We start from the raw sequence: 72089 nt of genomic DNA, 5'->3' as shown, positions 1-72089 counted from the left end.
GTGACCCTATGTAGGGGGAATAGTCCCTATTCTGCTCTGTGTCAGTGTGTATCAGGGTCTCTGAGGACAGGTGCCAATCCATATGTCAAGGTGTCAATATGTCATATGTCAGGTGTCAATCCATATCCATTGTGATTTAGGAATGTTAGGTGATTTCTGCCCTTTATGGATTAAAACCAGACTCTGCATCAACTGTGTAATTTTCCATGGGAGTTTTGCCATGGATCCCCCTCCGGCATGACACAGTCCAGGTGTTAGTCCCCTTGAAACAACTTTCCCATCACTTTTCTGGCCATAAAGAGTCCCTGTGGGTTTTAAAATTCGCCTGCCCATTGAAGTCAATGGCGGTTCGCCCGGTTCGCCGATTCGCGAACATTTGCGGAAGTTCCCGTTCGCCATTCGCGAACCGAAAATTTTGTGTTCGCGACATCACTATTCACGTATAAGGTTAAAATAGCTGAATAGGAAAAGGCAACTATGCTTTCAGTATGGCTACTCTGGCCTTAAATTAGAAATTCACTGGATTCTCACTTTAGTGAATTACCCTGCACATATTGAGAATCGACCAGTAGAGGCAAAAAAGGAGAAGCAGTAAAATAAGCTAAATATACTTATATATCATATACAGTTAGATCCAGAAATATTTGGACACTGGCACATTTATAATTTTGGCTCTGCACGTCACCACAATCAACTTGAAATGAAACAAAAAATATGAAATTGAAGTGCAGACTTTCAGCTTCAATTCAAGTGGTTGAACAAATATATTGTATGAAATGTTTTGGAATTGTAACCATTTTCATACACAGCCCCCTTATTTCAGGGGCTCATGTGCAATTGGATAAATTAACACAATCATAAATAAAATGTTAATTTTTTATACTTTGAGAATCCGTTGCAGGCAATGACCTCTTGAAGTCTGAAACGCATGGACATCACCAAAACGCTGGGTTTCCTCCTTTGTAATGCTTTGCCAGGCCTTTACTGCAGCTGTCTTCAGTTGTTTGTTCATGGGTCTTTCTGCTTAGGTTTTTCTTCAGCATGTGAAATGCAAGCTGGATCGGGTTTAAATCAGGTTATTTACTCTGCCATTGCAGAATATTCAACTTCTTTGCCTTAACAAACCCCTGGGTTGCTTTTGCGATATGTTTTGGGTTTCAACTTCACTGAATTTGGCTGAATCTGAGCAGACAATATATCTATAAACACATCAGAATTAATCCGGCTGCTTCTGTCTTCTGTCATATCATCAACAAAACACTCGTGACCCAGTGAAATTGGAAGTCATGCATGCCCATGCCATCACACTGCCTACACTATGTTTTAAAGATTATGTGGTATGTTTCGGATCATGAGCTGTTCCAAGCCTTGTCCATACTTTTTTATTCCCATCATTCTGGCACAGGTCTATCTTAAGTTCCACCTCTCCAAAGCTGTTCCAGAACTGGACTGGCTTTTTAAAGATTCTTTTTGGCAAAGTCTAACTTGGCCTTTTTATTCTAGAGACGTATGTATGGTTTGCACCTTGTGGTGAACCCTCTTTGCTCTCCTGAAGTCGTCTCTGTATGTTAGACTTCGATAATGATATGCCTACCTCATAGAGAGTGTTCTTCAATTGGCTGGATGTTGTGCAAGAGATTTTCTTCACCATGCAAAGGATCCTATGATGATCCACCACTGTTTTCGTGGACATTCATCTTTTTGTGTTGCAGAGCTCACCAGTGTGTTCCTTTTCTCTCAGAATGTACCAAACTGTTGATTTGACCACTCCTAATGTTCCTCCTATATGTCTGATGGCCTGTTTCACTTGCATTAAGAGCTCATTTGACCGCATGTTAGGGGTTGACAGCGGCAGCTTCAAATGCGAATGCCACACCTGGAATCAAATCCAGACCTTTTACCTGCTTAATTGATGACAAAATAACAGACGATTAACCATGGTGCCAGCAGAGCATCTTGCAATATAGACCTACAGCAGCATGAAAAGAATAAAACTAAAACGTTTTATTGGGATTACCATATTTTTGGGAATATATGAGGCACTGGATTTTAAGATACATCCATAGGTTACCAGTTAGTAACCAGACATTTATAAGAAACAAAAAAAATAAAATAAAACAACCAGTACCATAATCACAGTAATCTTCAGATTATGTATATAGGGGAATGTATTGTGGATGTGGGGAGTTTCTGTATAGAGTCTGCGCATGCACAATTTCTCTCAACCAGCCCTTAGACATACACACAAAATTACACTTAGCCAACTTCATACATATATATCACACTTTTCCCATCACAATCACACTCAGCCAAGTCCCACACACAGGACCGGCCTTAGGCATTTTGACGCCCTGTGCGAAAAATCTTCACAGCGCCCTCCACCTCCCCCCCGTCATCCATGTATGCTGTAATGTTTGTGTTGTCTGTGTATGTGATAGTAGGTGTGATGACTGTGTGTGATATGTATGCTATGTGTGATATTTGTAATGGGTGTATTAACAGTGTGTGATATGCGTGTATTGGTTGTATGTGACACACACACACACACACAGAGTCAGACGGCCATACACACACACAGGAAGACATCCACACACACACACAGGCAGACAGTCATACACACACACACACAGACACACAAAGGCAGACAGTCTCACACACACACACACAGACACACACAGGCAGACAGTCAGTCATACACACAGACACAGACAGTAATACACACAGACACACACAGAGGCAGACAGTAATACACACAGACAAACACGCAGACAGTCATACACACAGACACACACAGGCAGACAGCCATACACACAGACACACAGAGGCAGACAGCCATACACACAGAGGCAGACAGCCATACACACAGAGGCAGACAGCCATACACACAGAGGCAGACAGCCATACACACAGAGGCAGACAGCCATACACACAGAGGCAGACAGCCATACACACAGAGGCAGTCATACACACAATCACACACACAGAGGTAGACAGTCATACACACAGAGGCAGACAGTCATACACACAGACACACACACACAGAGGCAGACAGTAATACACACAGACACACACACACAGAGGCAGACAGTAATACACACAGACACACAGTGGCAGACAGTCAGATACACACACACACACACACACACAGGCAGACAGTCTCACACACACAGACACAGACAGTAATACACACAGACACACACAGAGGCAGACAGTAATACACACAGACACACACAGAGGCAGACAGTCATACACACAGACACACACAGAGGCAGACAGTCATACACACACACACAGACACACACAGGCAGACAGTCATACACAGACACACACACACAGGCAGACAGTCATACACAGACACACACACACAGGCAGACAGTCATACACAGACACACACACACAGGCAGACAGTCATACACAGACACACACACAGGCAGACAGTCATACACACACAGACAGTAATAAACACAGGCAAAGAGTTACCTGTGGAGTTCATTGTGGAGGCAGTGCAGCTCCTGGTGACTGTTTGGTGGGGAAGCAGGGACTCCTTCCTGCTTCCCCTGCAGCAGTTTTCCGGCGCTTTTAGCTCCGCCCCCGCCGCACGGTAAGCTCCGCCCCCGCTGCAAATTTAAAAAAAAAAAAATATTTAATTTTTTTTTTTTTTTTTTAAATCCACGGCGCCCCCTGCTCCATGGCGCCCTGTGCGGCCGCACAGCTCGCACACCCCTAAGGCCGGCCCTGCCCACACACAGTCGCACTCAACCAATCCATGCAGATCCACACATTCAGACAAATTACACACATTCGACTCAGCTGTACTGCTTAGAGAGTAGCAAGGAGGGGGCTAAGAGAGAGACTTATTTTTTGATGTTTTCACTTGATGGTCCCTAGTTTTGCCCCTGTTTTAATAAATGAGGGAAAGTGACTGGGAGAAGATTAATAACCTGATATGAAAATGGATATCCAATATAGGGCTATCTGAGACGTCATTTTAACCTTGTGCTTGTTGCAATAGGGTCACCATGGCATAAATCATAGTAGCTGCATACCAACTGGACACTGAAAGGGAGCAAGTGGGAATTAGAAGCCAGTGCGTGGACTTTATAAAGAACGATTCCCTGTCCACCGTATAACCATGTAATTTCCAGCCATCCAGATGAAGGATTGGTTTGATAAGTATTCATTCTCCGAATAGAGAAACAGAAACTGTATTCAGTGTATGGACTGTATCTTAAATTAATTCTTGTCATGCATATCAAACCAAAGGCTGCAACATACAATTATATACTTAATTCTAATTTCATTATCACACATCAACACATAGCAGTTTGTTTACATGTGCACGTTTAATATTAGCATAACTAACATATGTCATTTTCTGGATCCAGCAAGTACTCGTCTTGCTTGACTCCTCAAATAATGTGGTTGACTAATTGTTGAGTTAATTTATGCGTTTTATTGCATGTGTTCCAAAGGCGAGGATTCTGATTGGTTATATTGGATTACTTTAAGACTACACTTTGCAGCCTTTTCTATTTCAAACATGACAAATATAATCATTTTCTACCCGGAAAATGAATGCTGATCTGTTATTTCCTGGGGTCTTGTTTACAGTTTTGTGTCTGTAAGCCTTGATCTATGTTTGCTCTGCACAGTTCAGCTAAAGGTTCTGCCATGTCAAATAAACAGATAACACATATTAAACAAAGGGCTTCTTGGTCATCGAGTTTTAACTGGATATATTGTTCTTCTATTTGTTTTACTGAAAGACACGCTTGGCTTTTTGAATGAACTACAAAGAAAATCTTATACAGATAGAAAAGAGTCTGATATATAAATAATTTCTAGTCTCTTGACCATTACTCAGTCATCTCTTTTTTAAGGTATCCATTTTTATAACCTTATTATTAATGGAGATGATATTGCCTATATGAGTTAATTCCCATGCAGCTGAATTCAGAGTGCAGAAGAATTATCTAGTCACCAGGCAGAAATCTGTGCTGGGAGCAGTGGTGGAATTCAGCCGGTTCACGCGAACCTGTTACTAACATTTAACAAGTTCGCCGAACCGTCTGCAAAACCAGCCGCCACTAGGAGGGCAAAAATTTGTTGTCAGTCTGCCAACTGACTTCTGCTCTCCCCTCGACATGCAGGCAGCATGCAGCTCCATAAGGAAACCGCCCGCACACTAAGACAGCTGGGGAGCGCCTACCCCTTGCGCTCAGCATAGGAGCGCAGGGAGTCACATGACTACTCGGCGCTCAGTGAAGGAGCCAGAGTGCCTTGGACAGCAAGAAGCCCCCACCCCTGCCTAGACAGGTAAGCAGTGAGGGGGCCATATACTGTTGGGTGAGGGAATAGGCTCCCTACCAGTTAGGGAAGAAGAGACAGACAAATCAGTGTCATGGGGTGGGGGGACATGGATAGAATGGAGGAGGAGAAGGACATGGAGAGGAGGGGAACATGGAGAGGAGAGGGGGAACATGGAGAGGAGAGGGGGACATAGATGAATTGGTAAGGGGACATGGCGAGGAGGGGGACATGGATAAAATTGGTAAGGGGACAAGGAAAGCACATGAAGAACATGAAGGTGGATATGGATGGAATTGGTAAAGGGCATAGAGGGGAAGGGGGAGACATGACTTGTAGGGATACATGGAGGGGAAGGGAAAGGGGACATGAAGGGGTAAGACATGGAAGGAAGAGGTAGCAGGATATATAGGGGCAGGAGACATGGATGAAAGGGATAAGGTGACATGGAGGGGAGGAAGAGAGAGAGACATGGATGGAAGGGGGAATGTCACCTTCCACCACACATTGTCACACTGTCACCCTCACTGGAGGCAGAGAGGCAGAGGTGGCACAGAGACGCTAAGGGCAGACAGATGGCACAGATAGGATAGTGCAAGATAGAGGCTGGTGGCAGAGAGAGGGAACACACAGGCTAAGGGCAGAATGGCATTGGAAGGCTGTTCGAGGGCACATGTGGCTTATTGACATTATATAAAGATTTTATGAATGTATTGCTCTTTGGCATGAGATACCTAGTTTATGTATTTATTGCTTCATTCGCACGATATACCAAGTGTATGCATTTACTTTCCATTATCGTGATATATCAAGTTTATGTATTTATTGATCATTACATGGTATACCCATTTTTCTATATTCTGCTCATTGGCAAGATATACAAAGTTTATGCATTTAATCCATTAATAGCATTCCCTTTGCCCCCAAGGATATATATTTCTGACTGAGTTGATGTGCTTGTGTGTGTGTGTGTGCATGCATGAGGGGGTGGTGTCTTGGGCCAGTCCTGTGGAGTTGGAAACATATGAAAAGTCGGTACTGTTTACTAAAATTTGTAATCCCACTACTGGCTGAGAGGGCATTTGTGCTGTGCGTCTGTAAACCTTTACTTTATCTTAAAGGGATACTGTATTGCTAGGAATACAATGTTGTATTTCTAGCACTATAGTTTCCTCTTCCCTCCCCCTCACTTCCCCACAATGTGAGGGATAAAAAACAAAAACCCTTACTGTATCCCTCATTGCTTGAATGACGCCCTGCCTCCTCTGACGTCACCTGATGGGCCCATTAAGTCTTCCCCATAGAAAAGCATTGCTGCAATGCTTTTCTATTGGTATTTTACTTATGCTGGGTGTCCTCATGCAGAGCGTGAGGACGTCCAGCGTCAGGTGACCAAAAGTCGCCTAGTAAGCAGGAAGTGCCTCTAGTAGCTGTCTGATTGACAGCTACTAGAGGCAGTCTTTACCCTGCAATGTAATTATTGCTGTTTCTCATAAGCTGCAATAATTAACCTTGCAGAGTTAAGAGGACAGAGAAATGGAACCCAGACCCCTTTAATTAGTTGAAGTGGTTTTGGTGTCTACAGTGTCCCTTTTAATATTTTATTTTTTTTTAAACTACAGATTTTTAATATGAAAATAGCAAATTGACATACCATGTTTTAGGGGAAATTGATGTCATATTGAGGTTGTGGAGACATCCATAAACTACTGGACTTGTGGATGTTGTTATTATTACTTTTGAGCAATATTGGAATCCTCTGTTTCACTACACAATCACATACACAAATACAAACAAACAAACACATGTCCAGGTATGAATAGTACACATACATGGCCATGGATATAATATTTCTATGATACAATTTTCAATATTGGCAAAGCTTATGAACATGATAACACTGATTAGGGTTACACAGTTTTCCATAATAGACAAGGTGACAGGGATGTTAAAGGTGAGTTTTGGTGGTCTAGTGTAAGGGAACAGTAAAATCTGTTCTGGCTGGATTGCCATATTGCTGGCAAGGTACTCCATGACATTTATTACTTTTGCTAAGCTTAGTGTGTTTTACCCATTCAAATAATGTATTAAGGCCTGAATAAATGATTTATTTTGTGTAATTATTAATTATTTTTATAAAAATAAATGTTAATGATAATAATTAATGCTGTCTTGTAATGCTTTGTGCCCTTGCTACTATCCTATATATCACAATTATATTACTTCTTCTACACTGGACCACTAGAAGGATGGGTTCTCACTGAAGTGGTACTGTTGTTGACCCCTAAAATTTGATAGTTACTTAGACATTTAGGTTGAAAAAAGACTGGAGTCCATCAAGTTGAACCTTTATGTTGTTGTCTCCAATTGTAGCCAATTATGCCACAAAAAGGGGAAAAAAACGAATCTTTGATTCCATAACAGAGTCAAGATTTCTACTTGATTCAGAAACCTATCCACATACATATTAATTGTATCTTTAAATATTAGTTTTTTGCAACAAAAAAACAACAAAAAAAACCCCAAAAAAACACCCAAAAAAAGCATCCAGGTCTTTTTTTAAACATATTTATAGAATCTGAAAAGACAACCTCTAAAGGTAAAGAATCCCACATCTTTATCGTATTAACTGTGAAGAACGCTGTAATCTGCTGTAAGTGAAAACACCTTTCTTCCAGTCTCAATGGGGACCTCTTTTCTGTTGATACTTGAATGTTTGCTTTTCTTTATTTTGACGGCATTCTGTAACCTCATCTCATGACCCCAATCTTCACTGAGAATAGATGAAAGGTTGTAAAATTTAGACCAAGCTAGCCACGCTGGAGAATCTTTATATATTTTTCTAATCATGGTTTAGAGAATAACTCAGACTGATTGTATCCGTTTCAGTCATGGCACTAAGTCCTCATTAATGGACAATTTATTGCTGCCCCAGACATTTGACGCAACCTTTCTTGAGGTAGCTTTTACACAGATTTACTAGTTAGGGGTACAATTTATGAAAATTTACAGATAAAAGGTTTTAAAAATTGGAAATTCCATTTCCTCACAGTCTATATTTCAAATAATTTTATTGAAAAAACACATTTTGCCCATTAAATATGCATCAATGAGAAATTTGTTATCTATAGATGTATCTATTTTATATGTATGTATATATTTAACCTGGTTCTGTACAAGACTGACTGATGACTGACATGAATCTAAGGAAACACGCTCCAGTAATTATGTGTTGTGTAAGTATAATCATCACTTATGCATGACTACAATAATGCTATGCATTAAATCCACAGGGATCTTTACTATTTATACACAAGAATTGTTCCATAGCAACATGGCAAATTAACAAGGAAACTCTTCATTATAGCACGATGTACAAGCATAGTATGATGTGTGAAGAAAATGTTTAAATCAAAATGAGGCATTTTATAGATCTAAAACTATTATGTTATTTATATTGTTAAATGGTAATATGAATACAAAATTTGATAATAGTACATACAATTTTTTATTGTTAATATGTTCTGTAATTTTCTTATTACAATGTATAATACTTTGTAAGTTAAAAAAAACCAAAATATAAAAACAAACAAACAAAAAGGTATTTTAAAAAAAAACAAAATTATCACTATCCAAAACTTATATTGTTAGATTTTATATTAAGGGTAGTGATGTACCGAACGGTTCGCTGGCGCATAGTTCCTGGCGAACATAGTGTGTTCGCGTTCGCCACGGCGGGAGAACACATGCGCGGTTCGATCCGCGCCATATTCATCATCATTGAGTAAACTTTGACCCTGTACCTCACAGTCAGCAGACACATTCCAGCCAATCTGCAGCACACCCTCCCTAGTAGACCCTCCCACCTCCTGGACAGCATCCATTTTCGATTAATTTGGAAGCTGCATAAATTATTATTATTATTTTTTTTTAATTCTTAATTTTTGTTGTGCATGGAGGTATAACAAATGAGCATGTGGTACCCCAACGGCATTCCTCATGCTTTTCAAGTAACAATTGTAACAATAGGGTATATGTTAATACCCTAGTCTGCGCGGAGCCCTCCATGGGTGAAGATGGATTCATTTTTTTTTGCGCTCGGGTTTTTAATTTTATTTTTAAGTTCGACAGGTATGATGGCTTTTCATTTGGCCTTTTTGGGGGCTGAAAAATGAAGATTTTAGAAAAAAGAAGACATTGAATAGTAAGTTGAATTTTACTTTACAGGGTAGTCATTTTATTCCCCCCTCACTATTTTTTAGGGTGAGGGGGTAGGTAGGGGCTTTTTTATTTGGGTGTGTGACTAGGGGCTTGGGGACCCCTAGTCACCTTTGATGGGGGAGGGGGAGATTTTCATTTAGGGCCCCCACCCGCCGCTCATGGGTGGGGGCCGGGGGGGACAGTAGGTCCCCTCCACCTTATTGTTGTTTTGGGCCCCCACCCGCAGCTCAGGGGGGGACCGGGGGGAGGACAGTAGGTCCCCTCCTCTTATTGTAACTTAGGACCCCCACCCGCCGCTCAGGGGTGGGGGCGGCGGGGAGGAAAGTAGGTTCCCCCCATTATTCTTTTATAGGGCCCCCACCCGCAGCTCAGGAGCCATGCTACTCTGTATATAGAGGGAGCCATGTTTACACTGTATATAGAGGGAGCCATGTTACTCTGCATATAGAGGGGAGCCATGTTATTCTGTATATAGAGAGGAGCCATGTTTACACTGTATATAGAGGGAGCCATGTTACTCTATATATAGAGAGGAGCCATGTTTACACTGTATATAGAGGGGAGCAATGTTACTCTGTATATAGAGGGAGCCATGTTATTCTGTATATAGAGGGAGCCATGTTTACACGGTATATAGAGGGAAGCCATGTTACTCTGTATATAGAGAGGAGCCATGTTTACACTGTATATAGAGGGAGCCATGTTACACTGCGTATAGAGGGGAGCCATGTTACACTGTATATAGAGGGAGCCATGTTATTCTGTATATAGAGGGAGCCATGTTTACACGGTATACAGAGGGAAGCCATGTTACTCTGTATATAGAGGTAGCCATGTTACTCTGTATATAGAGGCAGTGGCGTACTAAGGGGGGCGGCGGGGGTGGTCCGCCCCGGGTACCACTCACTAGGGGGGTGCCCAGGGTGAACTTTCGCCGGGGCGGCGAAATGCCGCCCTGTGTCTTGTGTAAAGGGCCCGGCCGCTAATAAGACTATCTACCCGAGTTTCCCATCCAGCAGCAGCAGGGTCCTCTGTTCTCGCGATCCGCGAGAGCGTTGCCGTGGGTTGCCATAGCAACGCTCTCGCGGATCGCGAGAACAGAGGACCATGCTGCTGCTGGATGGGAAACTTTTTGGTTGCTGTCTGTGAAATTTCGGGTTGACCTGGATACCCTATTGGCTATCACTTGAGGAGGGAATTTTAAAGGAACATACCCCCCATTTCCATCAAGGGGAGGCACCCATAATACGCTTTATTTTCCTGGAATATGTGAGTGCATTCTGATCATTGGCAGTTTCATTATAGTTTATTAGCAATATTTGCACTATGTTTTGTCCTCTATTATAGGTACACTAGCAATATCCCAAAACATCCCATCAATTATACGATACAACATCATACCTGATGTTTTAAAGCACGTTATTCCAAACAATTTAGGAATGCTAGGTGATTTATGCTCTTTATGGATTAAAACCAGACTCTACATCAACTATGTAATTTTCCATGGGAGTTTTGCCATGGATCCCCCTCCGGCATGCCACAGTCTAGGTGTTAGTCCCCTTGAAACAACGTTTCCATCACTATTGTGGCCAGAAAGAGTCCCTGTGGGTTTTAAAAATCACCTGCCCATTGAAGTCTATGGCTGTTCGCCCTGTTCGCCCGTTCGTGAACATTTGCGGAAGTTCGCGAACCGAAAATTTTATGTTCGTGACATCACTAATTAAGGGTTTACTGCAGGCAGTTTCAGAGAAAGTGCGATGTCTGATGTCTTCCAGACAGCCACTAGAGGCACTTGCTACATTTTCAACTACATGAAATGATGTCCAGTGTCTTCAAAATCCACATAGGAAAGCATTAATTCAAAGATTTCCTCTAGGGAAGGTCTATTGTGCGCACTGCACTCATGGCGCATGTGCATTATGTCTCCCCACCAATGTGACATCACAAAAGTGCTAAGGGACCTCAGCTCTGGTAAGAAGCAAAAAAATAATATTTTTTTATGCTTTAATCACAGAGGCAGAAGGATACTATAGAATTAGGAATACAGTTTTGTATTCCTAACGCTATAGTATTTCTTTAAGCATACATTGTTTTTCCTCTTAAAATGTACCTGTCATTGCACACACACATTTATCTAATTTTACAAATTAATCAATTCCATCTATACATTGTGTTAGCAGAAATGCTAGCAAATGTGTAGATTTTCATTTAAAGGTCTTTAAAATGTCGGGCCCTCCCCATCTGTCATTTAAATATTCAGTATTAAACTTCTGTGCCAGAGGATCACAGGGTCTACTGCTGATTAGTGAGAGACAGATAGCAAGACAATCCTTGCCCAGATGGTATCTTGCCTGTCACGGTGTAACTTCCCCAGCAGACACTGCTAGGCAGTACTAGGGGAGCATAGGATGCACTGACACTGATGTCCTAGTGATAATGCCAGCATGTCAGCATCAGGAGTCTTGTGGAAGTCTTTCCAAGCAGGGCCAATCACAAAAATGTTTTAAAGAGACACTGTAGTCACCAATACAACTTTAGCTTAACCCCTTAAGACCGGAGGGCGTACTATTACGTCCTTTTAAAAGCGGCTCTAAACGCCGCAGGGCGTAATAGTACGCCCTCCGGTTTTTAGTAACTTACCCGGTCGCCGGCGGTCCCACGCCGGCGATCGCGGTTGGGGGGACTCCCAGGGAGCCCCCCCGCGGCACATCTTCCTCCTCCGGTCCCTCCCGGTCATGTGAGAGTGAGGTCCTTGCGAGGACCTCACAATCACATGGCCGGTATAGCTGGCTTCTGTATTGCCAGCAGGGGGACCAACTGTAATGACAGTTGGTCCCCCTGCTGGCTGAAAATCAAATAAAAATAATGTTAAAAGTGTAAAAAAAAAAATTTATACTTAGATCATATATATATATATTATATATATATATATATGATCTAAGTATATATATACACATATACATACACACACATACACCGTCTAGGTGCATTTTAATATTAATATATATATAATAATATATATATATTAATATCAAATTACACGTAGACTGATACTGATTATATATATATATAATTATTGTTATATATATATTTATAAATAATATTAAAAAAAATATGTAAATACGTAAAAAAAATACAAAAAAATTATTAAAAATAAAATATTAAAAAATATATAGATGTGTTTTATTTCGTTCTAACTGTATTGTGATATTAATATATATATATATATTTATATCAAAATACACATAGAATGAAATAATATATATATCTATATACATAAATATATACGGATATATCACTATATATATACCTATATATAAATAAAAATATTAAAAATATATATATATATATATATATATATACGTATATATACACATATGTATATATATATACATATATTAATTCTACACATATATTTATGTAATAATTTTACATAATTATGTATCCTAATTAATTACAATTAGCGGGACCTGCCTGACCACCCATGCCGAAAGTATAGGGAATTTAATTTGCTAGCACTATATTTAACCCTATAACTTTCCAAGACACCATAAAACCTGTACATGGGGGGTACTGTTTTACTCGGGAGACTTCGCTGAACACAAATATTAGTGTTTCAAAACAGTAAAATGTATTACAACCATGATATCGCCAGTAAAAGTGATGTTTTTTGCACTTTTCACGCACAAACAGCACTTACAGGGACGATATTATTGCTGCAATACTTTTTACTGTTTTGAAACACAAATATTTGTGTTCAGCGAAGTCTCCTGAGTACAACAGTACCCCTCATGTACAGGTTTTATGGTGTTTTCAAAAATTACAGCGTCAAATATAAGGCTTGTGTTTAATTTTTTTCACATTAAAATTCGCCAGATTGCTTACGTTGCCTTTATGACCCTATGGTAGCCCAAGAATGAAAATTACCCCTATGATGGCATACCATTTGCAATAGTAGACAACCAAAGGTTTTGCAAATGGGGTATGTCCAGTCTTTTTTAGTAGCCACTTAGTCACAAACACTGGCCAAAATTGGCTTTTTTTGCATTTTTCACACACAAACAAATACGAACGCTAACTTTGGCCAGTGTTTGTGACCAAATGGCTACTAAAAAAGACTGGACATCGCTTATTTGCAATACCTTGGGTTGTTTACTATTGCAAATGGCATGCCATTATGGGTGTAAATTTATTTCCTGGGCTACTATACAGTCTCAAAGGCAACGTAACCAATCTGGCGAATTTCAATTTCAAATGTAACACGCTATATTTGACCCTGTAACTTCCCAAAACACCATAAAACCTGTACATAGGGGGTACTGTTTTACACGTGAGACTTTGCTGAATACAAATATGTGTATTTTATTGCAGTAAAAGCAAACAGTATTATGACATTGACAGTTAAAATGTCATGTAGAACGAAAAAAATCAAAAAAAATCTTATTTTCTCCCATTTTTTTCATATTAAATTATGTTTCATAGCTAAATATTTGATATTAAATGAAAGCCCTGTTTCCCCTGAATAAAATTATATATAATAAGGGGGGGTGCATTTAATATGAAAGAGGTGAATTACGGTTGGACCGACATATAGCGCAAATGCCAGGTTTTGTTTACGTTTTGTTTCGTTCACAACTTGTACATTTGGCTGCGGTGTTAAGGGGTTAATGAAGCAGTTTTGCTGTATTGATCATTACTCAATCCACTGTCATTTAGGAGTTAAATCACTTTGTTTATGCAGCCCTAGTCACACCTCCCTGCATGTGTCTTGCACAGCCACCCTAAACACTTTATGTAGAGTGTCATCTAATGTTTACACTTCCTTTATTTCAAATTATGTTTAATTTAAAATGTCTTTATTTAAAATGTCTGCACTGTTAATACAGGGTGCAGCAGAACCGATTAAGCAGTTTTGAGGGGTCAATGTTCGAGCTGTGGTGGGGGAGGCAGAAAATGTGCAGCTGGTGAAAGCAGCAATTAAGCAGTAGCCACGAAAGTTCTGCTTGAAAGCATGCTGCTGTTTTGGGAATGTCAGCTGCAGAAATCTGTGTGAGCAAATGCTTGCAGAGATCCCTCCCGTAGCATCTTTCTTCAGTATCGACGAGGTACATTTTCACAGTGGAACTGTGTATAAGCTAAATTTCCGCTACTGGGCTCAAAATAACCCCCGAATGATTCATGAAAGACTGCTACATTCCCCTAAACTAACTGTGTGGTGTGCCATATCACAATTCGGAGTGATAGGCCAAGACTTTTTGAGGAGGAAGGCGTGACCGTGAATTCTGAATGCTATGTCTCAATGTTGGAAAACATTTTGCAGCCCAGAATGGAAGAGATTGTTGAAGAAGAGGAATTGGGGGACGTCTGGTTCCAACAGGATGGGGCTACAGCCCACACAGCCCGGAATTTACTCAATGTTTTGAAAGAAATTATTCCTGGACGTCTGGTCTCTCTGACGGGTGATGTGGGGTGGCCGGCACAGTCACCAGATTTAAGCATTTGCTAATTTTTTCTTTGAGGATATCTAAAGGAAAAGTGTTCAAACATCTCCCTCACACCCTACCAGAGCAAAGGGAGCAGATTATTGAAGAAGTTAACGCCATACCCTGTGATGTGTGAATGAGCTATACAAAACTTCAGAGATTGTCTCCAACAGTGTGTTGCTGCTAATGTCCTCCTTCTCAAGGACACTATTTTGTGTCTCAATGAAACTCAATGAATATAAAATGGTATTTACTGCTGAATTTGAATATACACAGTTTTTCCTCTATATAGCTCAGTTAATGTTTTATAACCCCGCAGGATAAGCAGCTGGGTCCAGCGTTGGGACGGACGCCTGCCACTGCACGATGGCTCTAATTAATATTGCCGCCCACAATGACATCACTAGTGATGTGAACATGCGTGCTGTGTCACGTTTTCGCCATGCACACACGTTCTGGGGTCATGGAACCAAAATCAGCCAATAGCAGGATTAACTGGGTAATTTAAACCCAAACATGCAGTAGTTCATTTTCCGGCCGTGGTGTCCATCTTGTTGGTTATCCGAGAGCGCATTCCTGATTCTGATTATTGTTTTTTGATCTTGGCTTGACTTCACTTCCCGTATTTCTGGTATCCCTGACCCTTTGGCCTTGTTCTTTCAGAATTTGTTCCTTTTTGTATTCCTGACCTCGGCTCGTGACTGTTTATTCTATTAAGTTAATTCTGCCCATTCTAAGGCCCAGTAATACGTTGTTACTGTTTGTATTTGTTACGTGTTTGACTTAATTCTGCGTGTTGGGCCACTGGTTCGTCCTGACACACTCAAAACTGTTTAAATCGGTTCTGCTGCACCCTGTAGCTTACCAGACCTTGTAGGACACTCCTGTATGTAAATTAAGTTCAATTTATAGAGCAGGAGATAAAAACCTTTAAAGTAAGTTACATCTGGTTGAAAGTAAAACCATTTTTTTCAGGCAGGCTGTGTCAGTCACAGCCAGGGTAGGTGTGGCTAGGCCTGCATAAACATAAACAAAAGTGATTTAACTCCTAAATGGCAGTGAATTGAGCATTGAAACGTCAGTGGCATGATCTATACACTAAAACTGCTATAATAAGCTAAAAGCTGTTTGCTGTTTTGGTGACTATAGTATCCCTTTAAGTACATAAATTCTAAAACAAACAAACAAAAATAACTGAAATGGGAGTGTTAGTTAAAGAAGACAAGGACAAGACAGTCATTTTAAATAAAACATTTTCCTCTGTAAATATTAAGGAGGAGCCGATGGCAAGATATATGCAAATGATTGCTGCAAAAAACTTGCAAAATTATTTTGATTGGCTAACTCAAGCATGGGCATCTGCAGGCGGGGGGGGGGGGGGGGGTTGGCACTTGCCCCGCATTTTAATCAATGCACCTCTATAATGAAAATGCAGCGTCCCCATGGAGCCGCTGAACAGCACTGCTGCCTACTATGCAGCACTGAGCCAGGAGTTATCTCCAGTGGCCATCTGAGGAGTGGCCACTTGGAGGTTTCCCTAGGGGCGATGTACACACTGCCTTTCTGTTAAAAGGCAATGATTATACTCTCCAGAACAACTACATTAAGCTGTAAGTTGTTCTGGTGACTATAGTGTCCCTTTAAGGAGCAGAAAGGGTCTGCAAGGAGCACAAAGGTAAAGTAGGAGAAGGAGCACAAAGTAACAGAAAGTGTCAGCAGGGAAAGGGCATCAAGGAACAGAAAGGGTCAGCAAGGAGCTGGGGGGGGCAGAAGGAGCACAAAGGTAAAGTAGGAGAAGGATCAGAAAGAAACAGAAATGATCAGGAAGGGTCTGCAAGGATCAGGAAGGGTCAGCAAGGGTCATAAGGAGCAGAAGGGCACAAAAGTAGCAGAAAGGGATCAGAAAGAGAAAGGAGCAGAATGGCACAAAAGAAGCTGAAAGGTAAATGAGCAGAAGGAGCCATGGAGAAGAGAAGACAGTGTCAGAATAAAAAAAAGGCTGTGCCAAATGAAGGAGAAGAAAATAAGATTGGAGCACTTCATTCTGGACACCACATAACAAGGATTTGGTCCCTGAGCCTGGCAGGAAAACTTTGGACCTTCTCATCTACCCAGGTAAAAAAAAAAAATGTCAGTGTTAATGTGTTCTATTTTATTTACTGAGTATCAGGAAGCACAGAGTGCTGCTGCTAGGGGTGCCGCAGATTGGTCAGCTGGCACTCTAAGCCAATCACTAGATCCCCATTCATAAAAAAGTAAAACAGCATCAGCTGACCACTCAAGCCAATCAGTGGCACCCATGCCTGATGTCAATCTGCACTCACTGACACTCCGTTTCAGAAGCCGAATACCACTGAGCAACCTAGAGATCTGAAGCAGGAGGAAGCCTTTGGGTTTAAACCATGTGAGAGTGGTTTAACCCCCTAAAGGAAAGAGAGCACACATGAGCCTCTAGGCATCATAGCTTTTTTATTAAGATAAAGTTATGGTAACCAGAATGTTCCTTTTATTTGCTTAAAGGAACACTATAGTGTCAGGAATACAAACATGTATTCTTGAGACCATAGTTGTGAAAATGCTATTTACGTAGCCTGCCCCACCCCAATGGGTGTCCTGTTTTTTATTTCCAAAATCTGGTCACCCTGGCTTTATGTGATAATGACTCTGCCCCTCCCCTTCATGACACTGGCATGGATGTCATTACAATTATGCCCCCCGTCTGGAAAAATTCCTGTGAATGCCCATGAACTCAATACTGCAGCAACTAAAGAAAGTTAATGTAAATAAAGCTCCAGAACCTGTCAGTATTCACCCGCTAGTACTTATGGAACTAATTGTGGAAATTAGTGAACCTCTGTTTTTAATCTTAAACAAAGACATACGTAGAAGTGTAGATCTGGGTTTTGCAAAAGATGTGATCTACTTGGATTTTGTCAACTCATTTAATATGGGTCAAACTAAAAGTTGGTCTACATGAAAAGTCTTGCACTTAGATAGAACATTGGTGCAAAGGTAGAGTACAGTGAGTTGTCATTAATGATACATTTTCAAGCTAGACAAAAGTGGTAAGTGGTGTCCTCAGGTTTCTGTTCTGGGACCGCTTCTATTTAACAGATTTATAAATGATCTTGAAATATGCATTGAAAGTCATGTTTCAGTGTTTGCAAATGACACAAAACTTTGTAAAGTAATACAATGTGCAGGATATTGCTTTTTCTGCAGAGGGATTTAGACCGATTGGGGGAATGGGCACTCAAATTGTAGATGAAATTTAATGTAGAAAAATGAAAAATGATGTACTTCAGGTTAAAGAATGCACAAGCAACACCCTAAATGGTAGTGAATTAGGGATAACGACACCCGAGGAGATTTGGGAATTGTTATAGAGAACAAAATATGCAACCATATGCAATGTTGATCAGCTGTTGCCAAGGCCAGTAAGGTATTGTCATGTATAAAAATGGGTATTAATTCTCTGGATGGAAATATATATTCGCCACTCTAGAAATCAATGGTAAAACCACACCTTGAATATGATGTGCAATTTTTGGCACCTCTTCTAAAGATGGATATTATGGCACTAGAAAAAATGCAGAGGCGGGCTAAAAACGTAATAAAAGGAATGGAGCATTTTAGTTAGGAAGAAAAATAAACTATTTTAAATACAAAAACAGCGCCTCAGAGTATAGCATATATTTGAGGCCAATACAAACCATTATCTGGAAATCTATTCATAAAAAGGACTATACAAAGGACACAAGGTCACGCATGTAGACTGGAATGTTTTTACAGTAAGAACAATAAGTATGTGGAATTCTCTGCCTGAAGAAGATGTTTCTCAGTCTATACAGATGTTTAAACAGCAACTGGATGAATACTTACAAAAACATAATATTCAGGTATATAATTTGTAATTTATGGAGTAATAGCTTATTGATCAAAGGAGAGTTTTGACTGTCATTCTGGGAAAGAGAAGGTATTTTTTTCCTAGTGTGTTGCAAAATTGGAAAGTGCATCAGAGTGTTTCTTTTTTTTTTGTCTTCTTTTAGATGAAAAGCAAAAACAGATGTAACACATTCTGAACTTGATGGATGCATGTCTCTTTTCAGCTTTGTAACTATGAAACTATATGTAACCTCAAAAAATTGAATGGTAGTCTCCAGCACCGGATCTGCAGTTTCTCCTGCAGATCTACAGGCAGTCTCAAGTGCTAGATCTGCAGTTCTAGGTATGTACCTTTTTTATAAATGGGACGTTACTGACTGGCTTCAGTTTGCTGCATTTAAGAGTTTAGTGATTAACCTTGTGTGAGTTTCACAGTGCTAACATAGCACAAAGTTATAACCATCATAAAATCTAATGGATAAGAAAATGAATGTACAATTAACAATGAACAGAATCATTAAAAACCAGTTAGCATATGCTATCATCAGATTCCCCCCGGCCCCTCTTCCCCCCGCCCTGTAAACAAGAGTGGGAGAAAATGGGAGTGTGATTGAAAATGAAGACAATAGAGAATTTTTCCATATCACATATTTTGGCCTAACTTTTGCCATGAGAATTTAAATTTCACGATTATGTGGAATTTAGTGAATAAATCATTCAAAGGGACACTATAGTCACCAGAACAACTACAGCTTATTGTAGTTCTGGTGAGTATAATCATTATATGCAGGCATTTTCATGCAAACATTGCCTTTTCGACTGCCGTTGAGGATAGCTTCACCACTGTTCCCCTTCCTTGACTGATGATCAAACTTGACAAACTCAGCCAAGCCAGGAGGCCATTGAGCATGCACAGCAAAATGCCACGCTGCATCCATCAGCATCTCCTGATAGAGAATCAAGGCACCTCTGTTGCAATCATTCACTGCCTCTATTAAGAGAGTAGAGACGCCCTGGAAGAACCTCTATAGGCCGTCTGAGTGACTGTTACTGGAGGTGTTACTAGTAAGTAATGTAAACACTGCCTTCCCTCTGAAAAGGCAGTGCTTACATTAAAAAGCCTGCAGGGACAAGCTTTAAACACCAAAATAACTACATTGAGCTGTAGTTGTTATGGTGACTATAGTGTCCCTTTAATTTAAATCACAATATATTTTCCATCTTTACAATTACATTTAACTTGATATTTTATTATGAATGTATTGTTTCAGCACCTTAAGTAGTATTGCTGTTTATTCTTTACACATTGAAAATCATAAAAAAAGCTTTGAATGAAAATTTGAAATCCTCAGAGAAGCATATAATATGGCTTATATGAACCATGCATCAGGTGTTTGACAATTGCGTAATGTATTGGGAAAGAGGTGAAAAAATATCACAGGTGTTTTCCTAATGAATGGGAGGAGCTGGTAGTAACCTGACGCTGTACAGGATTAGAATACTAGAAAGAAAAGCAAGGATTTTTGAATTACTGGGTTTAAGATATCAGGATAATCAGAAATTACCAGGTAAGGGACCTTCATACACATAATGTTGTTATTATGTTGAGCTGATTCCATGAGACTGAAAAAAATCTCTGTGTATTTGTATGTGTGTGCAATATATATTACAGATATGTTTTATTTTAAGAGATAGCTTCTGAGGTTTAATGGGCAATACAGTGATGAAATAGCAAGATGGTTTGTGACTTTATAGACAAATAAAATATATGAAATCTGGAATGTTGGAGGAATTAATCATTTTTGGACATTTATAACAGACAGTCAACATTAATATTTCTTTGTTGCGAAGAACCTCTTTTTCATGTACTATTAGGTATGACCCTGAAATTTGGTCACAATCAGCACATACATGCCTAGGTGTAGTAGGAGTTACAGTCCTGACTGGTGGCTTCCATCATTTTAATTCACCTTCGTATAAGATAATTTAATGACAGAAACTGAAATAACTGTGAAATCTGTCTGTCTATCTTAAGGAAAAAATACAAAATAATGCAAATTAAAAAAATGTACCTATAATCTGAATATAGTTAGACAAACAAAAGAAAAGTAAATCCACTTGTTCCTTTTGATTTATAAAAAAATACTTTAGTTTAGCACTTATTGGTCACAAATTGCAAGGAACACAATGCAGTTTTAAAGCACAAGTTTTCAGAATATGAAATGCTTACCCTCTAAGTTTAACAGCAGTAACACAAAATAAAATTGCTACACAAACCTATGATTTTTTTCTAAATGATTTACTTCAAGGCCCCAGGGGTATTTCTACACTACAACTGCATCCAAGTTCTGGTAAGTATAATATTGTGTTTTTCTTACACATACATAATATTACTTCATCAATGTGCATTTCATATGTAATTCATACATCTGTACTGTATAATGTGTACTACTTCAGCATTCCAAATGTTCCTGTTTAGGATGGACAGTCCCTATTTTGGGCCCAAATCCCTCTGTGCATCTTTTTATCCCAATGAAACTCTTTTCTAGGAGCTCCATATTTTTGAAGTGTGAGTGTACAACAGAGCTCCACAGCAATAATACTATAATAATATAGTAATGCATCTTTAACCCTTTCCCGATGTTAGAGCATGCTAACGCGATGACACTACAATCACATGACTCAAATCGGCCAGATTGTAAGATTGACAGGGTTGTCAGACAGATCCCCCAATATATAATTAACAAAACCAAATAACTATGTAAAATAATGTACATATAAACTTGGTCACAAACCTTGTTTGCATAACTTTATTTTAATGACAGGAGGCGAGTATTTTGCATAACTCTCTTTACTAAACTCCACAGCAGTAAAGAAAGTGAAACGTTTAACCAATCAAAAATGCAATAGGGAGTATAGTATCCCAGTAAATAGGCTCCTCCCCCTGTTTCGGAAGCGACATTGAAAACAGGGAAGTAGTTCAGTATATAAAAGTCTGTAAACAAACACCAACGGGTGGTCTCCAGAAGGAACGATTATCTTCATGGCATCAGCGGTAAACAAGCACCAACAGGTAAACATTCGATAGGAACCATGGTCTTTATGTGATGAGCCGTAATCCAAGGAATATGCTGTAGATGCTCCACATTCTTATGAAATTAAACTGAAAGGAGAATATGACAAAGGTTAGGCACCGGTCTCGAAACTGGTTGCAGCAATGACAGTGATCCATTGATTAGTATCGTAATAATTCTGTCTACGGACTAGGTGTACAACTGTACAGTAGTATAACTGACTGAGGATAACTGCTGTGAATAAATACAAACATACAGGCTCGGGTAGAGACAAATAGAGAAGATATAAGTGAGAAGAAACTGTAGACAGTATTAAATACAGCAGTTCCCCCTTATAATTAAGATTATAAGTACACTAACGCTAGCATAATCTTAAATTTTATCACATGACAGGAGGCTTCCTATTTTGCATTTTTAACGCTGTTGTATAAGTGACATGGCCGCACCGGAGTTCGGGCAGAAATAGAAGGTGCGGAACGTAGATTCTCTAGACCAGTCCGTGGAACGTAGGATATCCGATAGGGAGGCACCTGCTGTGAAGGCCTAGGAAGCTGCCGCTCTGCGTACCGAGTGGACCCCGAAGGTAGCGTCCACGCCTGCTAGTGATAGGACCCAACGAACCCATCTGGCGAGGGGGGTCGTCGAGATGGGAACATGTGACCTAACATATGATACCAGAAGTTGACCTGATGACGAAGTCCGAATCGGTAGCGTAATCTCCATATACCGTCGTAGGGTGGAAACGACGCAGAGTTGTGGATCAGTGGGGAAAAAAGGGTAGAATACCGATGTAGAGTCCGACTTCGTGCGACGGGATACCCGGAATGTTACTCCTTTCGGGGAGACTGAGAACGCGTCTAGGTCAAACGCTCGAACGTCCGATACCCTGCGGAAAGAAACCAGGCAAAGTAAAACCATGAGCTTTGCTGAAAGTTGTCTGAGAGAGAGCCTCGACATACCAGTGGATCTTTCCCTACCCAGGCGGTTGATGTAGCGGACTGCGGAGATGTTGTCCATCCTGAGGAGGATGCAGCAGTCCGACTTGTCCTTTGTTAGGCTGCGGATAGCGAATGATTCCGCTAGAAGCTCTAGGAAATTTATGTGCATGTTGAGATCCTGGGAGGTCCAGGCAGCTCCTGTCGATGTACCTTCGCTTGTCGCGCCCCATCCCCAGAGGCTGGCGTCTGATTCCAAGACTATGTCGGGTGTTTTCCCGAAGATGGCTTGGTCGTTCCATGCCTCCATGCTGTCTAGCCATCATCTGAGTTCGTCTCTGACTTCCTCTGTCATCGGGACCGACTGGTCGTATGAGGGATTTTCACTGAGGAAGGAAGCTTTGAGGCGCTGCATCGCCCTGTAATGGAGTGAGCCTGGGAAGATCGCTTGTATGGAAGCAGAAAGGAGTCACACTATTCGAATGGAATGGAATGGTGTGGCAATGAATGGCCCTAGGTAATTCTTTGTGAATGGCCGAGATCTTTTTTTTTTTTAATTCTTTATTTTTGGTGTGCAAGAAAGATACCATAAGCCTCGATGTGCCACAACAGCGACATCTGGGTACTTGATTAAACATTTGTTTTACATGTCATGGAAAACGATTTTCATGCACATTTTGGGTATAAATAATAACATTGTAGCATTTTAGTCGAACATTTAGCTTATTCAAAAGTGTGTCGATGCGCTTTTAAACTATGCATTGTGAAGTATAACGTATATTATAAAGTAAAGTAAATCATAAGTAACTTATAAACATGAGTAGCTCAGTGATGCTTCGGTCCTAAAGGTGTGGGAACCATGTTGTCTTTCGTGTGTGCCCTAGATAGCTGTGTTAGGTTGAACTCACTATGTCAATGGGGGTCTGGGTGGTGTCTCTCTGTGTCAGACATAATTGTGTCGCAAAGTATGTGGTCCTGGATCATATGGGGTAAACGACCCTCATCGGTACCCCCTAGCCTGCCAATTCGCCGTCGGTGCATATCCCGAGTTGAAGGTGGGTAGGTATAGCTTGGTGTGAGAATGGGGCACTCGGTGAGGTGAAAAAGCTTGTACTGTCATACTTCTGTATTGAGTGGTTTGCCTATCAGAATGCCCAGGTGGCGTGGCCAGTGTAGGGTTGAGTATGTTTGCTAATTGTGGGGGTTACGCTTTCTAGCTCTGACTGGCGGCTAGACCCCCAAATTTACTGTCACCTACGTGGTATCTCTAGGTGGCCAATATTCGGGGATGTAATGTGCAGGGTTACATTGAGTTTGCTGCCCGCAGAAAGTTAAGGAGCTGCCGGCGAGAAGCAATAAAGCGGTGGGGCCTATTCCTGTCTGTTATCGGTTGTTACCAAGGCAGAAAGTTAAGGCTCAGGGGAGTTAGGAGTAAGGTATCATGCTGTAACTGGGCTGTTTACACATGCAACATAGCATAACTTAACAAGAAAATTGCAGCAAAAATAAAATGTAGACTCAACAGTATAGTCCGACAGTTCTGGTAGCCTGTTCTTCTGTGTGCCCCTCCATGGCTCAGGTGCCCATCGGTTGGCGGCTAACCCTCTGCGCCTTGAACGCGGTAGAGGGTGAAGCGGGAGTCCCAGTCGGCTGGAATGTGCGCACTTTTGTCATGTCCCATACGTGGGGGTGCCACTGTCTCGTGGCTTGGGTAGTTGGCGCTGGGTGTGCAGTCAGTCCAAGAGCTAACATCACCGAGTCCATCTCTGCTGCTTCCGTCAAGCGGGTTGTGGCTCCTCCATGGGAGATGACCAGGTTTCTGGGAAATGTCCATCTGTATGGGATGGAGTGTTGTCGGAGCGCGGAAGTGAGGGGCTTGAATCTGCTTCTCCAGAGCACCGTGGGCCGAGACAGATCCCGGTAGAAGGACAGGGTAGAGTTTTCAAAAAGAAAGGTAGGTTTTCCTCTCACAGCTGTCATGAGGGTTTGTTGAGCTTCCCGTGTCTGTAGTTGTAGTATGACATCCCTTGGGGTGTCCGCCGGGGTTTTTGCGGCCCTCGGGATGCGGTAGATCCCGTCGATCACGGCTGGAGTTGCTTGGGGTGATGTGAGTAGAGCAGCAAGCAGTCTTCCGGCGTATTGCGGTAGGTCATTCGGGGTCACCGTCTCCGGGATTCCCCGGATTTTTACATTTCTGCTCCTGTGCCTATCTTCTATCGCGTCGAGGCGGCAGGAAAGATGTGACTGGGCACGCTGCAGCTCAGTATTTTGGGCTTCTAGTTGTGTGCATCGGGCTGTTAGGCCTTCGGAGTGTCCTTCTACGGTCTTGACTCTCCCCTCCACCGATTGTATTTCCTCACGCAGAGCAGCCACGTCTGCGGCAAATAGCGTACGGAGGTTGCGGAGAAGGGCTTTAATGTCTCCCTTCGTGGAGGGTAACTCGTTGTCCTCGTCAGAGGAGGCCTGGTGTAAGCCCCCAGAGCTCGGGAATTCATCCAGCTCGTCCATAGCTTGTTCCTCGGAGGAGGCCGAGGTCGCGTCACCATATTGTTTTGGCGCGGTGAGGCTTGAGGCCTTTGCGGGACGGAGGTGAAGGTCTCCGATATCGCGGGCCCCAGCTGGTTTTACGGTTCCCTGGTGTTTAGCTTTCTTCCCCATCCTGCGATATCGTAGTTGGGGTTGGTGATGGGGCTTTTAGGGTGAATATATCGCTTTTTTAGGCTTGTTTCGGCGGAGCTGTGCTTACATGCGTCTGTTCGCTTCGGCTGTTGGCTTCCGCCCCCAATGGCCGAGATCTTTGATGTCGGCAGTCGCATTGTGCTGGAGGCGGAATCTATCTTGAATCCTAGGAATTGTACCATTTGTGATGGGGAGATGGCCGATTTCTAAAAGTTCACTATAAAGCCCAGGGATGACAGGAGATCCGTGGTATAGCGTGTGTGTCGTACCAGTCTGGACTTGTCGGAACAGAACAGCAGGAGGTCGTTCAGGTATATAATGCAGTGAATTCCACGGGCTTCAGTAGTTTGGTGAAGCACCATTGGGCCGAGCTCAGGCCGAAGGGGAGGCACGTGAATTGCCAGGGAAGGCCTTGCCAGTGGAACCTTAGGAATTGCCGGCAGGATTGATGGACGGGTACTGATAGGTATGCATCCTTCAAGTATAGTCTTATGAACCAATCTTTGTATTGTAATATGTCCCTCAGAAGATGTATGCCCTCCATCTTGAAGTGCCTGTATGTGATGTATTCGTTGAGTCGTCTCAGGTTTATGAAGTCTCCCGTTTTCTTCTTCACCAAGAAAATGTTGCTGAAGAAACCCCGGGGACCGGAGGTGGGTTCGATTGCGCCTTTCGAGTATAGTTCTTGCAGCTCGTTGTTGATGAGCTTGGTGTCTTCTGTTGAGCAGTTGATGGGATGTGGTAGTCCCCTTTGTCGTGGATGGTCTACCAAGTCTATGACGTAGCCGCGTACCGTCTGTAGGATCCATGTGTCTGTGGAGATGGTCGTCCATTCCTGGAGAAACCGAGAAATGCGACCTGCAGTACAAAGTGGGAGAGAAGGAGGGGTTAGGTGGTTGCTTACCTGTGGAGAAGCGTGCTCTGCCTCGGGTACATGGACCACGACCTCTGTCTGCACCTCAGGAATATAAGGGTGGACAGTATCCCAACTCTGAGTAGAAAGGTTGTGGTCTTGAGGTGCGGGGGCCTGAGGGCCAGAAACGGCTGGCAGCATGGCCCCTTTGAGCCTTATTTAAAGATGTGAAGATGTTGACATGTCTGTTTAAATCCTTGAGGAAAGGGTCTCTGAATAGCTTGCCCTGTGCCAAAGGACCTGGCTCCTTGGTGCCCAATTCCACCAACTTTCCGTCAATGCGGAGTAGTGCTGCTTTGCATCGCTCAGAGGAGAGGGCGACATTGGCATTACCCACAAAGCAAAAACATCTTTGTGCCCACTCCCATACATCATGAGCCCATTCGCGCACCATGGTGGTGTCAAATTGATAGGCTTTGGCGAGGGCATTGTCAGCCAAGTACATTATTCTGGATAGTGGTCCCATGGAATCCAGAAGTTTGTCTTGTACTCCTCTGAAACCTTTCTCCATGCCTTTGCATGGGTCGCGGCCCCCTCAAGACATAAAGGTGGTCATCACCTGGTCGAATTCGGGTGTCTCCGCTATGTGGTCGGGGAGAGAGGGCTGTGGGCATTCTGACCGCAGTCGATTACGGACTGTCTTGTCCATGGATTTACGAAGCCAGAGGTGCATGAACTTGGCCAGGTGTTCGGGGGGTGTCCAGTCCCCTGAGCATGGGTGCCTTATGTTTCTCGGGTCAAATAGTTTGTGGCCCGACGGGTCGAAGATTGAGTACCTGGCTCTTGGGGGTCTCCCAGAAACGTGTCTTGTAGGCAAAAGGATTGAGACCTGGAGTCTGATCCCCATGCGTCCTCGTTTGGGTCTGACTCGTCCGCCTGCCATTCATCTAGAATGGCCATGGACTTTGTGTGAGTCTCTTCTTCTTCAGAGGAGTATCCAATTTGCGTGGTGACCATAGAAGGTTTAATCCGCTTGGCCGGAGTCTTGCCCTTGGTCGGATTCTGTAGACCCTTTTCCCCTTTCCAGTGGCGTTTGCCAGTGCAGGGTTTGTGGCTCTTATGTGATTCTGAGGCTTCAGAATCAGAATCGTGGCGGGATGGTTTCCTCTTGTCGGTGCTAGAGGCCATCATTCTTGAGAGAGCTTTCTCCATAGAGGCGGCTACGGCCTCATTTATCATAAGCTTGAGGTCTGTCGGGTTTTGAGAGGCCTCCATGATGCCGACTGATAGGTTATATATATATATATATATATATATATAGGTCTGGCACAGGGCGTTTGTAGCAGAGGTCAGTATAGGCTGTACTGTAGTCAGTGTTCTGACTGTATAAATAGCGCTATGCGAACCCCAGCATGGTGCAGTAGCGTGCAATGTATTGTATCACGTACAAAATGACCCCAGCAGGATATATAAATATGGAGTACCCCAGCAGGGTATTAGTTGTGTTTTTTGTGGACCCCAGCAGGGTCTATAAGTAATGGTAATAAGCTGTTGAAAAACCCTAGCAGGGTATTCAGCTTGATTTGGCACTTATAAGTGTCAAATTGCCCCAGCAGGGCCAAACCACTTTATTGGGATTTTATAAATCTTGCTGGGCCTCACCCAGGATTACAGAGGTGGCCACAGGGCGACCTCCAACAGCAGCACAATATGTACAGGGGCAGCACCCCAGGTTAGCACATGGTAGTAAGCCCTTTAGTGCTTAAATACAGTTTATAAGTAACTGACTGACCTCTGTTGCTTTAAAGCTCTGTGTATATCCGCTCGCGGCACTGCGGGGTTGTGTTAAAATAGCGGTCGTGATCTTGCAAGATGCGAGATCGAAAATGGTCGCCGCGACTGTGTTGATGCGTGCGAGGGAGCCGGGTAAGGCGGAGGGGTTGCGATTTATATCCGCCGGGGTGGCGGTGAAAAAGGGGGGAGGGGGTCCGCCGGTGACGGAATCTGGCGGTGGAGACCACCGGCAAGAGAGACCAGGTCCGTCCTAGGGCGGGGCAGTAAGAAAGCTTGCCGAAGCAAGATTAAGCACAGTGAGGAGGAAATGTATAAATATAACAGATAGATGGAACCTAGATAAATAAAAACTGAAAAAATAGACAAGAAATATGCATAGAGATCTGACAATATAGAAACCTATGAATATATAGTAAATATCTAGGGAAATATATATATACATATAATGTAATCTGAACAATAGAGAGAAAAAACAAGGGAAGAGCCAAAAACTCGGACCTATCTGCGATGGAGCAGTAAAAAATAAGGGGAGAAGCCTATTTACTGGGATACTATACTCCCTATTGCATTTTTGATTGGTTAAACGTTTCACTTTCTTTACTGCTGTGGAGTTTAGTAAAGAGAGTTATACAAAATAGGAAGCCTCCTGCCATGTGATAAAATTATGTTTGAACAGAGATATACTTTAAATTACAGATTCTGTTTTGATTTAGAACTTGTACAATTGTCTCTATCCTAAAAAGGTTAAACTACAATACATATGTTCTGAAATCAGCCCGTATTTTGTTATTTTTCTAAATTACTTTGCAGTTGCAAAAATGAGTAATTTACATATTATTCCTTGCCTTTCTGTGTGTCCCCCAATCGAATGTGAAGCACCAAAGTGGTTAAGTGGCTGTACTGGCAATTTTCGGTCCTGGCGCTCAATGTAGTTCACAAATTAAATAAGTTTCTGCCCTTGAGATGTGCAGACACACACAGACTCACTTACCTATACAGACACACTGACACTGACCCAATCAGACACACTGGCACAGAGTCATACAGATACACATTGACCATGCAGACACACACTGATCGATGCAGACACACCCACTGACCCTTGCAGATACACACTGACCCATGCAAACACACATAGATCCATGCGGGCATACTGACACTGACCCATGCAAACACACATTGATCAATATAGACACACATTGACATATGAAGACAGACTCACAGTGACCCATGCAGACACACTCACAGTGACCGATGCAGACACATACATTGATCCATGCAGACAAACGCTGACCCATAAAGACACACTGACCCATTCAGACTCACACACTGAGCCAAGCAGAAACACACTGACTCTAGCAGCTTATGAGAGGTGAGTTAGTGGTAAATCAATGCTTGCAAATCACAGCTCTGACAGCAATAGGTGCCTTAGTTGTCAGATGTGCCATATTTTCCTTGACACAATACTCCTTATTAAATGAAGGTGGTGCAATGCAATAGGGAAATAAAGCAGTTAATTTGGGTACTTGCACTGATTAATGAATAGATTTCCTCCTTGCAATGTATTGATTCTACTTACTGCAGTGCTCCATGATAGTATTATGAGGGTGTTATTGACAACCATAGGATTTTCTATGTATTATTATTTCTGTTTTTATTACTTTTTTTTAGATGTGGCTGGTGGCCACCTGCGCTGCTGATGGTTTCTAGTAAGTTTAAACAATAACTAAAAAAAACAGAACAATTTGCCCCCTGGCAGCGCCAGCAGGCAAATGGTTCTGCTTTTTTTTTTTATTATTATTATTATTTTTAATCCAGGCCCGGAATTCAAATATCCAAGCTTGGCATTGCAGCATGTGGCCTGTATTACAGCCATTCGGTGGAGTTCAGCCCAGCTGAAATCCAGATCATTTTCAGGCATATTTGGAGCCTGAATTACAAAATCTGGACATTGATACATTCCATAAAAAATGCCCGGATATTGCGGTCTGAATGGCCCCATGCGCATCTTGTTGGCTTTGGCCACATTTGGTTTTGTGCTTAAACTTTAGTGAATAATGAAATTAACCAAAAAACACAAATTCAGAATATATTGAAACAAACTTTTTGGAATACATTTATCTTCATGAGGATAGCAAATTAGGTACCCAACAACTGCAACAGCAAAATTGGGAAAATGACTTTTTTGGTTATTTTTGTACTTTCCGCTGTTTACTAGATAGCTCCCTAATTTGGTATCCTATATTTTATGTGGGATTGCCATGGGCGTAGGAACCCAAAAAAATCTGGGGGGGATAGCATTTTTACTCGCCGGGTATATTCTTATTCCGTAAACTAGGAGTTGTTTATCCCATTGTACAGCGCTATGGAATTTGCAGTCGCTATATAAATGATTAAATAATAACAACATTAAAGGGTCACCACAGGGAAGGGGTTTTACTTACCCGGATACAGCGCCGGGATCCTCCTGATTAGAACCACCCCTACCCTTCCCATGAATATTAGAACCACCCCTACCCCTTCCATGCACAAAAGAACTCCACCTACCCCTTCCACGCACATTAACTCCCTACCCCTTCCATGCATATTAGTACCCCCCTAACCCCTTCCATGCATATTAGAACCCACTCTACCTCTTCCATTCATATTAGTACTCCCCTAACCCCTTCCAATAATTTTTCTACCTACCCCCTCCTCCCATCCATATTAGTAGCCCCCCTAAACCCTTCCAATTATTTTTCTACCTACCCCTCTCCCCTATCCTTATTAGTAGCCCCTCTAACCCTTTCCAATTATTTTTCTGCCATGTTAACTAACGCCAGTGCTGGAGTGCCTACATTAAAAGGCCTGCAGGGACAGGCTATAGACACCAGAACCACTACACTAAGCTGCAGTGCTTCTGGGAACTATAGTGTTTCTTTAATGTGAGGTAAATTAGAGATTAGTGCAACGAATAATATGCTAGATTGCCTACTTACAACCAGATGAGGATGATGATGGGCTCTAGCTGCAGTCTGGCTCCACTGGTCTGGTGTAGAACAGGCTCTCTGGAGGCTGTTTGTAACTGTGGTCACAAAAATCAATGTTCTGTGAGAACGGGAAGCAGCTCCATTTTTTGGGGGTCCTTTACACAGCTCAAGGTCTGGATCCCAGGGTCCACCTTCATGTTCCACCAATGAGTTTGTTCACAGGGGGTGGAGTGTGTAGGGGATGTCCTGATATGTGTGTAAGGAATGCATTGTGTGAATCTGTGTTTGTATGTGTAAGGGCTGCAAGGTGTGATTCTGTGTATGTACGGGATGCAGTGTGTGCGTCTGTAAGGGGTGCATTGAGTGTATGTACGGGGTGCATTGAGTGTGTAAGGTTGCATGATTGTGTGAGTGTGTGTGTGTGTGTGTACGGGGTGCATTGAGTGTGTGTAAGGATGAATTGTGTGTTTCTGTGTGTGTAAGGGTGGTATGATTGTGTGTGTGTGTGTGTGTGTGTGTGGTGGATGTCAATCTCTCTCCCTCCCTTGTCACTCTTTCTCCCCCCCCCTCCCTGCTTCTTTCTCCCCCCCCTCCCTCCCTGCTTCTTTCTCCCCCCCTCCCTCCCTGCTTCTTTCTCCTCCCCCCTCCCTCCCTGCTTCTTTCTCCCCCCCTCCCTCCCTGCTTCCTTCTCCCCCCCCCTCCCTCCCTGCTTCCTTCTCCCCCCCTCCCTCCCTGCTTCCTTCTCCCCCCCTCCCTCCCTGCTTCCTTCTCCCCCCCTCCCTCCCTGCTTCCTTCTCCCCCCCCTCCCTGCTTCCTTCTCCCCCCTCCCTCCCTGCTTCTTTCTCCCCCCCCTCCCTCCCTGCTTCTTTCTCCCCCCCCCTCCCTCCCTGCTTCTTTCTCCCCCCCCCTCCCTCCCTGCTTCTTTCTCCCCCCCCTCCCTCCCTGCTTCTTTCTCCCCCCCTCCCTCCCTGCTTCTTTCTCCCCCCCTCCCTCCCTGCTTCTTTCTCCCCCCCTCCCTCCCTGCTTCTTTCTCCCCCCCTCCCTCCCTGCTTCTTTCTCCCCCCCTCCCTCCCTGCTTCTTTCTCCCCCCCTCCCTGCTTCTTTCTCCCCCCCTCCCTGCTTCTTTCTCCCCCCCTCCCTCCCTGCTTCTTTCTCCCCCCCTCCCTGCTTCTTTCTCCCCCCCTCCCTCCCTGCTTCTTTCTCCCCCCCTCCCTGCTTCTTTCTCCCCCCCTCCCTGCTTCTTTCTCCCCCCCCTCCCTGCTTCTTTCTCCCCCCCTCCCTGCTTCTTTCTCCCCCCTCCCTGCTTCTTTCTCCCCCCCCCCTGCTTCTTTCTCCCCCCCCTCCCTGCTTCTTTCCCCCCTCCCTGCTTCTTTCCCCCCCTCCCTGCTTCTTTCTCCCCCCTCCCTGCTTCTTTCCCCCCCCCTCCCTGTTTCTTTATTTCCCCACCCTCCCTCCCTGTTTCTTTATTTCCCCTCCCTCCCTGTTTCTTTATTCCCCCCCCCTTCCCCCCCTGTTTCTTTATTTCCCCTTCCTCCCTCCCTCCCTGTTTCTTTATTTCCCCTCCCTCCCTGTTTCTTTATTCCCCCCCCCTCCCTCCCTGTTTCTTTATTCCCCCCCTCCCTGTTTCTTTATCCCCCCCCCCTCCCTGTTTCTTTATTCCCCCCCCCCTCCCCTCCCTGTTTCTTTATTTCCCCTTCCTCCCTCCCTCCCTGTTTCTTTATTCCCCCCCCCCCTCTTCCCCCCTTCCTGTTTCTTTCTCTCCCTCCCTCCCCTACCTATGATGTAGCGTGGCCGAGCGCTGTATAGTCCGCCGGTACAGGTAGCTTTTGTTTCCTGTACCCGGCGGACTAACAGGAAGTGCACACTCAGTGTGCACTTCCTGTTAGTCCGGCCGGGTACAGGAGACAGATGCTCCCTGTACCGGCGGACTATACAGCGCTCGGCTACGCTACAGTGAAGGAGTGACAGGAGGGAGCGCTGAGCGCTTCCCTCCTGTCAGCTCCTCTCTTCATGCTGCGCCCGGGCGGTGCGCTCTCATGGACGCACCAGCCCGGGCAAAGCTGCAGCCGCCTGAGGCTCTCTGCAGAGTGCTCGGGCGGCTGCAGCATCAGGGGGGGGGCGGCGGAGCTGGGGGGGATTTCCCCATACCTGTCCCCCCCGCATGATTTGCTGGGGGGGATGCGTCCCCCCCATCCCCCCCGGTTCCTACGCCCATGGGGATTGCCATTAGTAACCCCAAATTCCCAAACTAGCCAACTGTTGTGTTGCTCTCTAATTTGTTATCCTTAAAATGACCACCACACATAAGGGTACTGTTAGAGAACTATCTAGTGAACAGCTGAAGGATCAAATTTAAGAAAATGGCTTTATTTTATTTTTATATTTTAATTGATTAGAAGACTGCTCCCTAATTTGCTATCCTATGTATATTACAGACTTTCTATAAGCATAATGTGTATATAACAGACATTCTATACGTCTGTATACAAGTCTTATATAGAAAGGGTAGCAGCAGTAAAGGCTAGCAGTGATATAGAAAGGGTAGCAAATACAGAGATACAAGTAACAGGCTTTCAATGGAAGTGGTAGATGCAAAAGTTAATGTATGTGCTGCATGTGTATAGAATGTATATATGTGTTGTGAGGCTGGTTGGATGCACTGCCAAATTCTCTGAAACGCTTTTGGAGATGGTTTATGGTAGAGAAATGAACATTCAATTCACGGGAAACATCTCTGGTGGACATTCCTGCAGCCAGCATGCCAATTGCACGCTCCCTCAAAACTTGCGACATCTGTGGCATTATGCTGTGTGATAAAACTGCACATTTCAGAGTGGCCTTTTATTGTTGCCAGCCTAAGGAACACCTGTGCAATAATCATGCTGTCTAATCAGCATCTTGATATGCCACACCTGTGAGGTGGATTGATTATCTCTGCCAAGGAGAAGTGCTCACTAACAGATTTAGACAGATTTGTGAACAATATTTGAGAGAAATTTGTGTACATAGAAAAAGTGTTAGAACAGCTCATGAAAAAAGTAGGGAAAAACACAAGTGTTGCACTTATAATTTATAACATCATGTGGTACCCTAATGTGGGATTGCATTTTAAGGATACTAAATTAGGGAGCTATTTTCTACACCGCTGAAAGAGCGAAAATAAGAAAAAAAAATAAACTTTTAATTTATATCTTTTGGCAGCTTAGTAGATAACTTAATAATTTGGTACCCTGATGTGAGATTGTCATATTAATAACACCAAATTAGGAGCCTATCTACTAAACAAGTGAAAGAACAATAATGTGAAAGCTGTTTAACCCCTTAAGGACTGAGCCAAATGTACGCATGTTGATCAAAATAAAATGTAAACAAAACTTGGAATTTGACTATATATCTGTTCAACCGCAATTCCCATCTTTCATATTAAATGCACCCCCCCTTATTATATATCATTTTTTTCAGGGAAAATAGGGCATTCACGTAACATCAGATATTTAGCTTTTAAACATATTTTAATATGAATAAAATATAAACATTTTCAAGAAAAGTTTTTTTTTTAGTTTTACGTGACTTTTTAACTGTGAATGTCATAATACTGTGTGCTTTTACTGCAATAAAATACACATATTTGTATTCAGCAATGTCTCATGTGTAAAACAGTACCCCCTATGTACAGGTTTTATGGTGTTTTGGGAAGTTACAGGGTCAAATATAGCATGTTACATTTTTCAGTTTTTTCACATTGAAATTCGCCAGAATGCTTACGTTGCTTTTGAGACCATATGGTAGCCCAGGAATGCGAATTACCCCCGTGATGGCATACCATTTGCAATAGTATACAACACACTGTATTGCAAATGGGGTATGTCCAGTCTTTTTTAGTAGCCACTTAGTCAGAAACACTGGGCAAAGTTAGCGCTAATATTTGTTTGTGTGAAAAATACAAAAAAATGATTTGAACGTCAATTTTCAAATATTTGAATTTTGGGTTGTCTACTTTTGCAAATGGTATGCCATCATGGGGTAGTTCTCATTCCTGGGCTACCATACAGTCTTAAAGGCAACGTAACCAATCTGGCGAATTTTAATGTGAAAAAATTGAAACACAAGCCTTATATTTGTCTCTGTAACTTTTGAAAACACCATAAATCCTGTACATGAGGGGTACTATTATACTCCGGAGACTTCGCTGAACACAAATATTAGTGTTTCAAAACCGTAAAACGTATCACAACAATTAATGAAGTATCACTGAAGTTAAAGTGACGTTCTTTGTCCATTTTAAATGTATGCTTCAGTGCTAGAAGATCAAATCAACTGCATTTGAGAACAATAGCACACTTATGTAGACCTTTGCAGCGATGTTTTGATATAACAGGGTCAAATTTAGAAGTCTAACTATTTTAGATTTCATACTTGGGATTTTGACATACTCCCCACAATTTAGTCAACAGAGTTAAAGTGGCTCGGTCACTTCTTAGTATTTCATGTACAGAGTTATTCTCTAACATCTACATTGCTCTGTACCAGTGGGGAAAAACGATGTTGTGTGGTACATTGCTTACGCTATCTAGCAATTTGATTCAGCTGTGCAGGCTATTTCCTAAAAAGCTATGTGACAGCCATTTAAATTAGGATGTCCACTGCTTGTGCGTCACATGTGATGACACATTCTGAACTACCAGAGGAAGAATAGCTTCCTCTTTGATATCATACAACACGAGTAGGTTTAAAATAACTAGAATGGATTAAATTAAGAAGCTCTTTGTACCATAACATATGCAAGGTTTATAATTAGTAATGCCGCTTGAAGTAGTTCTAAAATTATTTCAGATTTTCCCTATTTCTCTTCTAGGAATAACAATTGTGTACAAATATGGTGGCTTTCAAAGGCGTATGGACTCAGTCTTTCTGGAAAGCTGTCTCTGGAGAATTTATGGCTATGCTTATTTTTGTTCTTCTCAGCGTTGGCTCAACAATAAATTGGGGTGTGGAAGACAGTCTTCAGCAAGCAGATGTTGTTCGCATATCTCTTTGTTTTGGGTTCAGTATTGTTACTATGGTGCATTGCTTTGGACATATCAGTGGAGCTCATATCAATCCTGCAGTGACCATTGCATTTGTATGTACAAGGAAAATAACACTTGCCAAGTCAATATTTTACATCGCTGCACAGTGCTTGGGTGCCATTACTGCAGCTGGACTTCTGTTTATCATAACGCCTGTAAATGTGATCGGCACCTTAGGAGTGACTGCGGTAAATATATCTTTCTGTGTAGTTTTATTTAAGCAAAAGTATTATTCATTGATGCATTTCAACCAAAAAGGCATTTTTCAGTTCTATATATTTTGGTGTTTAATGAATGAAGTTTAGATTTTCGAAATAATTGTAACTATTATTTTATTACATTTTTTGGTTATGTTTAATTTATTTTTTATTTATTTAATGTGTTATCTATATAATGCTTTTAAAAAATGGGTCACTTCCATCCTGGCATGTAATCTGATTCTATGTCCATTTAAACAGGTCAGTGCCACAATGGTATAATTTTAAATGAATTTGAATTTTACAACTACACCCTGTTCCAAATTATTATGCAAATTCTATTTAAGTGTCACAAAGATTAAATATTTTGTTTTTCAGTTTAACTCATGGATGGCATTGTGTCTCAGGGCTCTTTTGATCACTGAAAACATTCTTGGACACCTGTGATAATTAGATTGCCAGGTGAGCCCAATTTAAGGAAAAACTAATAAAGGAGGGTGTTCCACATTATTAAGCAGAGCACCATTTTCATGCAATATGGGGGAAAAAAAGGATCTCTCTGCTGCCGAAAATAGTGAAATAGTTTGATGCCTTGGACGAGGTATGAAAACATTAGATATTTCACGAAAACTTAAGCGTGATCATCACACTATTAAGAGATTTGTGGCTGATTCAGAGCACAGACGGGTTTGTGCAGATAAAGGCACATTGAGGAAGATTTCTGCCAGATCCATGTATCGGGTCAAGAGAGCAGCTGCTAAAATACCATTACATAGTAGCAAACAGATATTTGAAGCTGCTGGTGCCTCTGGAGTCCCATGGACATCAAGGTGTAGAGTCCTCCAGAGTCTTGCAAATGTGCATAAACCTTCTATTCGGCCACCACTAACCAATGCTCACAAGCAGAAACGGCTGCATTGGGCATAAAAATACATGAAGACTAATTTTCAAACAGTCCTGTTCACTGATGAGTGCCGTGCAACCCTGGATGGTCCAGATGGATGGAGTAGTGGATGGTTGGTGGACAGCCACCCTGTTCCAACAAGGCTGCGACGTCAGCAAGGCGGTGGTGGAGTCATGTTTTGGACCAGAATCATGGGAAGAGAGCTGGTCGGCCCCTTTAGGGTCCCCGAAGGCGTAAAGATGACCTCTGCAAAGTATGTGGAGTTTCTGACTGACCACTTTCTTCCCTGGTACAGAGGGAAGAACTATGCGTTCCGTAATAAAATCATCTTCATGCATGACAATGCACCATCTCATGCTGCAAAGAATACCTCTGCATCAATGGCTGCTATGGGGATAAAAGGAGAGAAAGTCATGGTGTGGCCTCCATCCTCCCCTGACCTCAATCCTATTGCAAACCTTTGGAGCATCCTCAAGCAAAATATCTATGAGGGTGGGAGGCGGTTAACATCCAAACAGCAGCTCTGGGAGGCTAGTCTGACATCTTGCAAACAAATTCAAGCAGAAACTGCCCAAAAACTCACAAGTTCAATGGATGCAAGACTTTTGAAGCTGCTATCAAATAAGGGGTCCTATGTTAAAATGTAATGTGACTTGTTAAAATGTTTAAAAAGTTAAAATATTGTTATAAGTTTGATTGAAAAAGCTTTTGATTTCAGTAAATATGCTGCAAACACAACAAATGACAATTTTCAGTTCTTTACAACCTATAAAGTGTTTTGAAACTTACTGTGCGTAATAATTTGGAACAGTGCATTATAAGTTTTTTATGTTTAAAATACTGTTATCATTAGGAGGTTTGTTCAATAAATTTTGAATTGTACTCTTAATAGTTGATAACATGATAATTATGCTGACTGTTATTTACATCAATTATTTAGGTAAATGAGAAAAATATAATTTGCATAATAATTTGGAACAGGGTGTATATGAAATGCAGACAAATATCTAAGATGTCATTACTAAAAAAGAACTTATCGTGCAACATAAAAGACAGGGTTCTCTTCTCTACCAACTCTCAGCCCCTTTGTAGCTGCTCTGAGAATGAGAAAGTTATACTTCTATACTATCCAGTCAAACCTTGGGTATAGGTTAGCCCAGTGTGTACAGCCATTCTTTACTCTCCAAGTGTAACTTCCACATTATCCAAGTGACTACAGTGGTGCAGGAATCTGGGTTCTGGAGAGAACCCCTTTTTTTCTGACGCCTTGAAAATGGTTTAACAAGAAACAGCATCTAAAAACTCACTACAACGTAACCAGTAAAAGGAACTGTAGTGGTTAAGGTGCCTAGATTGTCCCAATATTTTTGCACATACCAGACTATGATGAAAAATTAGAGACAATTTTTGGCAAAATAAGTTAAATTCTTTAAAATATATATATTTATTGTTCTAGAGCAGGGGAAGAAATGGCAGATCCCCAGATGTTGTAGAAGTAGAACTCCCATGGTGCTTTGCATGTTTTTAGAATGACAAAGCATCATGGAAACTGGTGTTTTAAAACAGCTGGGGATCTACCTTTTGGGCTGCCCTGTTCTAGAGGCGCACACACAAAATTGTCAAAACTAGAAATAACTGCACGTGCTTTGATGTCAAATATGGGAAGGTCACATTTTAGTATAAATGTGTAACAATGTATATGGTTTATATAATATGGCAACTGATGGGCATGGTTAATGCGAACATCTTCAAGTAAATCATTTTATGTAGGTGTGTCTATGTTTAATGCATCTGTAAATATAGGAGCACCAACTTATCATTAGTGTTAATCATCCGGTGCTGAAACGAAACAAAAACCATGATTACAAGCTGGGTGAGTATGGATGAAATAATTGCAATCTTTTGTAAATTAAGTGCTAGAAGTGAAAATCACATATTACACTCAATCTACCTAAATTAAAGTTCTCCGGATGCTTACTCAGCTCTTGAGAATCACAATAAGAACACAATTGTTTTTTCTCTCTACCATACTAAAAACGGTAAAGAAAAAAAAAAGGAAAGAAGTGTGATTTTAACTCCCATGATTTTCATAAAACAATAAAGGAGCATTATGGTGATTGTAATTAATGTACATGAGGAAAAAAGAGGACTGGTCTCTTACCCCCTGTGTCTCCTACCCACTTTGTGTTTCTAACCACTCTTTGTAGCTCTTCTCCCTTTCCCCTTGTGGCTCAACCCCCAGCCAAATGTATGATCAAGCAGCTTGGTTCTTTATTCACTTTTCATTTGTCTCAGACTTTTATCAGAATGGAAATCGCTGTGAGGATTGAAGGTTATACAAGATCCAGCGCACTCACACACTCACTAAACACCAGCTTTTTTTAAAAAAGAAAAATACACCTGACAAGAAAATATAATGTTTTTTTTTTTTTTTTACAGTATATGATAATACGTTGCATAAGCCAGCCACAACACCAATGTACCCCATTTTTGGCAGGACTTGTTCTTGCAACCTAGGGCCTTGGTATGAGGTACCTGGATTTCCAAGGGCCCTAGAATGAGGCACCTGTGTTAATAATAATCATGATGATGAATAGTAGTATTTTTAATATTTTAACCATGTGTATATTTTCTAATTTATGTAATTCACAGCTGAATGAAGGACTTTCTGTTGGGCATGGACTTCTTATAGAGATTTTAATTACATTCCAATTAGTTTTTACAATTAGCGCAGCTTGTGATTCAAAGCACAAAGACAAATTGTCTACACTATCAATTGGAATTTCTGTTATGGTTGGCCACTTATTTGCTGTAAGTATTTTTCCAATATAGCATTTATACTTATACATGTTCTTTCATTTATTTATTTTTTTGCTCTTCCTTGTGTCTGTTAAAAGTTTTCTATTTTTATTTTTTTATACTTTTTTGTCTATACAAAATATATAATCTGTAATATAACCTAAATAAAGATGAAAGTAGGGAGAGTATGTCAGGTTGCTAGTAGTTGATGGGGATTAACCCCTAAAGGAAATATAAATTAGAGTGAGAACGGAAGGCAAGGTCAGAGATAAGTAAGTATTTAAATCTCTTGACCTAACCCTTTCATATATGCTAAAGCAAGCCCTATAAACTAGTATTAATTAAAACATAACATTTAATGAAACTTAACTAAAAGTACTATATATACACACAAAGAGCTATATATATACACACTTTGTGTGTATATATAGTACTTTTAGTTAAGTTTCATTAAAAGTTGTGTTTTAATTAATACTAGTTTATAGGTGTTGCTTTAGCATATGAAAGGGTTAGGTCAAGAGATTTAAAGACTTACTTATCTTTTACCTTGCATTCAGTTCTTGCTCTCATCTATAATATAACCTAACATATATTAATATAATATTTTTTTCCAACTTCTGAATGCCTAGAGTCATTTTTAGGAACCTTCATCTTACTTTGACTTTTAATTGGTACCAAAAGGTAACATGACAGAATGATCTCACTATCTTCCACGTAATCTTTCTAGTGGATCTGCAAAATGTCAAACTCAAGCATGAAAATCTGATGTGAAAATAACAAGCACAGCTAGACTCTGGGGACATTTATTGTTGCTAAAAGGGGTAATTCCCTATGCTGTGTGTAGTATAATTCATAAGTTAACAAATCTCTCCAGCACTAATTGTTCTAACTTTAAGGTAGAGCTTTAAATACATAATCTATTCGTACAGTTCCATTTTAGGTGCTCAATGTGTTTTCTATTCTATTGCATTTTTAGCATACAGGGGTTTATTGTAGAATATGCATTATTAACCATGAAATATTGCTTAAATTAATATGACAAAACTACAGGTGATAAAACGCACCAAACAGAACTGAAAAAAAATCATACGGGTGTATTCAATCTTAAAAATAACCCAATAATGTGTAGGAAAAGATGTGTATATATGTAATCTCAGTAGTAAAGTGATTTTGTATTTCGGTACCAGGAAAACCTCAAACTAAAACAGAAATGCAAAAAAAATAGAAAAGCTACAATTTCTGGGGAAATTGTGTGAAGTGTTCTTGCCTCCACCAGTAGTCTACAACTGGAGTGGGCGGAGTAACTGTTATTATTTATTTATATAGCACATTTAATGGCAACGTTGTTGCCCAAAGTGCTTCACAGTTACATTAAAACATATCTACCTATATCTCCTGAGAATTACAGGAGTAAGTGTTCACTTTATTGTTAAAGCGCTCCACATTTTGCACTATTTGGCATTTATTTTCACAATAGCGTTCTTTGTACACATTAAAACATACAGTTATAAAAAACATTAGCAGGTGCAAAAGGCCCTGTCTATGACATCACTTGCTGCTGCAGCCTGGCACAGGTCAGAGTATTTTGGCGGTTGCCATCTTCAAACGGTCGTAATTTAAAAAACTATGCATCCTACAGCGAAGAGCTTTATATTGTGAGAATCACAAGACCCAGACCTACATCTTGATGCATAGTATGTCTCTGAAGTATTACAAATGAAGGCACAGTCGCAGTTTAGAAATTGCCCTTCAAGTTTGAGCTGGCTTGAGTGAAGTTTCAATGAATGTCAATGGAAGGCGTGAGTTGCAAACAAATGGGCATATTGTGAAAACTATCAGGACTATGGCCGTGGACTTAGCCGTGGACATTTCTAGTGGCAGCAGGGATAGCTGAATGTTTTTATATAAGATTTGTGTAGGTGGGCTTGAAAATGAGGGAGTGGTAGCAGTTTAGAAATCATGTCCTGATTTTTCAGCTTTTGCCAGCTCCCACTGTAGTTTTGAACATTTTGCCATTCATTCATATGGGACCAATTTCGCCACAAGAACGACAATATTTCGAGAACCATTCGGCGAAACGTTCCACAAAGCAATAGCACACCAATCGGGAACAATCCGCACGTTTCGGTATATTACTGTCTATGTAGTGTAAAAACTGTGGGAGGAGTTAGGGTAGTAAATTTGGCTATAATAAGAATAATAATATATATGTGAGATAACAGTAAGTGGTCTTGCTATGCAAGAACACTTAAATAGTGTAAGATGTCTTAAGGGTTTTACAGTCAGTTAAGTATATAGGTGTCTGACTCACACTTTTATGAGATACTGAGAGCTCTGCTGTTTGGCGCTTTGACAGTACAATCCCCGTCTTGGGATATATGTAGATCCACAATTTTATGTGTCCAGTACGACTCCAGCATATAAAATAAAGCAGAGAGGGTCTAATAGTGCAATATGTTAAAATATATAAGGTGCACAAAAGCAAAATATCAATAAAAAGAGAGCAATTGCTCTGGTGGTATAACGCCTTGGTGGTATAATCCCCACCCGAGGATGTGCAGGAACCAAGATAGTTGATGTGCAGGAACCAAGATAGTTGCTTAGCAGCAAAACAAGAAATTGGACAAATAATTTTATATATATATATATATATATATATATATATATATATATATATATAGTAGTTAAAAGTAATATTACAAGTAAATAAAATACAAAAATAAAATATATGTATATAAAGAACTTCTCTAAGGTCACACTTAATGCGTTTCTCCCAGCAGGGCTTCCTAAGAAGTGTGGATGATCATCCGAATGTCCAAGTTTATATAGGTAGTTTGTCTCCAATTAGTAGAATTAGATGTGCTTATTTACTTCCTAGTTCTTTGGGTCACATGTGTCATCCAGAAGTGATGTGCAGCGACAGACTTGCATTTTATTTTTGTATTTTATTTACTTGTAATATTACTTTTCATATATATATATATATATATATATATATATATATATATATATATACCGTATATACTCGAGTATAAGCCGACCCGAATATAAGCCGAGGCCCCTAATTTTACCCCAAAAAACTGGGAAAACTTATTGACTCGAGTATAAGACTAGGGTGGGAAATGCAGCTACTGGTAAATTTCTAAATAAAATTAGATCCTAAAAAAATTATATTAATTGAATATTTATTTACAGTGTGTGTATATAATGAATGCAGAGTGTGCGTATGAGTGCAGTGCGTGTATGAGTGCAGTGCGTGTATGAATGCAGTGTATGAGTGCAGTGCGTGTATGAGTGCAGTGTGTGTGTGTATGAGTGCAGTGTGAGTGCAGTGTGTGTGCGTATATATTAATTGAATATTTATTTCCAGTGTGTGTATATAATGAATGCAGTGTGTATGAGTGCAGTGTGTATGAGTGCAGTGTGTGTATGAGGGCAGTGTGTGTATGAGTGCAGTGTGTGTATGAATGCAGTGTGTGTGAGTGCAGTGTGTGTGAGTGCAGTGTGTGTATATGAATGAAGTGTGAGTGTGTGTGATGCAGTGTGTGTGAGTGCAGTGTGTGTATGAATGCAGTGTGTGTGAGCGCAGTGTGTGTATGAGTGCAGTGTGTGTGAGTGCAGTGTGTGTGAGTGCAGTGTGTGTATATGAATGAAGTGTGAGTGTGTGTGATGCAGTGTGTGTGAGTGCAGTGTGTGTATGAATGCAGTGTGTGTGAGTGCAGTGTGTGTATGAGTGCAGTGTGTGTGAGTGCAGTGTGTGTGAGTGCAGTGTGTGTATATGAATGAAGTGTGAGTGTGTGTGATGCAGTGTGTGTGAGTTCAGTGTGTGTATGAATGCAGTGTGTGTGAGTGCAGTGTGTGTATGAGTGCAGTGTGTGTGAGTGCAGTGTGTGTGAGTGCAGTGTGTGTATATGAATGAAGTGAGAGTGTGTGTGTGTCAGGGTACCTGTGGTCTCTACCTCCAAAAGAGGTAGAGACTTAGCAGTTCCTCCATCCGGACGGTCTGATGGCTTCCTTCCTCGCGGTCTATCCGGTCATGCAAAGCCGGCCGCGAGGGAGTGACTGCCTTTTACAGCATCACGTCCGGAAGTACGTCAGGACACTACCGGAACGACCTGTCAGTCAAGTGCTGCAGGACCAATCAGGACGCCTCAGAGGCGTGGTTACTTTTCTGAACAGGGTATTTAACGGAGCTTCTTTCTTCAGCTCATTGCCCTGTCGTGGTTCTAGCTTGTTCTAGTCACTCAGTGCTTGTATTCTGCTTATCCCCTTTGGTTTTGACCCGGCTTGTTTATTCTACTCTGCTTACCTCTGTATCCTTGATTCGGTTAGTCTCTCGCTCTCCTGTCTTCTGTTACCCTCGACCTCGGCTTGTCTTTGACTATTCTCTCAGTACTACTTACGTTAGTCCGGCCATTCTAAGGTCCGGTATACGTATCTGGCTACTGTTTGTACGCTGCGTGTTGGATCCCTGTCCCGATCCTGACATTACGACAGGGCCAATGGATCCTGCAAGTACAAACAGTCAGCTTGCTTCTCCTGATCCTAGGTTTGAAGCCATGGATCACAGAATGGATCAGATGGCACTTGCGCTACAGGCACTATTATCTCGTGCCAATAACCCACCAGAGGAGATACGTAATACCCCTATTTCTCCTGTCAGTTCAGGTTTAGAGGTAGCCACAGTGGGTGCTTCTTCTCGCATTACCCCCCCAGTACGCTATGGTGGGGCGCCTGAGAAGTGTCGTGGTTTTTTAAACCAAATTAGTATCCACTTTGAATTGCAACCTCGTTCCTATCCTACAGATAGGGCAAAGGTAGGATTTATTATCACCCTACTTATTGAGAAGGCTCTGAGATGGGCCAATCCACTATGGGAGAACGATAACCCATTAGTATATAACTATAACGCATTTGTAGCTGCTTTTAGAAGAACATTTGACCCTCCAGGTAGAAAGGTTAATGCAGCCAGATTACTGTTGCGCCTGAGACAGGAGAACCGAACACTTGTGAATTATGCACTAGAGTTCAGGTCTCTGGCGTCAGAAGTCAAGTGGAACGAGCCGGCGTATATGGATGTATTTTTGAATGGCCTATCTGATGTAATCCTTGATGAGGTTGCTACTAGAGAACTCCCTGAGAATTTAGAAGATTTAATTTCGTTCATCTCTCGTATAGATGAACGTTTAAGAGAGAGACAGAACACTCGAGAGAGGAACCGGAGACCTTCTTTTAGGTTAGCTCCCTCCTTTCCAAGTCCTGACTCCACGGTATCTTTGCTTCCTGAACCTATGCAGATAGGGTATACCCGCCTCTCTGAGGAGGAAAGACAGTACAGAAGAAGAGAGGGTTTGTGTATGTATTGTGGAGCCAAAGGTCATTTACTCTCGAACTGTTCTAACCGTCCGGGAAACGCTCCCACCTAAGTCTCTCTAGAGGACAGGCCTTGGGTGTTTCTATTTTGTCCTCTACTTCTAATTATAAAGATCACAGGCTTCTGCTACCAGTTTCCTTGTCTTGGGAGAGGGAAGTAGTAAGGGCTATGGCATTGATAGATTCCGGTGCTGCGGAGAATTTTATCGACCAGGCCTTTGCGATTAAAAACAACATCCCATCCCAGCTAAGGGAGACACCCTTGGCCGTTGAGGCCATAGATGGTAGACCACTACTAGACCCTGTTATCTTTCGTGAAACCATACCCATTGATTTAAATGTTGGTATCCTACACGTGGAGAATTTATCTCTTATGCTCATTTCGTCCCCTTCCGTTCCCAAAGTTCTAGGGTACTCATGGTTGAAGAAACATAACCCTATTATTGATTGGGAGTTAGGGGAGATACTCTCGTGGGGCCAGGGCTGCCAGGATAGGTGTTTAAGCAAGGTTTCTCCCTTAGCTAATATTAACATACCGGAGAATCCTACTCAGTTCACAGAAAGACAAATACCAGACCTTTACCTAGACTTAAAGGCAGTATTTGACAAGAAGAATGCCGATTCTTTACCGCCACACAGGTCATTTGATTGTAAGATTAAGCTTTTACCAGGGACGATGCCTCCGAGGGGCCATGTATATCCTTTGTCTGTTCAGGAAAACTCGGTTCTAGAGGAGTATATTCGGGAGAATTTAGAAAAGGGATTCATTAGGAGGTCTTCTTCTCCGGCCGGGGCTGGGTTCTTTTTCATTAAAAAAAAGGATGGCACGCTGAGACCTTGTATCGATTACCGAGGCTTGAATAAAATAACTGTCAGAAATGCCTATCCTATCCCACTGATTACCGAGTTATTTGATCGTCTTAAGGGCTCCAAGATCTTCACCAAGTTAGATCTTAGAGGGGCATACAATTTGGTGAGAATCCAGCATGGTCACGAGTGGATGACGGCATTCAATACCCGGTATGGTCACTACGAATACACGGTTATGCCATTTGGACTTTGCAATGCTCCTGCAGTATTTCAAGATTTGATTAATGAGGTACTTAGGGAGTTTCAACATGAATGTGTTATTGTTTACTTGGACGACATACTAATACACTCTAAGGAGATTGAGACTCACCATAAACAGGTCAGAAAGGTATTACACAAACTTCTGCAAAATGGTCTATACTGCAAATTGGAGAAATGCAGTTTTGATCAGTCTCAGACAGACTTTCTTGGGTACGTGATTTCTGGGGAAGGTTTTAAAATGGACCCTGAAAAACTCCAATCTATTTTAGACTGGCCTTTGCCCAAAGGACTCAAGGCTATCCAGAGGTTTATTGGTTTTTCCAACTACTATAGGCGTTTCATTAAGGGATACTCCTCTATCATTGCGCCTATTACCAATATGACCAAACAAGGGGCTGATACTAAGGTCTGGTCTGAGGAGGCTCTTGTTGCTTTCAAGACTCTCAAGGAACTTTTTGCCTCGGCTCCCATTCTAGTTCATCCTGATACGACTCTGCCTTTCTTGCTCGAGGTCGATGCCTCTGAGACAGGAGTTGGGGCTGTTCTATCTCAAAGGTTAGGGGTGGACAAACCGTTACACCCTTGTGGTTTCTTCTCTAAGAAATTATCTGGGCCTGAGAGCAGATATGACATTGGGGAGAGGGAATTGTTAGCGGTCATTAAGGCGTTAAAGGAGTGGAGACATTTACTGGAAGGGACATTACACCCTGTTACTATATTAACGGATCATAAGAACTTGTCTTATATTGGGGAGGCTAAGCGCTTATCCGCCAGACAGGCTCGCTGGTCCTTGTTCCTCACTCACTTTAATTATGTACTTACTTATAGACTTGGTTCTAAGAACTCTAAAGCCGATGCTTTGTCTCGTCAATATGAACCATCCACTATAATTGAACCTGTCCTGTCCTCCATAGTTCCTAAGGGAAATATCATCGCAAACACGAATCTTAGGATTCACTCTCCATTGCTTTCCGAGATCATGAAGTCTCAGCATTTGGCACCTAAACAGACTCCTGGGGATCGACACTTCGTTCCTGCCACTCTCCAACTGGAGGTGCTATGCTGTCTCCATAACAGCAAAGTGGCGGGGCATCCGGGCATCCGCAAAACATATGCTCTGGTCTCTAAAGATTTTTGGTGGCCTGATTTACGTAAAGATATTAAAGAATTCATCGGGGCATGTGAGGTTTGTACCAAGACTAAGCAACCTCATTCGCTCCCATGCGGATTTCTGCATCCTTTAGAGGTCCCTGAAAAGCCATGGTCCTGTTTGACTATGGACTTCATTGTTGATTTGCCTATCTCTAAAAGGCAGACTGTTATCCTCACTGTGGTGGACAGATTTACTAAGATGGCTCACTTCATCCCCTTACCTAAACTCCCATCTTCGCCTGAATTAGCGGAGATATTCGCTAGGGAGATTTTCCGTTTGCATGGGATACCTTCCCAAATTGTTTCTGACAGAGGCTCCCAATTTGTTTCCCGTTTTTGGAAATCTTTCTGCTCCCAACTAGGCATCAAATTGAATTTCTCCTCTGCCTATCATCCTCAGTCCAATGGAGCTGCTGAACGCACTAACCAAAAGGTTGAACAATATTTACGTTGTTTCGTTTCTGAACACCAGGACGATTGGGTCGGTTTGATTCCTTGGGCGGAGTTTGCACATAACAATCTCATTTGTGATTCTACGCAGTCTAGCCCTTTTTTCTTGAATTATAGCTTTCATCCTTCCATCCTTCCTTCGGAATCTTCTTCTCAAGGGGTACCGTTGGTGGATATTCATGTTGCCAATTTAAGGAAGTTGTGGGATCAGACTCGACAAATCCTTCTGCACAATTCCATGCTGGTTAAAAAACACGCTGACAAACGTAGAAGGGCAGCACCGGTGTTTGTTCCAGGCGATAAAGTATGGTTAAGTACTAGAAACATTCGGTTAAAGGTGCCGTCCATGAAGTTTGCTCCTCGATATATTGGACCTTACAGGGTACTGTCTCAAATTAACCCAGTTGCGTATCGTTTAGCGTTGCCTAATGCCTTACGCATTCCGAATTCATTTCATGTTTCCTTGCTAAAACCACTAATATGTAACAGATTCTCCTCCACAATCGCTCCTCCTCGCTCTGTGCAAGTGGAGGGTCAGGAGGAGTATGAGGTCAATTCCATCGTTGATTCTCGAGTCTCCCGAGGGAGACTGCAGTATCTGGTCGATTGGAAGGGTTATGGTCCTGAGGAGAGAAGTTGGGTACCTCAGGAGGAGGTGCATGCTCCCCGTCTCCGCAGGGCCTTCCACTCTCGCTTCCCTTCTCGTCCTGGTGTCTTCCGCCCGGTGGGCGTATCTGAGAGGGGGGGTACTGTCAGGGTACCTGTGGTCTCTACCTCCGAAAGAGGTAGAGACTTAGCAGTTCCTCCATCCGGACGGTCTGATGGCTTCCTTCCTCGCGGTCTATCCGGTCATGCAAAGCCGGCCGCGAGGGAGTGACTGCCTTTTACAGCATCACGTCCGGAAGTACGTCAGGACACTACCGGAACGACCTGTCAGTCAAGTGCTGCAGGACCAATCAGGACGCCTCAGAGGCGTGGTTACTTTTCTGAACAGGGTATTTAACGGAGCTTCTTTCTTCAGCTCATTGCCCTGTCGTGGTTCTAGCTTGTTCTAGTCACTCAGTGCTTGTATTCTGCTTATCCCCTTTGGTTTTGACCCGGCTTGTTTATTCTACTCTGCTTACCTCTGTATCCTTGATTCGGTTAGTCTCTCGCTCTCCTGTCTTCTGTTACCCTCGACCTCGGCTTGTCTTTGACTATTCTCTCAGTACTACTTACGTTAGTCCGGCCATTCTAAGGTCCGGTATACGTATCTGGCTACTGTTTGTACGCTGCGTGTTGGATCCCTGTCCCGATCCTGACAGTGTGATGCATTGTGTGTTTGTGTATGTGTTGGTGGGGGTGGGCATTTAATATATTATTAATTATTATTTTTTAAAATTTTTTATATTATTATTTTTTTTTGTATTATTATTTATTATTTAATTATTAATATATTTTTTTTAAATTATATATTTTTTTTCGTCCCCCCTCCCTGCTTGATACATAGCAGGGAGGGGGGCTCTCCTTCCCTGGTGGTCCAGTGTCATTTGTAGTTCAGTGGGGGGAAGAGGGGTGCTGGCAGAGCTGTACTTACCTTTCCTGCAGCTCCTGTCAGTTCCTTACAACTCCGCGCGGTCTGTGCAGCTCCCTCTGTCAGCTCACACTGTAAGTCTCGCGAGAGCCGCGGCTCTCGCGAGACTTACACTGGGAGCTGACCGAGGTGCTGAACGGACGGCGCGGAGGAGGAGAGAGCTGACAGGAGCTGCAGGAAAGGTAAGTACAGCTCTGCCAGCCCCAGTCTGTATTATGGCAATGCAAATTGCCATAATACAGACTATTGACTCGAGTATAAGCCGAGTTGGGGTTTTTCAGCACAAAAAATGTGCTGAAAAACTCGGCTTATACTCGAGTATATACGGTATATAAAAAATTCATTGTCCAATGTGTTGTTTTGCTGCTGAACAACTAACCTGCTTCCTGCACATCCTCAGGTGGGGATTATACCACCAAGGCTTTCTACCACCAGGGCAAGTTTATTGCTCTCCAAAGTGTAAGTAGGATACTTTGCTGTTTTGCACCTTATATATTTTAACATATTGCACTATTAGACCCTCTCTATTTTCTTTTAAATGCTGGAGTTATATTTTTTAACATATTGTACTATTAGATCCTCTTTGATTTATTTTATATTTACTGGACCCATAAAATTGTGGATTTACATATATCCCAAGATGAGGATTGTGCTGTCGAAGTGACAAACAGCAGAGCTCTCAGTAGCTCATAAAAGTGTGAGTGAGACACCTATATACTTATCTGTCTGTGAAACCATTAAGATATATTACACTATTTTGTTGTATTTCTGTTTTATTTTGAGGTTTCCTGGTACCGAAATATAAAATCACTTTACTCCAGAGAGAATACGTATATATATATTTTATTACACATTATAGGGTTATTGTTAAGATTGAATATACCTGTGTGATTTTTTTTTTTTAGTTTTGTTTGGCGCGGTTTATTACCTGTTTTGTCACATTTCTGTATCTTACGCAAGGTTTGGGAATTCTTGTAGATTTACTGCTGCCTGTTCACATTATAGCGAGCACCTACACCTGTCTTTTTTCTGTACATTTTAAATTACAGGGAGTGCAGAATTATTAGGCAAATTAGTATTTTGACCACATCATCCTCTTTATGCATGTTGTCTTACTCCAAGCTGTATATGCTCGAAAGCCTACTACCAATTAAGCATATTAGGTGATGTGCATCTCTGTAATGAGAAGGGGTGTGGTCTAATGACATCAACACCCTATATCAGGTGTGCATAATTATTAGGCAACTTCCTTTCCTTTGGCAAAATGGGTCAAAAGAAGGACTTGACAGGCTCAGAAAAGTCAAAAATAGTGAGATATCTTGCAGAGGGATGCAGCACTCTTAAAATTGCAAAGCTTCTGAAGCGTGATCATCGAACAGTCAAGCGTTTCATTCAAAATAGTCAACAGGGTCGCAAGAAGCATGTGGAGAAACCAAGGTGCAAAATAACTGCCCATGAACTGAGAAAAGTCAAGCGTGCAGCTGCCAAGATGCCACTTGCCACCAGTTTGGCCATATTTCAGAGCTGCAACATCACTGGAGTGCCCAAAAGCACAAGGTGTGCAATACTCAAAGACATGGCCAAGGTAAGAAAGGCTGAAAGACGACCACCACTGAACAAGACACACAAGCTGAAACGTCAAGACTGGGCCAAGAAATATCCCAAGACTGATTTTTCTAAGGTTTTATGGACTGATGAAATGAGAGTGAGTCTTGATGGGCCAGATGGATGGGCCCGTGGCTGGATTGGTAAAGGGCAGAGAGCTCCAGTCCGACTCAGACGCCAGCAAGGTGGAGGTGGAGTACTGGTTTGGGCTGGTATCATCAAAGATGAGCTTGTGGGGCCTTTTCGGGTTGAGGATGGAGTCAAGCTCAACTCCCAGTCCTACTGCCAGTTTCTGGAAGATACCTTCTTCAAGCAGTGGTACAGGAAGAAGTCTGCATCCTTCAAGAAAAACAAAAACATGCATCCTTCAAGAAAAACATTTTCATGCAGGACAATGCTCCATCACACGCGTCCAAGTACTCCACAGCGTGGCTGGCAAGAAAGGGTATAAAAGAAGAAAATCTAATGACATGGCCTCCTTGTTCACCTGATCTGAACCCCATTGAGAACCTGTGGTCCATCATCAAATGTGAGATTTACAAGGAGGGAAAACAGTACACCTCTCTGAACAGTGTCTGGGAGCCTGTGGTTGCTGCTGCACGCAATGTTGATGGTGAACAGATCAAAACACTGACAGAATCCATGGATGGCAGGCTTTTGAGTGTCCTTGCAAAGAAAGGTGGCTATATTGGTCACTGATTTGTTTTTGTTTTGTTTTTGAATGTCAGAAATGTATATTTGTAAATGTTGAGATGTTATATTGGTTTCACTGGTAAAAATAAATAATTGAAATGGGTATATATTTGTTTTTTGTTAAGTTGCCTAATAATTATGCACAGTAATATTCACCTGCACACACACATATCCCCCTAAAATAGCTATAACTAAAAACAAACTAAAAACTACTTCCAAAAATATTCAGCTTTGATATTAATGAGTTTTTTGGGTTCATTGAGAACACGGCTGTTGTTCAATAATAAAATTAATCCTCAAAAATACAACTTGCCTAATAATTCTGCACTCCCTGTAATATATATGTAAAAAGCAGATAAAATTTGTATCTTGTAATACCTTTTTTATTGGACTAACAGAATTTTTTAATGACAAGCTTTCGGGAGAACCTCCCTTTCTCAAGTCTGAAGCATTTCTGAGTAAGACGACACATAGAATTCAAAGTTGAGTTGTGATACAGGGGTTAAAGCGACATGAGTGCAGATTAATATACATTATGACAGATCAGCCATAAGAAAATGAATATCTAAATATATCACTATGGAATAGATAAAGCAAATATATCCATACTTAGTAATGTGGCATGTAGAATAAAATTGTTCAATATATGGATATTAAGACAAATGTCACAAATATTCCCATCAAGTATTGTAGTGAATGTTTTCATTTAGAAATAAATATTCATGATTTCTGCTTTTGACACATTTATTTCAACATTATTTGGATATATGTACTTGGAGTGGGTCCTTTAATTCCTTTTCACATACAAAATACAGTATGTTTGAAAAAAATAGTAGTTAACCCCTTAAGACCGCAGCCAAATGTACAAGTTGTGAACCAAAAAAAATGTAAACAAACCACAGATTTTGACTATATGTCTGTTCAACAATAATTTACCTCTTTCATATTAAATGCACCCACACTTATTATATATCATTTTGTTCAGGGGAAACAGGGCTTTCATTTAACATCAAATATTTAGGTATGGAACATAACGTAATATGAATAAAATATAAAAAAATGAGAGAAAATATGATTTTTTTTAAATTTTCTTAGTTCTATGTGACATTCTAACTGTGAATGTCATAATACTGTTTGCTTTTACTGCAATAAAATACACATATTTGTATTCAGCGATGTCTCGCGTGTAAAACAGTACCCCCTATGTACAGGTTTTATGGTGTTTTGGGAAGTTACAGGGTCAAATATAGCATGTTACACTTTTCAGTTTTTTCACATTGAAATTTGCCAGTTTGGTTACGTTGCCTTTGAGACTGTATGGTAGCCCAGGAATGAAAATTACTCCCATGATGGCATACCATTTGCAAAAGTAGACAACCCAAGGTATTGCAAATGGGGTATGTCCAGTCTTTTTTAGTAGCCACTTGGTCACAAACACTAGCCAAAGTTAACGTTAATATTTGTTTGTGTGTGAAAAATGCAAAAAACTAATTTGAAAGCCAATTTTGGCCAGTGTTTGTGACTAAGTGGCTACTAAAAAAGACTGAACATACCCCATTTGCAATACCTTGGGTTGTCTACTTTTGCAAATGGTATGCCATTATGGAGGTAATTCTTATTTCTGGGCTACTATACGGTCTCAAAGCCAACGTAACCAATCTGGCGAATTTCATTATGAAAAAACTGAAACGCAAGCCTTATATTTGACTCTGTAACTTTTGAAAACACCATAAAACATGTACATGAGGGGTACTGTTATACTCAGGAGACTTTGCTGAACACAAATATTTGTGTTTCAAAACAGTAAAAAGTATGACAGCAAAAATATCGTCAGTGTAAGTGCCGTTTGTGTGCGAAAAAGGCAATAAATTTCACTTTCCCTGACGATATCATTGTTGTAATAAATTTTACGGTTTTGAAACACAAATATTTGTATTCAGCGATGTCTCCCGAGTAAAACAGTACCCCCCATGTACAGGTTTTATAGTGTCTTGGAAAGTTATAGGGTTAAATATAGTGCTAGCAAATTAAATTCCCTATACTTTCGGCCTGGGTTGTTAGGCAGGTCCTGCAAATTGTAATTAATAAAAGGACCTAATTATGTAAAATTATTACATAAATATATATGTAAAATTATTATATATACACGTGTGTGTGTATATATATATGTATATATATGTATATAATTTTTTTACTATTATTTTTTATTTATATATAGTTATACATATAGTGATGTATACGTATATACTTGGGTATATACATATATATTATTTCGTTCTACGTGTATTTTGATATATATATATATATATATATATATATATTAATATCAAAATACAGTTAGAACGAAATTACACACATATATATATTTTTAATAATTTTTTTTTACGTATTTACATATTTTTTATTATAATATATATATATATATATATATATATATATATATTTATATAATTATAATTATGTATATATTTAATCAATATCCTTCTACGTGTATTTTGATATTAATATATATATATAATTATATATATTATATATATATATATATAAATATTAAAATACACTTAGTGTATGTGTAAATGTGTGCGTATATATATATATATATATTATATATAGATCATATATATAATATATATATAAATGATGTAAGTGTATTTTATTTTTAACTTTAATTTTTATTTTTATTTTACTTTAAGGGGTTAATAGGGGAGGAGAGGGGCAGAGACAGTGTCAGCCAGTGATTTTACATCACTGGCTGACACACAGGATCAGTGATCACAGTGACAGGCTGTCACTGTGATCACCTCCTGCAGATCGCGGTAATTGGCCACAGGGGGAGTGCCTGGGTGGCCAGGCATGCCCCCCACCGCGATCTGCAGGGGGATCCTGATTGGAGTTACTATGGGTCAGCCAATAGGCTGACACATAGTAACTCTGATCGCAGTGACAGGCTGTCACTGCGATCAGATCGCAGGGAGAGGCTGTCTCTGCATTCAGATCGCAGAGACAGCCTCTCCCTGCGATCAGACTCTGCAGATCGCGGTCACTGACCGCAGGGGGACTGCCTGGGGGGCCAGGCATGTCCCCCGACCGCGATCTGCACAGTGAAAACGCGGCCGGCTCCATGTGTCAGCCGATTTTAAAATCGGCTGACACATGGTAAATACCGATCGCAGTGACAGCCTGTCACTGCGATCGGAAGCTGCAGACCGCGGTCCCCAGGCACAGGGGGGCTGCCTGGGGGGCCAGGCATGCCCCCCGACCGCGATCTGCAGCGGCCATGTGCCGCCGGCCACGTGGGGCTAAAGACCGCCCAGGACGTACCATGCCGTCCTGCGGCGTTTAGAGCCGCCCAAATAAGGACGGCATGGTACGTCCTGCGGTCTTAAGGGGTTAAGATGACAGTTTTTGTTCAGATATAATGTAAACTTTAAAGCTAGGGTAATTACATTTTGCTTGATAATTCAAACTATTTTTTGTTCTGCATGCCCTTAATGATAGACATAAACTCTGATACACAATTGAGAATTAGAAACAAAATAGTTTAAAGCGGCACTGTCATGCCGAACTTACCTTTCCCCAATCGATTCCTCTTCTCTCCCTCTCTCGGGATCTGTTCTTCTTTTCTTCCAATCTGCTATAGTTTTCTTTAAAATTTAAGAAAAAGTAGGGACTATTTCTCTTCTGGAGGTTTCCTACGCAGTGACCAGAGGTGACCAGCAGAAGAGCAAAGTATGCTTAATTTCCGGTGGTCACAGCAATTTTCCCATGATCCTTAGCTTTCCTACCTGTTCCCACGATGCTTCCTGTCACTTAGACAGAACGCCGGCAAAACTGCCGAATTGCATTCTAACAGTTTCTCCATTCGTGTTAGAACGCAATTCGGGACTTTGTTCGGATCGGAATTTCATTCAAATGAATGAAACGCCAATCCTATTCATTGCTGTGGCTGCATCTTGCAGCCGCTTAGTAGATAACTCCCTAATTTTTATTAGGGAGCTATCTACTAAAAGGCTGAAAGACCTAAATTGGTCTTTCAGCCAAATTTACTAATACTAAGTAAAGATTACTTAGTATTAGTAAACAATATGCCCATACTCGCTATACCGAGAGTAGGGGCATGTCTAGTAAGCAGTGAGCAGCCTGTGGCTGCTCACTGTAAAAAAAAACACACACACAAAAAAAAACAATTGGCCCCACCCCTACTGTCCTGCCCCCACGCTATAAATCACAATGGGGGGACTTATTGTCCACCCCCCTACTGTCCTCCCCCCGGCCCCCACCCCTGAGCGGTGGGTGGGGGCCCTAAAAAACAATAACAGGGGACCTACTGTCCTCCCCCTCTGGCCCCCACCCCTGAGAGGTGGGTGGGGGCCCTAAAAACCAATAAGGGGGGACCTACTATCCTCCTCCCCGGCCCCCACCCCTGAGCGGTGGGTGGGGGCCCTATATAAGAATGGTGGGGGGACCTGTAAATAACTAACCTGTAAAGAAAAATTCAACTTACCATTTGACGTCTTCTTTATTCTAAAATCTTTGTTTTTCAGCCCCAAAAAAGGCCAAATAAAAAGCCATCATACCCGTCGAATTTAAAATAAAATAAAAAACCCGAGCGCAAAAAAAATCCCGACGAAAAAGAAAAAACCTGACGCTTAAAAAATTAATCCATCTTCACCAATGGAGGGCTCCTCGCAGACTGAGCTCTGCAGGGCGGGGGAAGGCTTATGAAGCCTTGCCCCGCCCTGCAATTAGGCTAAGAACACTCTGATTGGCTGGTTTAAGCCAATCAGAGTGCTCTTTGTCATTTTACACAGTATGGGACAATTCCAAATAACTTTCCCACGCTGTGTAAAATGACCCAGAGCACTCTGATTGGGTAGCTTGAAATCCATCCAATCACAGTGCTCTGTGTCGTTTTACACAGCGTGGGAAAATCCCAAAGAGCTTTCCCACGCTGTGTAAAATGACACAGAGCACTGTGATTGGTTAGATTCCAAGCCCACCAATCAGAGTGCTCTTTGTCATTTGACAAAGCATGGGAAAATTCTTTGGAATTTTCCCAAGCTGTGTAAAATTACAAAGAGCACTGTGATTGGATGGATTTCAAGCCACCCAATCAGAGTGCTCTTTGTCATTTTACACAGCGTGGGAAAATTCCAAAGAACTTTCCCACGCTGTGTAAAATGACACAGAGCACTCTGATTGGGTGGCTTGAAATCCATCCAATCACAGTGCTTTGAGTAATTTTACACAGCGTGGGAAAGTTCTTTGGAATTTCCCCACGCTGTGTAAAATTACACAGAGCACTGTGATTGGATGGATTTCAAGTCATCCAATCACAGTGCTCTGTGTCATTTTACACAGCATGGGAAAGTTCTTTGGAATTTTCCCACGCTGTGTAAAATGACAAAGAGCACTCTGATTGGCTTAAACCCACCAATCAGAGTGTTGTTAGCCTAATAGCAGGGCGGGGCAAGGCTTTATAAGCCTTCCCCCGCCCTGCGGAGCTCAGTCTGCGCGGAGCCCTCCATGGGTGAAGATGGATTATTTTTTTTGCGCTCAGGTTTTTTCTTTTTCGGCAGGTTTTTTTTTTGCGCTCTGGTTTTTTTTATTTTATTTTAAGTTCGACGGGTATAATGGATTTTTTTTGGCCTTTTTTAGGGCTGAAAAATTAAGATTTTAAAAAAAGAAGACGTCGAATGGTAAGTTTAATTTTATTTACAGGGTAGTCATTTTATTCCCCCCTCACTATTTTTTAGGGTGAGGGGGGTAGGTAGGGGCTTTTTTATTTGGGTGGGGGGTGGGTGACTAGGGGCTTGGGGACCCCTAGTCACCTTTGATGGAGGGGGGGATATTTTATTTAGGGCCCCCACCCGCTGCCCAGGGGTGGGGGCCAGAGGGGGAAGGACAGTAGGTGTGTCCCCCTCATTATCATTATGGCCCCCACCCGCCGCCCAGTGGTGGGGACCGGGGGGGTGGAGTACAGTAGGTCCCCCCCGTCATTATCATTATGGCCCCCACCCGCCTACCAGGGGTGGGAGACAGAAGGGGGAAGACAGTAGGTCCCCCCCATTATCATTATGGCCCCCACCCGCCGCCCAGGGGTGGGGGCAGGGGGGGAGGACAGTAGGTCCCCCCCTCATTATCGTTATGGCCCCCACCCGCTGCCCAGGGGTGGGAGACGGGGGGGAGGACAGTAGGTCCCCCCCCCTTCATTATAATTATGGCCCCCACCCGCCGCACAGGGGTAGGGGCTGGGGGGAAGGACAGTAGTTGCCCCCCTCATTATCATTATGGCCCCCACCCGCCGCACAGGGGTGGGGGCCTGGGGGAGGACAGTAGGTCGTCCCCCACTCATTATCATTATGGCCCCCACCCACCGCACAGGGGTGGGGGACTGGGGGGAGGACAGTAGGTCCCCATCCCCCCATTGTAATTTATGGCCCCCACCCACCACGCAGGGGTGGGGGCTGGATAATAGGGATATTATTTTACAGTGAGCAGCCACAGGCTGCTCACTGTTTAGTAGACATGCCCCTACTCGTGGTATAGCGAGTAGGGGCATTGGGGAGATTTTTTTCTCCTTTATACTATTATGGCGGTCATATTGACCCCCATAGAGTGAGGGGGGGGACCTGGGCGGCTTATGAAGTGGTGGGGAGCACTGCTCCCTGCCGCTTCTGTCTTTACATATTACAAGCAGGGAGCTGCTTGCCGGTAGCTCCCTGCTTGTAATAAACTGAACGAACAAACGAACACTGATACACAGTGTTTGTTTGTTCGTCTGCTTTTTCTATTCATTCATTCGTCTGTCTGATGAATGAATGAATGAATAGATGAAATTTCCGTTTGCATGTCCAGGTGTTTCACTGGGCATGTGCGGGAATCTCAGTGCTATATAGTGTGGGCAGATGACGTGTCAGCTACCCACACAAAGATGGCGGTGCCCTGAATAAAGATCGGGGCAGAAAATACAGATTAATAAATAGGTAATATGGGGGGCTTAGGGGCATTTGGGGGTGACTAAGGGGTCAATTGGATGTAGTGGAGGCGGAAGGGGGATTAAAAAGAAAAAAACAGGATTCGGCATGACAGTGCCGCTTTAAGTAAGGTATCAAAGTGATGAATTGCATATTTGTGTATTTATGAATTTGGCTAAATTTGGAAGTGCTATGCCAGTGTAAAAACTTTGAAGTTCCTTAGGGAGTTGACCCTATTTTTTTAGGTAACACTTATGTATGTTGAGGAATTCTGCTTGGGTTTCGTTTTGTCTGTGGTGTTATGTGAGTGTATACATGATCTGTGTGTAGTATTGTGTATGTGTGATTGTATGAGGCCTGCCTGTTACGTTATGTATGTGTGTGGGCTGTCTGTGGTATGTGTGAGCTTTCTGGGGTTTTGTGTGTGTGCTGTCTGTGATGTTAAGAGTGTATATGTGAATTGACTATATTTGTCTGTGTGTGTTTCATTGGAGCTGTTTTTGCTGCTGTGTGTAGAGGGCTGTTTATGAAGTTGTGTGTGTGGGCCGTCTCTAGTGTTGTGTATGTATATTGTGTGTGGGGTGTTTGCAAGATTGCTGTGGAGGCTTAGTGAAGTATACTTAATATAATCTTTTTTGCCGACCTTCCTTATTGACTGCCTTTGGTGGCCAGTGAGAGGGCACGAAACCTAATTAATTCCTAGCGTTCTGGTAGAGCTTGCGGTCTGCACCTTCCACACCTGCAGACCCCTTTTGGGTCTCAGTTTCTTACTTTACCAGTAAGTCGGAGTGTTGCTATGGTAGCCCACAGCAGCACTCTGACTCACTGAGACGTGCCATTGTGCAAGGGAGAGAGCTCTCTGTAATTTCTGCACCTGGGACACTCTGGGCTAGCTGGGGAGATCCTGTTGCAACTCCTGTTGTGTGTGTGTGTGTGTGTGTGTGTATGTATATATATATATATATATATATATATATATATATATATATATATATATATATAATTAAACTGGAGATTTCATTTTATGAGATGCAATCTAAGAACAGTAAAGTATTTCAAGCACAAATGACGACACAAACTTGTTGGTTCTGCTTATTTCAATAGATTAACTACACAGGAGCAAGTATGAATCCGGCACGATCCCTTGGCCCTGCTGTCATCATTTGGAAATGGGAAAATCACTGGGTAATACCGCAATTCTTAGAATATCCATTATCAAATAGTTAAATAGTTGGTAAAAGTTATATTTAAAAAATCAGAAAATACTTCTAAGCAAAGGAATTTTAAATGTTTGCTATTTGAATCAGAATATGCTCTTCAAACTATTTCATATTTTTGGATACACATTTAAAATAATTCAATGAGCTGTAAAATATTTTTATATTTTGATGTTTATGATATATTTTAATATTTCTAAAAAAATATTGTAATTTTTTCCCCAAAAAAATTTAAATTATTTGAAAAGCTTATCTAACAATATTAAATTGAGGCCTTAACTTTCTCTAATTTGGAGTTTAGTGAAAAAGAGAGAATGTGCATTGGCGTGTTATAATATGTGATGATATTTAGATGTCATGTTTAAATTTCAAAGTAAATTCAAAAGCAGTTTAAAATAATAGTCCACGACTAGGAAAGTTATATCATTCAGGTTGTTTGGCCTTAAATTGGAAATTCACTTGAAATTCAAGATAAATCACACTTTAGTAAATAACCAGATATGTGCATATACCTTTCCACATATAAAATGTAATTTTCTCAATTTAGAACTGTCAATTGGGGGAAATTCATCCACTAAGGTTATACCTATAAATAAAATATAGAATACATTTACTAAAGTCACAGTGGGATAATTATCATGCATTCAAACACGTAAGAACATAATGAAATAGTTAGAAAGGTCACCTAAAATATCTACAGTGAGTTTCTTATGCATTTTATCAAGGTCAATCTCAAACTAACATTTAAAATACTGTGTTTTTTTATGATTTAGATTTACTGGGTTGGTCCGATTATTGGAGCTGTATGTGCTGGAGCTGCTTACGATTATATTTATTGCCCTGATTCTGAACTCAAGCAGAATTTTAAAGATGCTCTTAGAAAGGCTACACAGAAAACAAAAGGGACATATATTGAAGTAGATGACACCAGAAGCCAGCTGGATGCAGAAGACCTAATTCTAAAAGCAGGAGCAATTCATGTTATTGACATTGACCAGACCGAAAGGAAAAAAGCCAAAGATTCAACTAGTGAAATATTATCTACCGTTTGAAATCTACAATAGGCTTACGTGGAATGACCTTTATTTTAAGATAGATAGATAATATTATTAAAAAGAACAATTTATAATACATCTATCACCAATATTTTTATTGAAGAATGCTTTTATTAAACATCTCAGATTACGCTCTCTCTATATATTTATACTTTATTGTACAGGTGTCTATTCTCATCATTAAAGATGTGCCCACAAGTAAAGCATGAGAGTATTTATGTATCTTCCACTTTTATTGTAATTCCCATAAAACGTTTGTAAAATCAGAGCCGAGTAACATTAAAAGGGCTTGTTGCAGGGATGGATCTAAGACTGGTCCTAAAGCGTACTATGTGCACACTCATGTCTCATGATAATAGTTATGAAATAACTGTGTATAATATGTGTATACCCCATCTGCATGCATACATACGCATGTGAGTTGTGAAAGCTGCATTCTATCATATTTATTTTTTATTTTTTAGAGAACCCCACTAATATGGGCGAAATGCATGTATTGAGTGTAGTCTGTTAACAGCCTGCTAACATCCTTTCTCCATGTAAGGAACATCTCTCCCTGGATGCTTGCGGATGGACAGTGCACTTAGGAAAAGGGTTGGTGATAGTTTTAATAGACTTCCAATGTACTGGACGATGCTAGTGAGCCTTGTTTTAATTGCACCTATTTATATTAATACATTGCCAGTATTACACTGTGTGCTGCTTTATGGGTTTCTTGTAGGAATCCACGCGGTGAAGTTAACTAGAAAATGTATTGGATTAACAACCTGTTTGAAGCTTGCTGGAATCACTATAAAAGTTACATTTTATGGTTAAGCGGTAACATGTAGTTACAATGTGGATATTGTTACTGTTTCCACTGAACTGTGACGGTAACTGCAGTTTCAAAAGCAACTAGACTATGAAGGAACAATTTTTCCTTTTTGATAATATTGAATTAACCCTTCAAGGGCTGCCAGTTATTTATGATTGTGTTCCACATAGGCATTCATAGGAAAGTCCTTTTTATCTGGATCTAGCAGCTTTTTATTTTATTTTTTTATATTCTTCATTTATTTCCTTTAATTTTGTATTGCTGTTTCTAATGTTTATTAGAGATATATATGCCAGAGCCCAACATGTATGTTAGGGATGGATGCATGAATTGAGATGAATATGGATGGGAATAGAAATGGGGAGAAATGGATATGGATCGGGGAGCTGTCAGTAGGTAAAGGGATCACGGTAGCTGTCCGTGGGTAGGAGAGTACAGGGATCAGGGGAGCTGTCAGTGGGTAAAGGGATCACGGTAGCTGTCAGTGGGTAGGAGAGTACAGGGGTCAGGGGATCTGTCAGTGGGTAGGAGAGTACAGAGATCAGGTGAGCTGTCAGTGGGTAGTGTGGTACAGGGATCAGGGGAGCTGTCAGAGGGTAGTGGGGTACAGGGATCAGGGGAGCTGTCAGTGGGTAGTGGGGTACAGGGATCAGGGGAGCTGTCAGAGGGTAGAGGGATACAGGGATCAGGGGAGCTGTTAGTGGGTAGGCGAGTACAGAGAGGGGATCTGTCAGCTCCCTGTTCCTGTTCCCCACCTATCCACTGACAGTTTCCCTCTCTGTACTCACCTACCCACTGACAATTCCCCTGATCCCTGTACCCCAATTATCCACTGGCAGCTCCCTGATCCCTGTACCACACCTGTCAGTGGATAGGTGCTGTACAGGGATCAGGGGAATTGTCAGTGGGTAGGTGAGTACAGAGAGGGGATCTGTCAGTGGATAGGTGCGGTACAGGGATCAGGGAGCTGTCAGTGGGTAGGGGGTACAGGGATCAGGGGAATTGTCAGTGAGTAGGTGAGTACAGAGAGGGGATCTGTCAGCTCCCTGTTCCTGTTCCCCACCTATCCACTGACAGTTTCCCTCTCTGTACTCACCTACCCACTGACAATTCCCCTGATCCCTGTACCCCAATTATCCACTGGCAGCTCCCTGATCCCTGTACCACACCTGTCAGTGGATAGGTGCTGTACAGGGATCAGGGGAATTGTCAGTGGGTAGGTGAGTACAGAGAGGGGATCTGTCAGTGGATAGGTGGGGTACAGGGATCAGGGAGCTGTCAGTGGGTAGGCAGGTAAAGGGATCAAGGGGCTATCACATCTCTGGACGTGTTGATGGTCCCTGTGGGTATTCAGAGGAGTTTTCCACAGTTGTAGAAGTGTTCTTATTTGAGAAAGCAGGTGAAACGCATTAGTGTAAGTCTAATGTGTTATTTTACATTATACTTGTTTTTTCTAATTATCTCCAAATAAAGCTAGTACATTTATGCAATTTGGAGTTTACTCACCTATCCTTGAAGATTTTAAATAGAGACTCACGCAGTGACATCTTTGGTGGGGATTATACCACCTACGCCTATTGGGATTGAGCAATACCTTTATTTGCACTCTGCTTGTGAGTATACCTTTTTTTATTAGTTTTTTTCATTCTTTTAAAACAAACAGAGCACTATATTCTGTTTAATTTTCCCTCTTATAATCTGAGGGTATCTGTTTGCTGGATTTCTGCATATCTACAACTGTGGAAAACGTCTCTGAATACCCACAGGGACCACCAACACATCCACAGACGGGGATTGTACCATCCAGGCACATAAATCTGGAGCTCCAGGAAATTGTAAGTGCATTTAGTTTTATCTATAATTATCATCAATAATTTGAAATATACTAAACTATATTGTGTTTTCTCATCTTATGCCCTATATTACTTTGGATCTGAGATCACCACAGGTGCTGCTTCACTGTACCTCCTTTTCACATCCATTGTGACTTGCATGAAAACTGCATGAAAACTCTATTTTAGGAGCCCAGAGACCTGGCTATTATGGGAAGTTAAAAAAAAAAAAATTGACTGTGTGCAGAACATGGACTGAAAGGATGTTATGGTGTATGTATGTCTCCAGATTGTCAGGGTACCTGTAGTCTCTACCCCTGAGACGGGTAGAGACTTAGACGTTTTTCCATCCAGACGGCATGATTCTCCCGTTCCTCGCGGTCCCCTCGCGCATGTAAACGCCGGCCGCGAGAGAACTATGCCTTTTTGTAACGTGACGCTCAATAGTCGACGTCATGACGCTATTCTAGCCCGACCTGTCAGTCAAATCCCGGACACGAATCAGGTCTCGGCGGAGGCGTGATTAGTCTCTAGAACCAGGGTATTTAAGGGAGCTCTCAGCATTTGCTCATTGCCCTGTCGTGGTTCTAGCCAGCCTAGTCACACAGTGCTCTTGTATTCTCCTGTCTTTTGGTTCTGACCCGGCTTTGTTATTACTTACCTGTCTTCTCTGTTATCCTTGACCCGGCTTGTCTCTCGCTTACCTGTCTTCTCGTTCCCTCGACCTCGGCTTGTCCCTGACCATTCTATACGTAGTATTACGTTAAGTCCGGCCATTCTAAGGTCCGGTATACGTATCTGCTACTCTTTGTACTCTGCGTGTTGGATCCCTGTCCCGATCCTGACATTACGACAGGGCCAATGGATCCTGCAGGTACAAACTGTCAGCTTGGTTCTCCTGATCCTAGGTTTGACGCCATGGATCATAGAATGGATCAGATGGCACTAGCACTACAGGCGTTACTATCACGTCCTAATAATTCACCTGAGGAGATGCGTAACACTTCTATTCCTCCTGTGAGTTCAGGGCTAGAGGTAGCCACTGTAGGTGCTTCTTCCTGAGTTACCCCACCTGCTGGTTCTCCTGAAAGGTGTCGTGGCTTTTTGAACCAGATCAGTATCCATTTCGAGCTACAAACCCGTTCCTACCCTACTGATAGGGCAAAGGTGGGATTTATTATCACCTTACTCATTGAGAAGGCTCTGAGATAGGCTAATCCGTTGTGGGAGAATGATAATCCGTTAGTCTATAACTATAATGCCTTTGTAGCTGCTTTTAGAAGAACTTTTGACCCCCCTGGCAGAAAGGTCAATGCAGCCAGATTACTGTTGCGCCTTAGACAAGAGAACCGAACACTTGTGGAGTACGCACTAGAGTTCAGGTCTTTGGCGGCAGAGGTTAAGTGGAATGAACAGGCTTATATAGACGTATTTTTAAACGGATTATCCGATGTAATACTTGACGAGGTAGCGACGAGAGAGCTTCCCGAGAATTTGGAGGACTTAATTTCCTTTATCTCTCGCATTGACGAACGTCTAAGAGAGAGGCAGAACACTCGAGATAGAACCTTCCTTTAGACTAGCTCCTTCATTTCAAAGTCCTGAAACCAAAACTCCACAGTTTCCAGAACCTATGCAGATAGGCCTTACTCGCCTCTCAGAAGAGGAGAGACAGTACAGGAGAAGGGAGGGACTGTGTATGTATTGTGGAGTCAGAGGTCACTTACGTTTGAATTGTCCCAATCGCCCGGGAAACGCCCGCACCTAAGTTTCTCTAGAGGACAGGCCTTGGGTGTTTCTATTTTGTCCTCTACTCATAACTACAAAGAACACAGGCTTCTATTACCCGTCTCTTTAACTTGGGAGAAGGGAACTTTAGAGACTGTGGCATTGATAGACTCCGGAGCTGCTGAGAGCTTTATCGACCAAGTTTTTCTCACCAAACATGCTATCCCATCCCAGTTAAGGAAGACACCTTTGGCTGTTGAGGCCATAGATGGTAGACCTTTAGTTGAGCCTGTGATTTTCCAGGAGACTACACCTCTTAACTCTTAACTTAACTACTGGTATTCTACACAAGGAGGAGATATCTCTACTACTCATTTCATCTCCTTCTGTTCCCATAGTCCTGGGATACTCCTGGCTGAAGAGACATAACCCCATTATAGATTGGAAATCAGGGGAAATAGTCTCGTGGGGTCAGGGTTGTCAAGAGAGATGTTTAAAGAGAGTGTCACCCCTTTGTATTGTTAACACACTTAATAACTCTACCGACTCTACCAAAGTACAGATACCGTCCTTGTATCTAGATTTAAAGGCGGTATTTGACAAAGGAAAGGCTGATACCTTACCACCACACAGGCCTTTTGATTGCAAAATTAATTTACTTCCTGATACTATGCCTCCCAGGGGCCATGTATACCCTTTGTCTACGAATGAGAACTTAGTCTTAGAGGAGTATATTCGTGAAAACCTAGACAAAGGGTTCATTAGGAGATCCACCTCCCCTGCTTGGGCTGGATTTTTTTTTGTTAAAAAGAAGGATGGTTCTTTAAGACCTTGCATTGACTACCGAGGTTTGAACAAGATAACCATTAGAAATGCCTATCCGATTCCCTTGATCACCGAGCTTTTTGATCGATTAAAGGGTTCCAAGATTTTCACTAAGTTAGACCTCAGAGGTGCTTATAACTTGGTGAGAATTCAGCAGGGACACGAGTGGAAGACTGCGTTCAATACTCGTTATGGGCACTATGAGTATACTGTAATGCCTTTTGGTCTCTGTAATGCCCCGGCGGTATTTCAGGATCTAATTAATGAAGTTCTTAGGGAGTTTCAACATGACTGTGTTATTGTATACCTCGATGATATACTTATACATTCCAGGGAGATTGAGACTCACCACGGACAGGTCAGAAGGGTTTTGCACAAACTTCTTCAACATGGCTTGTACTGCAAATTAGAGAAATGTTGCTTTGACCAATCCCAGACTACCTTTCTTGGTTACGTGATTTCTGGAGAGGGGTTTGAAATGGATCCGGAGAAACTCCAATCCATTTTAGATTGGCCTTTACCTAAGGGTCTCAAGGCCATTCAGAGATTTATTGGTTTCTCTAATTATTACAGACGTTTCATTAAGGGTTACTCCTCTATTATTGCTCCTATCACCAATATGACCAGACAAGGGGCTGACACTAAGAATTGGTCTACTGAAGCACTTCTGGCTTTTAAGACTCTCAAGGAGCTGTTTGCTTCCGCACCAATTTTAGTTCACCCTGATACTACTCTGCCTTTCCTACTCGAAGTTGACGCTTCTGAGACGGGTATAGGTGCCATCCTGTCCCAAAGGTTGGGTGTGGATAAACCATTACATCCATGTGGGTATTTTTCCAAAAAATTATCGGGTACTGAGAGCAGATATGACATTGGTGACAGGGAACTCCTAGCGGTTATCATGGCTTTAAAGGAGTGGAGACATCTATTGGAGGGGACTTTGCATCCTGTTACCATTTTGACGGATCATAAAAACTTATCCTATATTGGGGAGGCTAAACGATTATCATCGAGACAGGCCCGTTGGTCTATATTCCTCACTCACTTCAATTACATACTCACATATAGGCCTGGTTCTAAGAATTCTAAAGCTGATGCCTTGTCTCGCCAACATGAACCTTCTGCCATATCTGAGCCGGTTTTATCCTCTATAGTACCTAAGTGTAACATCATCGCTAACACAACTCTCAAAATCCATTCTCCGCTTCTGGATCAGATCAGGAGCTTGCAGCATCTGGCACCTAGACTGACTCCTGCGTCTAGACACTTCGTTCCTCCTGAACTCCAACTGGAGCTCTTACAGTGTCTTCACGAGAGTAAGGTGGCTGGTCATCCGGGCGTTCGCAAAACATATTCCTTGATCTCTAAGGATTTCTGGTGGCCTTCTTTACGGAGGGATATTAAGGATTTTATCGGAGCCTGTGAGGTCTGTACTAAGACTAAACTACCTCATTCGCTTCCTTGTGGTCTCTTACATCCCCTGGAAGTTCCAGAAAAACCTTGGTCCTGTTTGGCGATGGATTTTATTGTGGATTTGCCTGTTTCGAAAAAGCACACTGTTATTCTCACAGTGGTGGATAGGTTTACCAAGATGGCTCATTTCGTGCCTTTACCTAAACTTCCGACTTCACCTGAATTAGCGGAGATTTTTGCTAAAGAGATCTTTCGCTTACATGGGATACCTTCCGAGATTACTTCTGATAGAGGTTCCCAGTTTGTTTCACGTTTCTGGAGATCATTCTGTTCTCAACTAGGCATTAAATTGAATTTTTCTTCTGCTTATCACCCTCAGTCTAACGGAGCCGCTGAACGTACCAATCAAAAGATTGAACAATATCTGCGTTGTTTTGTTTCTGAACACCAGGACGATTGGGTCGGTCTGATTCCTTGGGCAGAGTTCGCACACAATCTTGTTTGCGATTCAACTCGCTCTAGCCCCTTTTTCATGAATTATGGTTTTCATCCTTCCATTCTTCCGTCGGTTCCTTCTTCCCAGGGGGTACCGTCGGTTGATACTCATGTTGCCAATCTGAAGAAGTTGTGGGATCAGACTCGACAAATTCTCCTACATAATTCTATACTGTATAAAAAACACGCTGACAAACGCAGAAGGCCGGCTCCTAGTTTTGTCCCTGGTGATAGGGTATGGTTGAGTACTAGAAACATTCGTTTGAAAGTACCGTCTATGAAATTCGCTCCTCGCTACATTGGACCCTATAGGATCCTGAATCGAATTAATCCTGTTGCGTATCGCCTAGCGCTCCCCTCTGCCTTACGTATTCCTAATTCCTTTCATGTTTCCTTGCTAAAACCCCTGATCTGTAACAGATTCTCCTCCAAGGTCTCCTCTCCTCACTCTGTTCAGGTTGAGGGTCAGGAGGAGTACGAAATCAACTCCATCATCGATTCTCGAATCTCCCGGGGGAAAATTCAATACCTGGTTGACTGGAAGGGATATGGTCCAGAAGAGAGGACCTGGGTACCACAGGAGGATGTCCATGCTCCTCGTCTTCGCAGGGCTTTTCATTCCCGCTTTCCATCTCGTCCCGGTTCCTTCCGCCCGGTGGGCGTTTCTGAGAGGGGGGGTACTGTCAGGGTACCTGTAGTCTCTACCCCTGAGACGGGTAGAGACTTAGACGTTTTTCCATCCAGACGGCATGATTCTCCCGTTCCTCGCGGTCCCCTCGCGCATGTAAACGCCGTCCGCGAGAGAACTATGCCTTTTTGTAACGTGACGCTCAATAGTCGACGTCATGACGCTATTCTAGCCCGACCTGTCAGTCAAATCCCGGACACGAATCAGGTCTCGGCGGAGGCGTGATTAGTCTCTAGAACCAGGGTATTTAAGGGAGCTCTCAGCATTTGCTCATTGCCCTGTCGTGGTTCTAGCCAGCCTAGTCACACAGTGCTCTTGTATTCTCCTGTCTTTTGGTTCTGACCCGGCTTTGTTATTACTTACCTGTCTTCTCTGTTATCCTTGACCCGGCTTGTCTCTCGCTTACCTGTCTTCTCGTTCCCTCGACCTCGGCTTGTCCCTGACCATTCTATACGTAGTATTACGTTAAGTCCGGCCATTCTAAGGTCCGGTATACGTATCTGCTACTCTTTGTACTCTGCGTGTTGGATCCCTGTCCCGATCCTGACACAGATATAGCATACCTTCTGGCCACTGTACAGATGATGGGAGGGCTGGGATGCCTCTGGTTTGTATAACACTGGGGCAACCAGTGGCCTAGGGTAAGTGCCAGTCATGAACAGACATAATGAGTTCATGCATTTATGGCTGTCACATGTCTTGCAACTTCACTGATGATGATATTGAGAGGTGCTAGATATGCACATGCGTTACTGAGTTGTGCATGTGTAATGCAATTTTTCACAATACCTAGGGATATGGCACTGATTGGATGCATCAGTGTCCCTGCTAATGTAGATGTGGAAAATGCAGGTAAGTAGAAACAGGTAAATATGAAAAGAAAGTCATATTTACCTGCCTCTACTGCCTGCAGAATGAGACAACAGTCTTATTCAAAGTTAAAACCTTTGAATTAGGGAGTTGTTTCAAAAGTATGCATGTCCGTTGAAATAGACATGTAACTATCTGAAAGCTTATCATTTTTAGTTGTATTTAATTTGTAGACTTGGGAACATTATTTATACAGATATATTAAAAACATCTGTATAAATGACAGATTTCTGACCAACAAAATTGTATCATTATATACTAAGTTTGTCCTTTAAATTATCCTTTTTATATGCAGCAAATAATTAATTTAACAATGTTTAAAAGGGGTTATTCGCTAAACAGTGAATTGTTGGCATTTTTAATATTTAAGCAAAAGTGGAAGAGCAAGAAAATAGCTTAAGTTAAAGATATTTGCCTTTCCTCTAGAATTTTTTTTCAGTTTTATCTCAATGATGCAATGACTCCTCAATAAAAATCTGGTAAGTAAAAATATGCCCCAACTTTTACATATATAAAACACAGTTCATATATCATATATAAATAATAGAATAATAATATATGTAAAGATTGTGTCATATTTTACTTATTCGATTTTCTACTTACATTTTTTTACAGCTTTACCCCTGAAAATTTAGTTATTGTCCTTTATTTTATGTGTTTATTATATTTTAAGGGCAGCTTACCTTATATATGTTTAATCTGTTATTAGTAGGCAGTAAGTCTCCTATAGAGTAAGCAGCAGCTATTTTATATTTTGATTTATTTTTGATACTCATAGCGCACATAGACTTATTTTCAATATATATTTATTCTCTAATCTAGACTGAAAATAGGCAGAACTTCAAGTAGAAATAAAAACGATTAACTATTGTAAAATAATTAATTAGTTCAAACGCACTCTTTGATTAAAGAGACACTCCACTGCCTAAATAGAAATAAATAACTTTTTGGTGGAACTACCCCAAATGAAAACATGCAAGTATTTAATATTTAATTATGCATTTTTTTTTTTAGTATGGGTACTGTATATCTAAATACAACTTGCAAAAGTTGCAGTTGTTATGTCTGTTGCCCTCACCTTCTTCCCAGTCCAAATTGTCTGTGGCTGTCCAATCACTTCCCAGTGCAGCTCAATGAGAAGACTTTGCAAGGCAGGTGCTCTGATCAATTGCTGCCTCTTGAGTTTAGTTCCAGTGAACTAAACAAACCAGGAAGTAGCATGATCTGTATGAAAGCTGACAGGGTGTAACAAGGTTAATCTATACAAGTGCCAACTTCTACTGAAATCTGCACTTTTTGTAAAATAAAAAAAAGGGGACACACAGAAAGCAAGCTAAAGTGCTCTAGGAATACTGAGTGTCTCTTGAAGATGGACATGAAAATGTGTTTACGAAAAATGATTGAAAACATTTTGTTAGGAAACAGGTGTAACAGTGTACATTATATCCCTGGGGGCAATGGTAGGTTATAAAAAGAATAACAATGACGATCTTACCGACATCACCATCACCTCATAACTCTGTTTTGTTATATATGTATTATTTTCTTAATATTAATGTGGACCCAATGTTATATTTTCGTTTGTAATGTTTGGATTGTTTTTTTTATGTTTTATTTATTGAATGATTTTATGAGAAAATGTTTTGTCCTTTGTGTTTGATGTTGTTAATTTATGTTTATGGTATAATGTTTATGGTATTGTTTTTACCTTCAAGAATGTCACTGAAATAATAGTGGTATGTTCCATATTTAAAAATAAAAATGTAAAATAGGCAAGAGAAGCTGGACTTTAGCTGACATGCTACATTTTACTTCCATTATTGTCAAGTGATAATAAAAAACAAACAAAAAAAACAATGTTCTAATGTTAAGTAACAATATGCTAAAGATTTACTAATGAAAATGTGTACACTGTAATGTTTACTTTCTTGCATGTGTTCTGCACACTTTCTCAATAAAATCCTTCTAAATTATTATTCATATATTTCATATAGCCAATATATCTAACATAAAAAACTCTAACGTTATTATTTTATGTTTTAAAAGATGATATGAACTTGTCTACCTTTTACAACGTGCAATGTGATTT

The 72089-nt window shown here is 41.6% G+C and overlaps 1 protein-coding gene across 1 annotated transcript; it reads left to right on the top strand.

Annotated features, from left to right (window-relative positions):
- Positions 1 to 20413: 20413 nt before the first annotated feature.
- LOC134607861 (aquaporin-4-like) lies at positions 20414 to 61341 on the top strand. The gene is made up of 5 exons (XM_063450432.1): positions 20414 to 20464; positions 36056 to 36457; positions 40023 to 40181; positions 60168 to 60248; positions 61054 to 61341. The coding sequence occupies exons 2-5, from the start codon at positions 36077 to 36079 to the stop codon at positions 61330 to 61332; spliced, it is 900 nt and encodes a 299-aa protein (XP_063306502.1). The 5' UTR covers positions 20414 to 20464; positions 36056 to 36076; the 3' UTR covers positions 61333 to 61341.
- The last annotated feature ends 10748 nt before the right edge of the window (positions 61342 to 72089 follow it).

Source organism: Pelobates fuscus, chromosome 4 (assembly GCF_036172605.1).
Source record: "Pelobates fuscus isolate aPelFus1 chromosome 4, aPelFus1.pri, whole genome shotgun sequence".
NCBI lineage: Eukaryota > Metazoa > Chordata > Amphibia > Anura > Pelobatidae > Pelobates > Pelobates fuscus.
The sequence above is the reverse complement of the archived record's forward strand: the minus strand, read 5'-3'. Positions and strand labels throughout refer to the sequence as shown.

Bases quoted from the DNA above. Each gene is read 5' to 3' on its own strand.
- LOC134607861 (XM_063450432.1), top strand. From the start codon at position 36,077: ATGGTGGCTTTCAAAGGCGTATGGACTCAGTCTTTCTGGAAAGCTGTC. The intron at 36,458-40,022 runs GTAAATATATCT...TGTAATTCACAG, and splicing joins GCACCTTAGGAGTGACTGCG to CTGAATGAAGGACTTTCTGT. The intron at 60,249-61,053 runs GTAATACCGCAA...TTTATGATTTAG, and splicing joins GGAAATGGGAAAATCACTGG to ATTTACTGGGTTGGTCCGAT.